At 44.8% G+C, this 72,089-nt stretch overlaps 5 protein-coding genes across 7 annotated transcripts in view; 3 read left to right on the plus strand and 2 right to left on the minus strand.

Moving 5' to 3' along the window:
• The first annotated feature begins 17,115 nt into the window (after positions 1–17,115).
• On the plus strand, positions 17,116–18,503 carry LOC127313103 (uncharacterized). The gene is made up of 2 exons (XM_051343647.2): positions 17,116–17,888; positions 18,000–18,503. The coding sequence occupies exons 1-2, from the start codon at positions 17,209–17,211 to the stop codon at positions 18,136–18,138; spliced, it is 819 nt and encodes a 272-aa protein (XP_051199607.1). The 5' UTR covers positions 17,116–17,208; the 3' UTR covers positions 18,139–18,503.
• A 99-nt stretch (positions 18,504–18,602) lies between these two features.
• LOC127313102 (uncharacterized) lies at positions 18,603–23,678 on the minus strand. Of its 3 annotated transcripts, none has more exons than XM_051343645.2 (8): positions 23,384–23,678; positions 22,843–23,205; positions 22,550–22,732; positions 22,375–22,436; positions 20,750–20,903; positions 20,597–20,668; positions 20,381–20,491; positions 18,603–19,239 (listed from the first exon to the last, which is right to left on the minus strand). In XM_051343645.2, exons 2-8 carry the CDS (start codon positions 23,056–23,058, stop codon positions 18,898–18,900), a joined length of 1,140 nt encoding a protein of 379 aa, XP_051199605.1. In that variant the 5' UTR covers positions 23,059–23,205; positions 23,384–23,678; the 3' UTR covers positions 18,603–18,897. The 3 variants fall into 3 exon arrangements, with proteins under 3 accessions (XP_051199605.1, XP_051199606.1, XP_051199604.1); XM_051343646.2 differs by having other exon boundaries at positions 20,396–20,491; positions 22,834–23,205; XM_051343644.2 differs by having other exon boundaries at positions 22,834–23,205; positions 23,384–23,675.
• A 5,488-nt stretch (positions 23,679–29,166) lies between these two features.
• Positions 29,167–29,957, minus strand: LOC139833922 (uncharacterized). The gene is made up of 2 exons (XM_071824292.1): positions 29,679–29,957; positions 29,167–29,601 (listed from the first exon to the last, which is right to left on the minus strand). Exons 1-2 carry the CDS (start codon positions 29,955–29,957, stop codon positions 29,167–29,169), a joined length of 714 nt encoding a protein of 237 aa, XP_071680393.1.
• Positions 29,958–68,629: 38,672 nt separating this feature from the next.
• Positions 68,630–69,602, plus strand: LOC127315325 (ethylene-responsive transcription factor RAP2-3-like). The gene is made up of 2 exons (XM_051345822.1): positions 68,630–68,977; positions 69,582–69,602. The coding sequence occupies exons 1-2, from the start codon at positions 68,630–68,632 to the stop codon at positions 69,600–69,602; spliced, it is 369 nt and encodes a 122-aa protein (XP_051201782.1).
• An 86-nt stretch (positions 69,603–69,688) lies between these two features.
• LOC127313101 (2-alkenal reductase (NADP(+)-dependent)) overlaps positions 69,689–72,089 on the plus strand; it is a 4,084-nt gene continuing 1,683 nt past the window's right edge. The window contains exons 1-2 of the mRNA XM_051343642.2: positions 69,689–70,094; positions 72,022–72,089. The exon at positions 72,022–72,089 is cut by the window's right edge and continues 110 nt beyond it. Coding sequence (XP_051199602.1) covers positions 69,858–70,094; positions 72,022–72,089 — 305 coding nt within the window. The 5' untranslated portion in view covers positions 69,689–69,857. The remainder of the gene's footprint in view (positions 70,095–72,021) is intronic.

Here is a 72,089-nt window from a genome sequence, read left to right on the forward strand (position 1 = left end):
GAGTGGAGGACAAGACAGACATGTCAGAAGATTATAATATGTTTGGTGAAATTCCGCCCTTCAAAGTGAACACCGACCCAAGCATTAAGTTAAATGATGAGGATGCTCCATGGATACGGCCCAATCGTAAGCAAGCAGGGACACAAGGGAAGAAATGATGTGTAATAATTTATTGTACCAAACTTTGTTGAATGGATCATGTGAATTATATTATCCGTGATGTGTTCTGGTGTCCATTTTCGAATGATTTGATTGATTCGAGATAGCACTGATGATACATGAAATTTGGAGTGATTTAGTCATACTCCTGCCTAGGCGTATAATATGCATACTCGTAGTCTTCATAGTCGCCGCCGTTGTACTGGTAGTCGTCGCCTTCTAAGTTGCCGTCGTCGTCGTCGCTGTCGTCGGGCGGCGCTCGTGGCTCGAACTGAGGGTAGCGCAGGCGGGGGATATCGCCGGCCGTGATGTAGTCCATGACGCTCTGCAGAGTCCGGCCGGACCACCATAGCCGGCGGGCGGCCTCGTGGAAGTTCCCGGGAGGCGGACCGTCCTCCTCATACAGCGAGCGCCCTCTCACGCCGATTGATGAAGAAGGCGTCCCAAGTATGCTGGTTATCGGGATGCCAGCGGGGATTCATCCGCTGCTCCGGCGTGAGGTCGAGGTAGTAGTGGTTCGTGATGGCCGCCCGGCGCGCAGTACCCTGAGGGACGGGAGGGACCGGCACGCCGCCGGCGCTTAGGCTCCAGCCGGCGGGAACGCGGTAGCCCGGTGGGCAAGGGTAGTTCGAGGCGCAAAGCTCCTCCACCTGCTGGTAGGTTAGAGTGGGTGCGGTGGAAGCCATGAGAGAGTGATGAGAGATTGTAGAGATGTGATAATGCTGGCCAAGCCGGGCTACATATATGTAGTGACAAATGGCGGGAAAAATGGGAGCGGGAAGACAGGAGGCGGGAAGAAAGTGGCGGGAAGAAAGAGGCGGGAAGAAAGTGGCGGGAAGAAAGTGGCGGGAAGAAAGAGGCGGGAAAGAACTGGCGGGAAGACAGGCCGGGGAGAACTTATGGGAAGACAGAGGAGTGGCCGGGAAGAACTGGTGGGAAGCGGGGGGGGGGGGGGGGGCAGGAAGACAGATGAGGGAAGAAATTGGTTTTTCTGATTTTTTTTGTTATACTATTTGTATTTTTAACTGTTTGAATTGAATTAGTTTTATTTTTCTGATTTTTTTGATATATTATTTGTATTTTTAACATTTTGAATTGAATTAGTTTTACTTTTCTTAATTTTTTGATATACTATTTGTATTTTATGATTTTGAAATGAATTAGTTTTATTCTTCTGAATTTTTTGATATATTATTTGTATTTTTAACATTTTGAATTGAATTAGTTTTATTTTTCTGAATTTTTTGATATATTATTTGTATTTTATGATTTTGAAATGAATTAGTTTTATTTTTCTGAATTTATTGATATATTATTTGTATTTTTAACATTTTGAATTGAATTAGTTTTATTTTTCTGAATTTTTTGATATATTATTTGTATTTTATGATTTTGAAATGAATTAGTTTTATTTTTCTGAGTTTTTTGATATATTATTTGTATTTTTAACATTTTGAATTGAATTAGTTTTATTTTTCTAAATTTTTTGATATATTATTTGTATTTTATGATTTTGAAATGAATTAGTTTTATTTTTCTGAGTTTTTCTGTATTTATAACATTTTGAAAAAAAATTAATTTGAAAAATACCTTTAGTCGCGGTTGGCCTCGCCAACCGCGACTAAAATCTGTCTTGTGCGAGGAACGAAAAACCGTGAAAAAAAGCCTTTAGTCGCGGTTGGTCCAGCCAACCGCGACTAAAGGGTACCCTTTAGTCGCGGGTCGCCTCCCCAACCGCGACTAAAGGGGGGGGCTATAAATACTTTGGCCCGAACCGTCGCCTCCACATCGTCTTCTCCGCGCGAACACATCGTCGCCTCCGTCTCTGCCGAGCGCCGTCAGGCTGCCGCGCCTCGCCGTCGCCGCACTCTCGCCGTCGCCGCGCTCTCGTGTCGCCGCAGACGTCGTCGCCGCATGACGCCGTCGCCGCCCGCGCCTACCGTATGTCACCGCCCCGCCTCAGTCTTGTGCCGCGCGCGGCCCGGCCCGCCCGTGCGCGTGTCGCCGGCCCGCCCGTACGCGCGCGTCGCCGGCGCTGCTCTGCTCGCGTGAGAGAGAGATTCCGGCGGCCGCGCGCCGCGCGGTGTGCGCATGAGAGAGAGAGAGGGGAGGAGCAGAGATCGAGCCTCTGCCCTGCCTTTTTTTTCTTTGTTTTTTAGTTTTTGTTCTTGTTAATTTTGAAATTAAAAATAACTAAAATTTGAGTTTAAAGTTTGTGTAAAAGAAGAACTACAATTTGACTTAAAAAAACAAATAATTGGGACTTAAAATTTTGTCTCAAAAAGAACTACAAATTTGACTTAAAAAAGATTGTGTAAACAAAACTAAAATTTGACTTTAAAAAAACTTAAAATTTTTGTCTCAAAAAAGAACTAAAATTTGACTTAAAAAAAACTAAAAATTGACTAAAAAAACCACCGTACGTGCTCGACACGCGGACCCGCCGTGCTCGTCGACTTTTCTTCCCCGTACCGTCGTCCTTCCCCACCGACGGCGCCCACCTCGGCATGGGAACGCGCTGCCGCGGTGACCAGCTACCACCGCGCGTATACGGAGGGGGCCGGCAGCGCTCGTCACCCCCTCCGTATACGCGCGGTGTTTTTTTTGGGATCGAGAGGGGGCGGCGAGGGTTATGTGTCGTCGGCACCGCCACCGCCCTTTCGCCACCGGTTCGCCAGCGCCACCGGTCTCTCGGTCACGCGGTCACTGCGAGGTCGATCGTCCTCATATAACACGCGTCCCCCTTCTCGCCTCCCTCGTCGCCCTCTCTCTTTATATGTAGAAGAGATGTGATAATGCATATACACAATTAATTTGTTTTTACTACATGTTTTCAGGACTGACATATGGCGGACGATAGAGCTGACCCGATTATGGACAACTATGATCCGGACGCTGAAGACCATATGTTCGGCATCATAAACGGCGATATTCTATATGTGCCGACCGGACAAGAAGAAGATGATATCTCTTCTTATCTGAACCTTGACGGTGAAGATGAAGGGCGTCGTCAGCAAGATGATGCCGAAGAAACGTCGATAAACGACGATCTTCAAATGGAAGTAGCAACCACCTCCGGCGCCGAGGGATATATATATACATTGAGCCTATGGTGATACAAACTAACTGATTTGAATAAATATGTGTGTACTAACGCGCGCGACTCTCTTTCTTATTTTAGCCCTCGGCCGGATTATCGAAACAATCGAGTACGTCGTCAAAGCGTGGCGCAACCAAGACGCTGAAACAAGGAGAAATATATACCATCGAGGTTGTCGACAGTGCAACCGGCAAGCCGCTGGAGCCCAGCAAGAAAGCCACCAAGTTTATCAACCAATGCGGAGCCGTTGTTAGAGACAACGTATCGATCACCGTCCAGGAGTGGAATGAGCCAAAGAAGGCACGTCTTGGTTTCACTTTTGTCGAGAAGAGAACAAAAAAAGATTGCTTGCAAAAGCTTATGGAACATGTCGTCCTACCTCCGGAATACCACAAATTCGATGAGGAGGGTAACAAGATTGAGGAAAACAAGAAGAGGAGGAAGCTACTCAAACAGTTCGCTCTTCAAAAGATGGCCAATGCATTCCGGAAATTCAAGCAAAATCTAGCCCGTGACTATGTCAACCAGAACAAGACTCCGGATTTCAAAGGACAATATGAGAAACTGAAACATGATTGGCCAGAATTTGTGAAGCAAAAGAAATCGGAGCAGTTCCTTGAACTATCGAAAAAAATAAGGAAAATGCGGCTAAGAAGGAGTACAATCATATTATGGGGCCAGGAGGGTATCGCCTTTGGGAGCCTAGGTGGGAGAAGATGGAGAACGAGCTGAGGGCGCGAGGAATCCGTCCAGGTACGGAGGGATGGGACCCAAGGGCCAAAAGCTGGTGGTACGGGCATGGGGGATCGCTGAACCCGGAGACAGGGGAGTGTGTTTACCGGGGCAAAATAATTAAACCCACCGAAAAGCTTATTGAGGCAATGAGGGATGCTCAAGAGGGGAAGATCAAGTTCAACAGAGAGAACGACGCGCTGACAAAAGCCCTCGGGAATCCTGAACACGGAGGACGTGTACGAGGCATGGGGCCCATTCCGTGGAAAATAGGGTTCCCCCAGAACGATGACCCGTACGGTTACAGAAGCCGTAAGAGAAAGATGGATCGGGATGCAGATGTTGTGGCGCAGTTGGTATCGGAAATGGATGTGATGAAGAAAACCGTGAGTGTACTAGTAGCCGAAAGAGATGCAGCTCGGGCGCAGCATGAAGATCATCCAATGGATCTCGGAAGCCAGCAGCAGAGAAGAAGCAGCGTGGCTTCCACGGAGGCCCCACCGGCTGGTGCACCGACGATCGAAATTACTGCACCGGAGCCTCTGGTGGTCGAAATTACTGCACCGGAGCCTCCTCGCTACCCCGTGGACGATATAAAGGAGATGAAAGAATGTCATCTGTATTATCCTATCGGGAACATGTCCATGAAGGTAGCCATCGGCAGTGCTTTACCATGTTTACCTGGAGCACTCCACCACAACAACCCCATTCAAGATGGCTATGCTCGTGTCACGGTGGAGGACATAGTCCAAGGGTTTGAGGACCTGGACATTGACATTGCTACACCTGAAGGGGCGAGAAGACTTGGAGATGTCAAGCGCCACTTCATTCTATGGCAAAAGAAGTTTATCAAGTTTCTAGGCGAGGCGCCAACAAGTCCACCCCCCTACGATGGTGGTGGTGGCGGTGGCGGTGGCGCTGGTGGTGGTGGTGCTTCACCTACACCTCCTTCACGTCAGCCGACGCCGCCCCCCAATTCACCTCCGGCGGGTAAGCAGACGCCGCCCCCCAGTCCTCGTCCGGCGGGTGATCAGATGCCGCCCCCCAATCCACCTCCGGCGAAGAAGCAGAAGCAGTCCTGGGTTATTAACCCGGACCCTTATGTACCTAGAACCACAAAGATACCAGAGCCATCACTGAAGCCTCTCCCCACAAGGCCTTGGGAACGTAGTGCCGAGGAAGTCGATGCACACGCGGCTGCTGATTATGAGAAATGGAAGGCGGACTGCAAGAAGAAAAGAGAGCCCGAGCCCAAGCAAGTATTTTCTGAGAAGGAAAAGAGCTGGGCTAAGTCATTTTTGAACACACCGTCCCAAGCCGCGAAGAATCTGCCTGACGACTATGCACGTGAACTTCGTAGGCAAGCACTCGCGTTCAAGAGGAACCAAGAGTTGGCGGAGAAGCAGGAGAAGAAAGCCTTGGAGGAGGCCGAGAAAAAATTAGAAAGGGGGAAAGAAGTTGCCCAGCTCGGGGAACAAAGTAAACAATCGATCGCCCCGCTCATAGTGCAAGCCGCCGGTCCGGATGCCCCCGATATCATAGCAGCTGCGGCAGCACATGAATTGACTGTAACGAGTGCCAGAGAACAAGCGGCCGACTTAGGTATCACTCTTCGTGCACTGTTAGGCCTCGATGAGGCGCCAATGAAGGACGTAGTAGTTACATATGTGAAGAATGGCCCTCTCGTCGAGCCTGCGCAGGAAGAGGATCTACCTCGACAAATGAAAGGTCTGCTAAATTGGTACAAGGGTTACATAAAACTTAAAAACGCCAAAGACTATATTTATGCGGAAGTTAGATATGAGCATCACTTCAAACATTACTATATAACAATTCATCGGAGTGAATTGTTCCATCTGTTCAATCTGCGCGAGCTCGACAAATCTATCATCAGTTGCTACGTTCTGTAAGTGATTTATTAATTTCTACCCCATCTCGTTCATTGCCTGCACTATATATATATATATATATATATATATATATATATATATATATATATATATATTGTCCTAACTATCTTGTTGTGTACGCTATTATGCAGAATGAAGAAGCGGGAAATGCGAATAAGGAACATCCATGATGTTGGGTTCATTGACCCACAAATCGTTAATTCATATGTGTTAGAACACCACCCCGCCGACGTGGAGGAAGACCTGTGGCGGTTTCTTAGAAAACAGGAACTCAAAAGTGATATTCTATTTCCTTACCATTTTGGGTGAGTGTTTCTGTCTTGAGCACATTCTCTTTTGTTTACTCCATGCATGGTATGTGGCTAATTGATGAGTTATGCATGACTGTGCATGTATCGTGTCCGCAGGTTCCACTGGGTTCTGATGGTAATTCAATTTCACACCTCCACAGTTCTCGTCCACGACTCTCTGAATATGGATGCGGCGCTTTGGGCCGACATGAGAAAAATGATGCAAAAGTAATTATTTTCATTCATTTGCGCTCTATATCGATCGGCCTATTTCGTTCATTATTTCCTAATATCAAGTAACTAATTAATAACTCTCTTGTTCATTTAATTTTCTTTGCCTCGTAGGGTTTGGAGACGGTTCGTAGATGAAAAGGTCGGTGAATTCAAAAAAGAGCTACAATTTAAAAGGGCAGTGCGGACGACTGGGGATATTCAGCCACCGGGGACCAATCTATGTGGATACTATGTTTGTGAGAGGATCCGGAGATACACCAATGAGCGGGACCAGCAGTGTGAGAACAACATCAAGAGTAATAACCTCCGGAAGACGCTTAGTCCAGAAGCTCGCTTCCGACCACTTCAAGAGGAACTAGCTGAATGGTTCGCGAGGGAAGTCATCGATCCTAGAGGAGAACACTATGTAGAGGACATAGAACTTCATATGCACTAAATTATGGATGGAAACTTGTTCAAAATTGTATATGGTCATCCGATATTGAATATATATTGTATATTCCTCTTGAATTCTTTTTGGTTCTAATTTCAAATTTGTTTGAAATTGTACATTCATATGCATGTATGTAGTACCGTAGAATATGTGAAACTCCTTCAAAATTAAAACCCAAAAGAAATAAAACAATACAAATTAAAAAGAAACCAGATTTAGGGGGAGGGGGGGCTAAACCCTAAACCCTGCGGAGGCCTTTAGTCGCGGTTGGCCAGAAGAACCGCGACTAAAGGTCCTCCGCCCTGGCGCTCTCCTGCCGCCCACGTGGACGGGCCTTTAGTCGCGGTTCGTAAGGAACCGCGACTAAAGGGGGGGCCTTTAGTCGCGCCTAATTGGTCGCGGTTGCGCAACCGTGACTAATGGCAGTTGCGAACCGCGACTAAAGGCCATTTTTCTACCGGTGCACGTTTGTAAACCGGTAACAATGCTCATGAGTCTGTGTTCAGATGATATATAGGGACGAAATAAAACAATTCTTATGATAATTAAAGAAAAAATAAAGGCATCTAGCCACCCATATCCGGCCGGTTGGCCGATTTGTAATGGCTGGTTTCCCGTTGAAAAGAATTTTTTTGATAAAGAGAATATATTAATATCAGAATATACCAAATACATCTAGCCTCTGCAACAACGCACCGTCCTAATGATAATACGGATGCACACTGCCAAAAAAGAGAAAAGAAGCTAAGAAAAAAGAGTCCCGCCACAACATTCCAGCCATAGCCATAACAATACAACCACCACCATGACAACACCTAAACTCCAAACTCTTAAAAAGCAACGCCTCCAAGAAGAGAACGGTGCACCAACGCCATCGTTTCCCGATCAAACATCTTAGGTTTTCACCCTGAAGATAGTTCATGCATTCAAAACAATGCCTTCAAAAAGGACATTGCCAGACACAACCAATTAAGGCCAGACCTTGAATTTTCATCTTGAATGGAAGGACTCTGAACTTCACATGTGCTGCCGCCCCCACTTTCATAATGCTGCTGCAAACCCAGGACACCAAGCAAGTTCTTCACCAGCGCATAGACTTAGACCTCCATTGCTAGACCTCCAAATCCGGCCATCATGATATTCTCCGCCTCTGACTTCACCCAGGACCAATGTCACTATATGGCAAGAAAGAGCAAAGCTTCGTGCCGCTCCCTCCGAAGCCAAATGGACCGGTTAAGCGCATGGGTACGCACGACCGAATACCACCCTGTCTGGCAAACTCCAGGCAATAAGTGCACTGTTACATTCGCCGGTGGTGCCTTCCGGAACTCAACACTCCGGCCAGATCAAAGAAGGACATGCTCAGGCAGATCTCCATCTTCGCGCAAGAGGAATCCTAGGACAACCACCTTTATTCAAAAGCCACGCTAACAGCCCCCACGCCATCGGCCGGTAGCAGAGGAGCATACGAAGTGCCTCGATCGAGGAAGGCAACCTACTCGGCTACAGGCGTGATGGGATCCAGCAACCAGGCAGCCGAATCGGCCCCGATCGGCCAAAAAGCCCAGATCGGGCACAGATCAAGTCGCCGCTGCCACTGGAACCGCCGCCGCCTCAACTCCGCGCCGCCCACCGCATCCCTCCACTGCAGATCGCCCAAGCCCGCCGACACCCCCCCCCCCCCCCCCCCCCCCCCCCAGCCCAGATGCTAAGTCGTGCGTGCCCTCCCCTGCCCTCCGCCTCTGGTGAGAAGGGTGTCGCCGCCGGCGAGGGAAGCGCATCGGCCAGGCTGGACCGGAGAGGAGCGGCCTGGAGGCTGTGGTGCGGATCCTCTGGGATCGCCCGGGCGGGGGCGACCCAAGAGGAGAGGTTAGGGGGCCTGTTGAAAAGAATAGAACCGGGCCGATTTACTTTACTGCTATAATGGGGAACTTTCCTTGAATGTTGCACATTTTACCACAAAATGTAACTGTAGTTTGATTCTCAAAATAGGCTTTTGGCTCGTTTTATAATAAAGCGTTGACATAGCAGTAGTTTAAGCCCGACTCCCATCAGCATCCCTTCAGTAGAAATTAATTATACATTGTTAAACGTCACATAGCCACTTGAAAAGGAAGACTTTGTGTGTGCTGATGTATTCGAGCACGACAGTGCTAGTACTAATTGTGAAGCTATAGTACATACGTTGCAACGTTGCATGCACATCAATTTGAAATGTAGACTTGGGTATATGCCAATCCGAAGTCTCAGTCTCTCAGAGTAAGTCACTACAAGTTGCTAAGCTAGTTGTCCATTCCGACAATACAAAATCTATGTGGATGTCCACTGGTGCAACCTATGTGTATGTCTTAATACTGCAATACCCCTTGTGCTTATGTTATGTAGAAGGAAAAAAAAAATATGCCACTCCTCGATGCCTCTCTACCGATCCCCAATTCCCAAAGAAATGCCTCTGAATATCCGGGAACTTCACGCGCGCGGGAGTTGCTGCACATTGTACCTGGCCTGCCTTCGCAAGACATCGATCGACGTGTTCATGAGATTTTCTCGTTCTGAATCTCACCTGCTGAGACTGCCCGGCCGCGACAGTACATCTGAATTTCACGTGAATTATTCAACCTGAGCCATACGCCCATACCTGATCGCTGATATTATTTAATACTCTAATAGTATATATTTGTTGGTTCAGTAAAGATACTTCCTGCTTCTAAAAATAAGTGTCAAATTTTTATAATACAAGATATATATGTAGCTAAAATAAATCTAGATATATTTGTACCAAGACTTCAAGATCTGCAGCGGCTCCAAGCGTAAAGCTTCCTGAAGAAATAGGTGGCGCTGGGATGGTGTTTTAGTTGGTTTTGGCAGAGGTGCTGCTTGACACAACTGGCCTTGTCTTCGACAGAGCTTATTTCTCGGGAGTGGTGTTTTGGAACATGGGTGCATATGCTCCCTATATTTTGAAATGCATCTTATATATGTTTTAAATTTCAAAAAAATTGAAACAAAAAATCCGCACGTACATCTTTACGTGTTACGCGCTTACAAAGTCGTTTCATAAAAAATTGACTTATCATGTGACGTGTGTAAAAAAGACAAAATTCAGTGCTAAAAATAATGCTTTTCACAAGATAAACTTTCTCCTTTTTACATAGGTCACAAAAAATATTGGTTTTTCGTGAAACTTGACAAACATTCATATATTATGGAGATGTACATGTAGAATTTTTTGTCCAAATTTTTTGACATTTCAAAATATAATTTTTTGGTAGAGGGAGCATACGCACCCGGGAGCCGAATTGAATTTCCGCTATTTCTCTCGCTACCGATCCATATGTGGTTTTATCATCAACAATTTTCTTTCTCGAAATGATGGAGATTCAACCTCTATATCAATTGATGCATAAGGCTATTATTAAGTTATCTCCAACAGTTGGAGGTGGATTTTGGATGCAACTATTTGGCAATGATTGCATCCGATATGTACAACCAATTTGGTTGGCGGTTTGATCGAAGATTGACATGTTGATGCCAATGTGTGGTGTGTTCTTTCTTCTCTTCAGATGGCCGATACATGTTGCAACTTTAGCCGGCCCCATAAGCTGTAATAATTGAGTTATGATCTAAAACTTTAAATAGATTTAAGAAAATATGCTCCATACATCGATTGATGCAGAGGATAGGGATTTCTCTTTCCTAAAAGAAATGTAGCCTCTCTCTTACCTTATACCCATACCTTTTGTGTCGGATTTATTGATTGTAATTAAAATACAGTCCGGAGTACCATGACACACAAAACTAACCGAAACTTCGCTATACTAAACTTGTGTGTGTTATCCTCTAACACTTTTCTTCTACCTTAGAGCATCTCCAGAAGATACCTTACACCAAACTCGCAATCCCATGAATCGGTAGCCTACTAGGATGACCGCTTTTCCGGAGGACCATCGTGGCTACCGGGAGGGCGATTCTTGTAGCTCACGTCATTGCCAGACTCCGACAAGGAAGAAGAAACTGGTGAGGCGTCAACACCCGATGAGGATGATACGAATGTGGAGACATGGAGATGAGGTCGAGATGGGAGTACCTATGCCACACTCCTATCTCCGATCCCTGGGGGAACATCATCGAGGTGTTTGCGAGGATGAAGCAAAGGATGGACCAGATAAAGGAGCAGTGGAGGATCGCTCTGTTGTTGTAAGAATCGTCAGCGAGTTCTCCTTGTTCTTCTTTTGTATGGGATCTTACGAAGAACTTTGCGGAAGGGAAGCAAAAAAAGATAGCTCAAGCAGCCGGTCATGGAACCTACCATGTTTGTTCTGCAAGAGGAGATCAAGGCCATATATTGGACTCTTGTTTCGCGGCGGCATTCTTTGGCCAACATCTCGTTGATTGTCGGTGAGTGCACATCTCGCCATTCAAACTTCAGTCGCCAAAACAACAACCATATAGGTATCGTGGGCCTTTTCTGAAGAGGGGCTATACATGACCTAGGGAGGCTACCGCTGCTTTTGGATTAAGCAAGTTCTTCGAGTTAGCGCGGAGGCGATAGAAACTCTACTCACCTAGAGTTCTTCATTTCTCCGCTCAAGGCGACTGGCGACGACCAGCCGTTAGTGTGATGCCCAACTGCAGTGAAGGAACAGTGACGAGGGAATACCCAACTGGGTACCGGGTAGGTCCAACGAAGCTGGTCATCATACAACACCGGGTGAAGAGATTCCCAGCATAAAACAATATTTTTTCTAACTAGCGTGCACCAATTTCCTATATCTATTTAGGAGTAATATTTTAACGGAGAGATATTTCGGTGACGTATCCTCATAGACTGAAAGAGGTTAACGTTTTGCCAGAACATGGATGATGGTCGTGATGATCCTCGCACGACGATAGGCGCCACAAATGGCAGCACCTCCATGGATTCACATACGTACGGTGCTCAACAACGACTCCCGATTCTCTTTTCCAGCAGAGATTGCGGAACTAGATCTTTTGGATCGAAACACCAGCAGTACGACGACATACTAGGATGGAGTCAACTCTCACGTGCATAGCTGTTCGAGGAGCCGCATGCGCGAGAGAAGAGAGAGAGAGACACGCGCGCACACACACAGAGGTGGTGCATGGGGAGGAGAGGAATCTCCTTGTAAATGCATTGGGATCCCTCCACCCATGTACCTCACTCCTTATATAGGGAGAGGGGTGGCCAGCCAAGGGGCGGCGGCCAAGGTGGCACGGCCCCACAAACCCTAAGCCTAGCTCCCCCTCCCCATCCTTATCCACTTGGGGGGCGCCGGCCCCTTGATGAGCTCCCCCTCGTGAGGGGCCCATTAAGTTGGGATGCACCTAACTTTAATAAATAAAAAAAAATATACTATTAATACTTTTAGTTAATATATGATACATACTATTTAATTTCCTTTGATCCGAAACACCTTTCGAACCACTCTGAACATCCTTCAGATTCACATGAAACCTTTCTGATTATCTTTTCTCCAGTGTTTCCAATTATACCAAAACTACCTCTAAGCGTCACCGAACCCTTAAGTGTGTTACCCTACGGGGGGAACACTAAATTCATGATCGAGACGCCTCTCCGACCAATGATCATCGGCGGGACTTGGATGCCCATAATGAACCTATTAGAGATAGTGCCCTAGAGGCAAATAATAAAGAGTATTTATTATTGTATCTCAATGGTTCATAATAATTTTGTGCCATGATATAAATGTATTAATCGGACACATTGATACACATGTGGAACGTAAACAAACCATAGTCCCTGGTGAGCATTTGTGCGAACTACCTCATTGTGGTCATCTGATGATCCAGGTTCCCGATCATGGAAATTTATGTCCATTAATGGGATCATATCATTGGGTGAATAATATGATGGACATACCAATATAAAAGTATTGTAACACGGTCAAGTCACAAAGTTCACCCCTGCGATAATTATGAAAGCGTCGTGACCTAATCCTTAGACCATGAGATCATATCTAATCGCTGTCACCAGACGCTGCTTTGACTGCATCAGCCGTCACATGGGGTGATCATAAAGGTTTTCTTGGTTATTCCGAAGGGGTAGGATGAGGCGTATGTGTCAAGAGCAGGATTTGTTCATCCGCGTGATGAATAGATACTCAGGGTCCACTCGGTGAGATTACATCCATAAAGTTGCATCATATGACTAGGTCATGAGGATGGAATCACACGGGAACGAGTTGAATAGCCTTGTCGGTAACGAGATAGAACTAGATATGATGATATTAACGATCACATCTCAGACAAGTCTGGTAACCAAGTAACAAAGGGAATAGGACTCAATGTAATGGTTCAACGACAATGCTATTCGTGGAATTCACATGGGTCATTATATGCATCTAGGTCCCGTTGATGATCATTGATCGGAGAGGCTTCTCGATCATGTACGCGTATTCCTGAACCATAGGGTAACACGCTTAAGGGATCTGTGGCGCTTGGAGATGCTTTTGGTATCATTGGAAACACCGGAGAATAAAGAAGAGAGAACCGGAATAGTTCCATATGGATCCGAAGGAAGTTCGGAGTGATCTAATAGGATTTTCGGACCACTGGGAATTAAATAATATGTATTATATCTTAACTAAATGAATTAAATTAAATATATGATTTACTTAATAAAGAGAAAAAAGGAAGCCCACTTTAATGGACCCCTCCCGAAGGGGACACCGTTAGGGTCCTACCGACCCCGACCCCCTCCCCACCCCCACCCCACATGGGCCATGTTGTGGGGAGGCTAGGGTATAAGATTTGGAGCGGTCGGGCCCATCTTAGCCGATGCCTCCCACCCTCCCTAGGGCTGACCGGTCACCTCCCCCACCCCCTATATATTGTGGACGCTTGGAGGGAGGAGTGCACACAATTCCCCCTAAGGGAAAAGGAGAGCCCCCTCAAGGCGCCTCTCCTCCCGTCTCTCTCTCTCTCTCTCTCTCTCTCTCTCTCTCTCTCGTTTTCTCTCCAGCGTGCGGTTCCTCGAAAATCTACGCACAGCGGGAGTCAACTCCACCCCAGTACATTGTAGTGTTGCGGGTATTCCGATCTAGAAGATCTACTTCCGCATTCTCTATTGGATCAGAAAAATGGGATTCGTTGATGAGCACCGTATGTGTGTGAAACCTACGAGGTGTTGCACTTGTGGCAGTGGATGTCGTGCAAGGATTGAACTCGACCATATGGTCGGCGATGAGGTACGACTACATCATCCACGTTCCTGCGGAACGTTAATCGCTTTCGGTCTACGAGGGTACGTCACCTAAACACTCTCTGTTACAACATTATTGTTAGATAGATATGAGCATTCCGGGTACGCTAGTTAGAAAAAATATTATTTTCTACTGCGAACCCCAACAGTGGTATCAGAACCAATCTATGTGTAGTTATGCTTTACGGTTAGAGCACATGTTGAATGTAGGCATTGATTCGTTCATATCACGGCATGGTTTGATGAAACAACCCTGACCTACCTTACACGTACTCTTACGCGAAACTGGTTCCAGCACTTGACATACGGCTTGTACAATATATGCGGGTTCGGGGTGTCTGTCTCTCTTACCTTAGTTGATAGTATGGATTTGCAACGGAGGGACTTGATAGGAGTGTAATGGAGACAATTACCTGATCGGTGTTGTAGGTAAAAACGGTTATTTCGTGAAAGCCCATGTAAAATTTGCAAGAGATAAAGTAGAAGCATTTAGCTTTATGTTGCAAGGGGCTTGTAACATGATACAGTCATGGTGTAAAGTAGCTTCCTGCTTGTTATTGCTAAGTTGTAGTAACAGCCCAGCACCATGACGGTCGATCTACTAGAGGCGTCACGAAGTGGACGCCATGCCAGAGCGCCATCTAGGCGCGTAAATGAAACACCCATATCTCACTATGCCACTCGATACATTTGATGTAGATAATTCGTTTCTGATCTCGAGCTTAGATGCTCCCGATCTGTGGACCAATCAGGTTCAGCACACGTCAATATATGTCAGTGTATTCAGCTCCGTATTGATTTCGTAGCTTTGTTGAAAACAGTGACTAGGCCAGCCATAATCAATGTCAACTGTGATCACGTGAACAACCGCGCGTGCCACCATGCTAGCAAAATGCAGCCCACACAATGGGCACCAGTCGAAGCTGACGGAAAGCAGTTGGCCGGAATTAGCTGCTCGTACACTACGTGTACATAACTGTTCCACCTACTTCTGTACGGTGTATCTGGTAAGTGTCAGGCTTCGTGTCACAACCTGTATGGTCCATAAAAAAGAGCTCATTTGAGCTCGGGACTAGAAACATCTCTCCCTGATCCCTTTAATGCATCTTCTTAGTTGCAGTGTTACATACACATCGGTAGCATTAAATAAGATGATCCCTAAAATTAATACCAACAAAAATGTTTTTCCTTGGTGTGCATCACCTCATTGTGGACCGGAGAGAGCGGATGATTTGAAATGCGGGTGAAATGTGCCTTCGACACCAAGAATTGGGGACCAATTAGACATTTAGACCAGGCGCAACGGCGATAGGTGCGCTGCATTTCAGGTAGCATACTGACAGCTACTACGCCTCCGTTTCATATCTAATCTGTCAGGCCCTATTCTCCGAGGACGCAACGCGATACCATGTCCGCAACATTTTTACTTAGAGCATGTCTAACAGGTTCCTTACTTTTCTGCCCCGTATAACGCTCGAATTCCGCCCCGTATAAAAAAATTGGTCGATCAGACACCGCTCCGTCTAGTAGAACCCGTATTTGACCCCGTATATTTGTAAATTTAAAACCGCGGGAAACTTTCATTCATAGTTCGTCGATCATACATAGAAATCGACGTACCTACATACATACAAAATGCGCGATCGGATCGCGACTTCTAGTCGGAGAGGTCGATGATGAACCCATCGGCCTCCGCCTCCGCCTGCGCCTGCGCCTGCGCCTGCGCCTGCGCCTGCGCCGCCCGCGCCTCCGCCTCCTTCACGGCGGCGATGGCCGCCGCCCTTTCTTCCTCCTCCGCCTTGTCCTTCTCGGTGGCTTCCTTGAGGGAGTCTTGAATCGCCTTCAAGAAGGCGGGGTCCTTGTCCTCGTCTTCCTCCTCCTCCTCCTCGCCGGCGAGCGGGGCACCGCCGCCGCTGGTGCTCCCGATGGTCGCCCTCCACGCCTCGCTTACCCGGCGTTGGCGCTCCCACTCGGCGAGCCACGCCGAGAACTTCGGGCCGCTCATCGACTTGAGCGGCGGGTCCTCGTGGTACCAGCGGCCGCCGCGCGTGAAGTCGCGGAGCTTCTCCGGCACGAACTCCCCGCCGTCGTACTTGCAGGCCGCGCGGCGGCTGCCGGCGGCGGATCTTTTGCAAAAAAGCCGCCACGCATCCTCCACGTTGTCCGGCGAGCGGGATCGCTTCGATCCGCTCGCCGGCGAGGCGCTACTGCGACGGCGGGCGTCCATGCCGGGGCTGGGGTCGAATGCGTCGCGGGGGAGGGAGGAATTGCTCGCCGGAGCAGGGTGGAGGCGGCGGCGGCGCACGGCGGAGCTAGGGTTGCGAGTGAGGGGTTAACCCCTCACTCGCACCTGCGCCCAGTATAAGTAGTGGGCGGAGGGGCCGATTTCCTGGGCCCCGTATTCCGCCGAAATGGGGCGGCCCGAATACGGGGCCTGCTAGACGGCCCAAACCGCGCCTGCCCTGTATGTCGCCGGAATTTTACGGGATGGGCGGGTTATAAGGGGCCTGTTAGACATGCTCTTAGCGTGTAGCCGCATTTAGCTCTGGCTGGTATTGGGTGCACACTCTACTGTGACGTGCCCTGCGACGAATCCGGCACCAACGGCCGCCGCGGCGCCGCCGCATTCATTTCAAGGAACTGTATGATCTGTATCTTATCGCGCCCCGGCCGTGGAATTTTCGCCGGCGATCTCAGCCACTCCATCTCTCTCTGTGTATGTGGTGAGATTCTCTCCTGCCGTGCACTCGTTTCACCTCATCCCGATCGAGCTGGGTGATTGTGAGTCCACTGTTAACCGCCACTAGTAACCACGCCGCCGTCGCGCTCGCCCACACCCGCCGCTCCGTCGCCTAGCCCGCGGCTCGTCTCCTCCGTCCGTCGCCGGGCCTACCCCGCCGGGGCGACAACCACCGCCGTGGGCCCGCCGTGTATCCCATCGCGCCCACTGGAGGCCCAACACGTCGGCCTGCTCCACGTGCCTCGCCGGATATATATTCGCGCGCCAGCCCTGCCCGCGGTGTCAGACTGTCAGCGAGCGACTGACGATACTACGAGAGGACGAGCACACTGCAACCTGAGATATTTTCCTCTCTCTCCCGGCCGCCATGCTGCTGCGGAGCGCCTCCTCGCCGCTGCTCAACGCGGCGCGCGCGCCGGCCGTGGCGGCAGACCACGCCAACCTCGTGATGATGCCGGCGGCGTCGCCGGCGGGGCATCGCCAGGGGTCGCTCTGCCGCGCATTGTCCGAGGCCGATCTGCTGGCTTCAGTCCCGATCCCGGCCGCAAGAACCTCACCCGCCCCCGCCGTCTTCGTCGAGGAGGACGAGGACGCGCTGCAGGATTCCGAAGACGAGGACGTGTTCCGCCGGCTGCTACTGACGAGCGCGGGGCTGGACCTGGACGCCGCCGCGGGGCGGGAGGAGGCCGCGCTGTCCCTCCTCGAGGGCGTCGGGGGAGGCGGCGGGCGCGGGAAGGCGTTACGCGGCGGGCGCGGCGGCGATGGCGACGGCAACGACGGCCGCGGCGCCGCGGACGAGCACTACCGGCGCATGATCAGGGCCAACCCGGGCAACTCGCTGCCGCTGGGGAACTACGCCAGGTACCTGAAGGAGGTTGAAGGGGACGCGGCGAGGGCGCAGGAGTACTGCGAGCGCGCCATCGTCGCCGACCCCGGCGATGGCGACGCCCTCGCGCTGTACGCCGGGCTCGTCTGGGAGACCAGCGGCGACGCCCAGCGCGCCGACGCGTACTACAGCCGCGCCGTCCAGGCCGCGCCCGACGACTGGTGAGTCACACTCGGCGGAGCACTTCCGTTGGCGGTTGCTTATTTGCTTGGCGCGCCTTAGTTCACTGTGTCCATGTGAGATGTTTTGACAAATTCTTGCCTCTCCTGCAGCTACGTGCTGGGATCCTACGCCGGCTTCCTGTGGGACGCCGAGGAGGAAGATGATCTCAACGACGACGGGCAGCCTCCGCCAGCGACGCCGCCGTTCTTCGGGGCAGCTCAGCCTCCCTCCGTCAGAGCGGCATCTTAGACGAAGAACCGATCTCACTGCCAGTGAACAAACCGCGTCTGGAAGATCGAGCGACATGCCACTGTCACCGCGGCCTCCGAGGCGAGCCGCCTTCGTCTCCGGCCAGGCCGTGAACTGAATAAACTAAGTCAGGCTACCTGCACGATGAATCTGGATTCTGGAAGAGCGCTACCCTTCTAAGGTTGGTAGGATCAGCAGCACTGAAGAATAAATATCTAGCTTAATGATAAGGTTTGATGTAGGGTCAATGTCTAGCTTAATAATAAGGTCTTGTACATGTAGAATGTTCTTGGTAACATGCATGGTGTATGTAGCATATGAACCACCTGTGAATTACAGTAAACGTCAGAATCGTTTGTGTCCCAGCAGTTCAGCAAAAGCAGATCCTATATTCCATCAAGAACAGAATTCAGAACCGCACTGGATCCACCGAGTTAGCGGCAAAACTGGCGATAATTTTGCAATAAAGGAAAACAGGTGAATTCATGTGGAAAAAGTGATTTGTAGACCTGAAACACGTGACAGTCAGATGCAAATGTTTTACTAACTACAACAATAGCAGGAGGTATCCATTCCATTGTATTCTTTGAACAATGAATTGAGGGTGATAAAACAGTACATTGGCTTCAAACTCATGGTGAATACACTAATTGAAGTGCATGATACCAGCCAGAAGTTTACTACCGGAACAGCAAAAATGTAGATGTAGGAGGCTGAGGCATGGCCCTCGCTTTCCACAAGACTCGACTCGACTGTTTTCTATTCGTTGAGTGCTTGTTCATCCGGAGTAACTTGAGCACGGATCGGCACCCGAATGGGATCTGCTGTTGACATGCTAATTTCTAGCTGTTCTGCAGAAGATATAGACGCTGCGATGTCCACAGAACCTGTTTGCTCCGATGGCAGTTTGGGGAGAGATTTCCGTTGGGGCTTCTTCACGGCATTTGCAGCAGGTGCTGTCTTGGTGCTGTTTTGGGAGGCCCTTTGGTCGAGGCTCAGGCGAGCTGGACGGCTTGAAGGATTGGTACTTGCTTCCGTGGCTGCTGAGGTTGTGTTCTTTGAGCGACCGAGCTTTGGTGATCTAGCTCTGGTGGTAGGGACCTAAGATGAATAGTATTCAATAAGTAAAATATTCTTTAGAAGCTGGAACACAACAATAAGCGTATATCTTTGACATGTTGCCAAGTAAAAGTACTAGTGCAATAGTCATGATAGAAACTTGGACCAACCGCCTACCACGAAATCAATCCTCCAAACTGTTCAATAAATTACAGGAGTTGCGGCAAACTCATCAAAGAAGCATATGAAGTGACTTTCAGATTATTAGTTTATTGGCAAAGGAGACACGGATCATGTGGTGCTAGAGATAGTCCTATCTATCCAAAAGAAACTTGCAAAATATTGACATTAGATGGAATCTCCTGAACAGCTGACGAAGTGATCACCCCCAGTATTTTTCAACTGTGCAAGCTACAGAAACTAGTAGTTCAGGCATGGAATGCTATCAACAGAGGGTTCCCCAAAATTCTCGAACAAGGTAGAACCATACATAACTATGTGAAAGCTATATGTCATGTGGGTTGGTCACCACTGCTAGGCCCAGCAGGCCCTACCTGGCTCCAATCAAGGAAAATAATCCCAGTTATCTTTATGTCAGGAATAGTCTCATTTAGAGATAAGATATGCCTTAGCTTGATCCTTATACCTATAGAAGATAAGATATTTCCTTGGAGATGAGATTTGTTCAGATCCTGTTGTTAGGGCCAGCTCCTTGGGGCATCTATTTTCGTTAAGCAAGAACTACAATCTCTCTCCTGTCTACTTCATCTTCCCAGTCCCTAATCTAATTCTCTCCCAATCTGCCATTCCAGTCCTCCATCGTCCTGGTGGTATTTACACTTGTGTACCCCAGTTCATGGCATGTATATCCTAAGCAACACTGGAATCACAATATAGCTACTACTCTCTGGTTACATATTAAGGGTATTCTAGGAAGACTTAATATTTCTCTTGACAGAGCAAAGTTGCATTCAGGAGTTCCCTCCTTTTGCAAATATACAGGTTTCTGTTATATTAACAGGATATCTTGAAGGATGGTTATGGTCAATTCAATTGTTTCACGAAGAGTTCACAACTTCAGATTACCAAAAAAAATATGATGTCGATATATATGTAAAGCCATTAATCCGCTTGACAGACTGGCAGGAGGAAGTTCTCCCAGAGCAGCTGTCAAGACAGTTACCTTCTTCAACTCAACCTTGGGAGGTGGCGGGTCCTTATAAAAGCTGGGCATCGGGGCTGCCTTGAACTTCAAACTCTTCCTTAACTGTTTGAGTTCAGCTTCTTCTGTTTCCTGCACAGTGATAAACAAACAAATAAAGCAAACACTACATGCAATGGACCATTTGATACAAAATCTTTGATTTATATCCAGGGAAATGAAAATAAGAATATGTACCTTTGATTTCGCCTGCAAGTTGTTTTTCTCCAATTCCTGTGCATGGATCTTTTCCTCAAGCTTTGAGTAGAACTACTTGATTGCAGGATGGGTAAGCCAAGGGATGATAGACCTGAAGTGCACAAACGCAAAAGATATGTGGCGACTACTAACCTCCCTTCTTTTTTCAGCTCTCTCGTTGCATTTGAACGCAAACCCATATGAAGGGGTGCTCCCAACCCTCTGAGGCTTTATTCTTTCAGAATTAGATTCTTCTTCCTTCTTTACCACATGCTGGCTAGATGCTTTCTGAGCTTTCTTCTTCTCCCTATATTTGAGAATGCGACAATGTAAGAAGCCATTTTAATAGTCCAGAACAACAAGCAAGCAGTAGTAAGTTTACAGAAAAAGGCAAGTGTTAAGAATTTAAATAATACAAGAGCGATAGGTAATGCTTTCTGGGTTCTAGTAATTGTTAGTTGGGAAGGAATTAAGTAGGCTCGTGCACAAGCTAAATGTGACAATATTGAACTGATTTTCTAAGGATGACAGTATTGAAATGAGCATTAACTACTTCCGCTTTCAGAGATGGAAACTGTACTGAAATGAGACTATCCAAGAGTTTTCAGCCAGCATGATACATTATTACATTCACATATATAAGGACATAAAAAACTTCAAGGCACATCATCAGGCTAGGGCGCTAGGCTAGCTTTGAAGCTCCTACACAGAACCTGTATCTTTAGATGTAGTATTTCTTATCTAGGTTCAAATGCTTGTGGTGATAAAACAGAGGCGGTAGCTTCAGATTTCTACTCCTACATGGACTGTGTAAGGCATGCTCTTATGTTCTAATGGGATTGTATTCTAATATTAATTTATTTTGAATTAGTTGAACAACTACGTCAGTTGCCTTTACAAATGCAACAATCTCAAACTCTTGTGCATGATGGCCACGAGACGAGGAAGAATCGCTTCACACACACCTGCTAAAGTGGAATGCAAATGAAGATGAATACAACATCCTAAAATTATACTGTACTAGAATATCTTAAATGCGTCGTGGAGTAAATCTTGCTTACAAGACATACTTAGTTGGCTTCTTGCTTTGCATACATTCAACATATAATCGAAATGCATTTCAACCATAGTGCTTTTTTATATTTTTAAATACTATGTGGCTATATTTTTGTAGCCGTGAATTTTTATGTACATTTTGTTTTACATGTGTAAGCGAAATAAATTTAACAGGCCATGGCAACGCACGAGCACTTGCTAGTAGACCTTATATCTAGAAACAGAGGGAGTAGTCCAGAACAATAGGAAAGTAGTAAGTTTACAGAAAAAAGGCAAGTGTTAAGAATTATTTAAATATTCCAAGAGCGATAGGTAATACTTTCTGAGTTCTAGTAATTGTTAGTTGGAAAGCAATTCAGTAGGCTCGTCACAAGCTAAATTTTACAATACTGAACTGATTTTCTAAGGATGACAGTACTGAAATGAGCATTTACTGCTTCCGCTTTCAGAGATGGAAATTGAACTCAAATGAGACTATCCAATATGGCAACAAGAACCACGTCCAATAATATTTGGTGGCGAGCCAGCAAACAAAATAGGAGGCTAAGCATGAACACAATCCTTCTTCCAAAATTTCATGTCAGACCCTACTAAAAGAGTTGCAGCTGTACCAGGAACTAATAAGTAAAGTCTTTCTTTCACTCATATTAATCTGTGCTTTATAGATACATAAATGCATAAAGATAATCATGGATATACACAAGAACAAACAAACAACATACTTGGAGTCCTCGAGCGGTGAACTCTCCTTGGCAACTGGGCGAAAACTGCTCGTTTCTGCCTTCTGAACCAAAACACAAACAATTCTAGTTAGATCAAAATGAATTGGACACTGTATAAAGTATGTATGTGGTAGCCAAGAAGCAATAAGGGAATTCAGCTAGAAAATGAGCTTACTTTCTTAACATCGGCATCATCGTTGTTTGAAGAGCTATCGACTAAGTCTGGATCAGACACTCGTGCAATGGGTGCTTTGGTGTAAGGAGAGTTGGGAGTGCTTTTCCTAGCCTGACTCTTATCGCCGCTTCGTGGGCTCGGGCGCGGTGATTTGGTCACCTTAGGGGAACGGCTTTGGCTTCCCTGGAACACATGAAAATGTCATAAGCACATAACTATCACCAGACCGTCAATATGAGATATCAGCAGGGATAATGTACTCAACATGGTGAAATCCAACCCACCTTGGATACCTGGGGCTGTATGACCTCTGATTCTGATGTGGCTTCCCCGCCCACCTCCTCAGACGGATTGATCACCTCGCTCTCGCCCGAATGCGCAACATCTGCCAGCGCATCGTGTTCTTCTCTATGCTCCTCTATACTATCTTTGGACAGAAACTTCCCGCTCGCCTCATTGTCAACGACCAATGCACCCATAGTGTCGGCAACCTCGGTCACGGAATCCATCTTTGGATATTTTTAGCTCAGAACTCCCCTGTTGGCCGGTTTATCAGAGCTCCAAGCGCAGCAGCTTGCACGAGCTACGTCCTTAAGCTAGCTCAACATCCTCGAGCCTCACCGCAGCAAGAAACCTCAAAAGAAAATCTTCTGAAACTGTAATGTTGAACAGTAGCATTAGCACGAGCGAGCTGACACCAAAACACATGGATGCAATCAGCTGAGATTGGTCATGGGGAAGAAAGATCTGGTTGGGGTCGGCTATTCGGAGCGGAGCAAAGGGAAGACCGGAGGCAGACGAGCAGCAGTCAACGCAGGTTAGGGCTTTCCTTACCTAGCAGCAAGAAGAAGCGCGTCCGGGCGGATCTTCAGCTCCCCGCCGGTCCAGCGGAGGGGAGGAGGAGCTCCTTGTCGAGGCGGCGGGCGGAGCGGCGGCGCTGGCGGCGAGGGGAGACTTGGGTGGGGCGGACGAATGGGGGACGGGGCGGCAGCCGGGTGAAAGCGAGCAGCGAGCACGGGAGGTGAATCTGGGATGTGATGGCACTGGCAACTGAAGGAGGAAAGACAACCCACCCAGTTCGTTCGAGACGGGGACGCGTCAACACTGTGCGTGGGTGTGCTGCCTGTCTATTTCCGCCATCCACGGCTAGCTATGTTGGCTCTTCCCGATCTGCTGCTTTCGTATTTGTTTTGGCGGAATCTGCTGCGGGTTACTCGTTTTCACTGGTCCTTCGGTGTTAAATTAATGAAGTCATTACTCGGCTAGAAGTTACATCAACATATACACGCAACCGAAATCAACAGAAGACAGCACACACAAAAATGAAGGCGGGGGCGCCAGCTTGGTCTTATTTTGCATTGGAGCCACCGCGACCATATCCACACCAACTAACCTTCACCACGCCAGAACTAGGGCCTAGGGAAGCACTCGGCGATGGGGGCAACAACCTAGCAGAACTTGAGGATTCAAAGTTCTTGGGGTCTTGCTTCGATGCCTTCAAGAAGGTGCAGAAGGTGCATGCCACGAGGGCGCGTCATCGTCATCGACAGTGACTAAGGTCCTGGAAAGTTTTCACCCAAACCCCAAAACACCACCCCTAGGGCTCGGGCTAGGTCCAGACCAAAAAGAAAACTTCTTTGAATGGCGTTGGGATAAGAACATCAACAGCTGCTACGGCCTGATGCCGCCCTAACAAAGCCCCCAAGGCGCTAGGAAGGCCGCCAGCAACCGAAGCACAACCGTGTAAAAGTAGCCAGACCGACGTTGTGGGAGGGCTGCGACGCCAGCGAGAGCACAAAGGGTGATCCACAAGCCACTACAAGAGAAGCTTGCCCAAAGCAAGGCTACCAAGAGACGCAATTTGAGACGGAGAAACGGAGTCCATCAAATCAGAAAGGAGGATCAACATCGGGACGCCTTCAACAAGGGAACGACACCCGGAGGTGACGTCATCTCCGGAACTGGCCAAGGCCATTCAGAGCTTTCGCCGATATCCAACCTGATCAAATCGTCCGGCCGCAGTCGCAAGAACGGAAAGCGGGCATAGTAGGAGTCGTTGCCGCGCCACCAACCCAAACCGCACTATGATAGCCCCAACTAGAATCACCCACATGATGAAAGCAAGAGCTAGCTAGCCAGGCTCGGCCTGACCCGAATCCAGGTGCCACTGGCGCTAGATCGGTGGCTACACGACGGCTGCACCAACCCAGCACGCAACCACCTGCACAAGCACAAGTGCACGACCCCAAAGGTCGGAGATAAAAAAAAACACAGCCGCAGAAGAGCTGCAGTAGGTGACATGCTGCCACCCTTGGCGAGCATGCGGCGGCTTAGGAACCCAAGCCCGGAAGAAGCTAGCCAGAACGTCGCCCCTACGACGTCAGAAAGTCGGAAGGCCCCCTGAGAACTAACAAGATTCACAGGAACGAGCGGCAAGGTTGCCGCATATAGGCCCAACCCAAGCTCGAAGGCAGCCAGCGCTACACAGCGGGCGGAGGGTGTCAACAACGAGCACAGAGCAACGTACCCGCAGACCACAACCGCGGATCTCCCAAATCCCGGCCAGGCCCACCAGGCTCCAGGCCCTCGGGACGAAATCCGGCCGCCCCATACGCACCAGTTGTGGTCGGCCAGAGGCGCGGCGAGGCGCCATCGCCACGTCTGAGGGACCTTCCACCCGCCGCGGCGTGAGAAGCCCGGCCTGGAGCCAGCGACGCCGCGTACCACTGATGTGCTCCAGTGATGGCGCCAAACAATCTTGCTGAGCGAGGCGCCTATGATGACTTCGTCAGTCTCAAGACCCGCCGGATCGGTTCTTCTATGCAGTCTCTCGAAGGTGCTCATAGGGGTAGGATGTGCGTGTGTACGTTCATAGGGATGAGTGTGTACTGTTATAAAAGCGACAAGCAAATAACGAAGAACGGTAAAGGTAAACGCAGCGGAGACACGAGATTTAACGTGGAAAACCCCTTCCAACACAGAAGGGGAAAAAACCACGGGCGCCAGCCAGCAAAACTTCACTATATCGGGGAGTGTTTACAAACGCCATGGGTTATCTTATAATCTGATAAACCCTAGCCAGCGGCTTACATGATGTATATATAGGCGGTGCCAGCGATCCGTACCGTACCGCGGGGGGCTGCCGCCCCCCGCACCCCCTTCGGCCCAAGCCTCCGGCGACGGGCCTCGCTCCGCTCGTCAGAAGTTAGCCTCCCTTTAGTATATGAATTTGGATCACAAATACAACAAACTCCACCTTGAGACAAATTCCATTTTGTAGCATGAACTTCAACAATCTCCTGAACAACAAAGAAAAACACTTGCTGGCGCCAACAGCCACTTGGGCTAAACAGTTATACCAACCAAGCTCGAGCAAAGCTCAAACTTGGAAACAAGAACTGGCTTTGTCATCATATCAGCAGGATTATCATGAGTACTTATCTTGCATACATTCAGTTTACCTTGAGCAACAATATCGCGAACATAATGGTACTTGATATCAATGTGCTTTGTCCTCTCATGGAACATTTGATCTTTAATAAGGTATATTGCACTTTGACTATCAGAAAACAAGTTAATGCAAGAATCATCTCCACAAAGCTCAGCATACAAACCTTTCAACCAAACAGACTCTTTGCAAGCTTCATTAATTGCTATATATTCTGCTTCGGTCGTAGATTGGGCAACAACAGATTGTAACGTTGCCTTCCAACTCACAGCACATCCACCAACAGTGAACACATAACCTGTGAGGGATCTTCTCTTATCCAAATCGGCAGCAAAATCTGAATCCACATAGCCTACGAGTCCCTCACCGGTCTTGCCAAACTTCAAGCAAGCTTTGGATGTGCCACGAAGGTACCTGAAAATCCACTGAACAGCTTTCCAATGTTCTTTACCAGGATCAGCTAGGTATCGACTGACCAAACTCATAGCATATGATAAATCAGGACGAGAACAAACCATGGCATACATCAAGGAACCAACAGCACTAGAATATGGAACTCGAGACATGTACTCAATATCTTCATCAGTACTAGGACATTGCAATGCTGACAATTTGAAGTGAGAAGCAATTGGTGTACTAACAGACTTTACATCATGCATATTAAAACGATGAAGAACTTTCTGAATGTAATTTTGCTGACTAAGAAATAACACACTAGATTTTATGTCTCTTGTAATTTCCATACCTAGTATTTTCTTAGCAGCACCAAGATCCTTCATCTCAAACTCACTACTTAACTGTGACTTTAAAGTAGTGATCTCTTTCTTGCTCTTGGCAGCAACCAACATATCATCAACATATAACAGCAAGTATATTGGTGATCCATTAACAAACTTGATATAAACATAACTATCATACTTAGATCTCTTAAACTCATGTGAAAGCATAAATGAATCAAACCTCTTGTACCACTGTCTTGGAGACTGTTTCAGACCATAAAGGGACCTCTTCAACTTGCAAACAAGATCCTCCTTACCAGGCACAACAAAACCTTCAGGTTGGTCCATGTATATCTCCTCCTCGAGCTCACCATGCAGAAAAGCAGTCTTTACATCTAGCTGCTCAAGCTCAAGATCATGCATAGCCACAATACCAAAGAATGCACGAATGGAACTATGCTTATGATGTCTACGCACGCTTCTATTCCTGTAGACAGTGTTGGGCCTCCAAGAGCAGAGGTTTGTAGAACAGCAGCAAGTTTCCCTTAAGTGAATCACCCAAGGTTTATCGAACTCAGGGAGGTAGAGGTCAAAGATATCCCTCTCAAGCAACCCTGCAATTACGATACAAGAAGTCTCTTGTGTCCCCAACACACATAATACACTTGTCAGATGTATAGGTGCACTAGTTCGGCGAAGAGATAGTAAAATGCAAGTGATATGGATGAATATGAGTGGTAATAACAATCTGAAATAAATATGACAGCAAGTAAACATGCAGTAGAACAGTAAATAAACGGTGATTCGATATATGGAAACAAGGCCTAGGGATCATACTTTCACTAGTGGACACTCTCAACAATGATCACATAAATAAATAACTTCTCTTCACTTGTGCTACTTTCTCACACTCTCTTGTTGGATAACTGATGTCTACGCACGCTTCTATTCCTGTAGACAGTGTTGGGCCTCCAAGAGCAGAGGTTTGTAGAACAGCAGCAAGTTTCCCTTAAGTGAATCTCCCAAGGTTTATCGAACTCAGAGAGGAAGAGGTCAAAGATATCCCTCCCAAGCAACCCTGCAATCACGATACAAGAAGTCTCTTGTGTCCCCAACCCACCTAATACACTTGTCAGATGTATAGGTGCACTAGTTCGGCGAAGAGATAGTGAAATACAAGTAATATGGATGAATATGAGTGGTAATAGCAATCTGAATAAAATATGGCAGCAAGCAAACATGCAGTAGAACAGTAAATAAACGGAGTTTCGATATTCGGAAACAAGGCCTAGGGATCCTACTTTCACTAGTGGACACTCTCAACATTGATCACATAACTGAAACTACTCTACACTCTCTTGTTGGATAACAAACACCATTCATTGTGTAGGGCTACAAGAGCACCTCAATGCCGGAGTTAACAAGCTCCACAACATCCGGAGTTCATATTTAAGTAACCTTAGAGTGCATGATAGACCATTGCAATTATACCGAGTACTAACATAGCATGCACACTGTCAACATCAGGCTATGAAAGGGGGAATAGATCGCATCAATACTATCATAGTAATAGTTAACTTCATAATCTACAAGAGATCACAATCATAGCTTATACCAAGTACTACATGATGCACACACTGTCAACATTACATCATGGAGGAAGAATAGACTACTTTAATAACATCACTAGAGTAGCACATAGATGATATTCAACTAGATCACAAAGAGAGAGATGAACCACATAGCTATGGTAGAGCCCTCAGCCTCGGGGGAGAACTACTCCCTCCTCATCATGGGAGACAGCGATGGCGATGAAGATGGCGGTGGTGTCGATGGAGATGACTCCGGGGGCAATTCCCTGTCCCGGCGGCGTGCCGGAACAGAGACTTCTGTCCCCCGAATCTTGGCTTCGCGATGGCGGTGGCTCTGGAACTTTTCTCGTATCGTGGCTTATTCTTTTATGCTGTGTTTGGATGCAGAGAATTGAGCTTGGAATTGAATTAGCCTCAAGATTCCAATTCCAAGATGGAAATGAATTAGCTTCCAATTTGAATTCTACCGTTTGGGTGTGCTTGGTTTTTGATGTTAGAATCAATGGGTGTTGCCCAATTCCAAATGTTGTTTGGATGTACAACCCGTGGAATCCGTGGAATTTGATGATTTGTTGAGTTTGAACAATATAAATTTGCGTACATGTACACAAATAACATACATACGTAATATATTTATAACTACTATTTTCTGCAATTAATGAAACATTAAAATAATCAAAATAAAGCAGAAAGTAGAATACGCATGGCACAAAGTAGTTTTCAAGTACCGAAAATATTACAACATGGATAATAATTGTGTCTCTAACAGGTAGCTTATGTCTCTTACACATCACAAACAGCTCATCAACAAGAAAGTAGATAGTAGGCTTTAAGAACAAGCACAGTTCATAGCAAACATCAAGGTAGGGTCAACAGCCATGGCTTCTTTAATTCATCGGGGAGCGCCGTCAGTGCTTCGAATAAGCGCTCATTAACGATCAACTTCCCATAAGCTCGTAGCATGTCACAATTCTCCATTTGTAGCTTCTTTAGTGCATCTAGGATTTCAGTTGGAGGAGTCACCTTTGGCATAGGAAGTGGTTCGGTTGTTTTCAATGCATCATCGAAAGATGTCTTCATTTGTCCCATCATGCACAAGATAGCTTCGCCGGTGCGTTGCCTTTTCGGAGGTAGATCCGGAGAATCTTCAAGAACTATTGTTTCTTCTTCTTGAACAGACTCGGCGGCTGTCCTAGCACCAACACCAGTAGCATGGTCTTGTGAGTAAATAGTTTGAATAGCTTGCCAATTCATCACCACCTTGTTCCTGTAGCTAGATGCATCCTTGTTGGCCTACACAGTACACATGTATTAGAAATGATTGTCAAGTTGCAAAAGTAATCACAGAATTTTATTACAATGCTTAGTACCTCAACATAACGAGACCACACTTCATCACTGTCTACTTCCACCATGTTATTTTCCGAATCCCATCCAAAACCACTTTGAGATAGCATCTTGCTAATGATCTCATAGTGCTTGTCAAATGTTTTAATTCTTCCTACTATTTTGTCTTTCGTAATGTCAACATTACATGTCTCCTTCACATGCTTAATACAAGCATTGTACACATGTGGCTTCCAACCATTTTGAGCATGATCACCATTGTTGTGATGCTCAACAAGGGTGTCCAACAATGTCGTGTCCATCTCAGGGGTCCAAGAAAGGTAAGCTCTAGTAGGGCCTTTCTTTGTTTTTTGTGCAGCCATGCTTCTACAATTAAATTAAAGATTGGGCATAAAAAGTAAAGACAACAGTAAGTTTGAGACATAATGCATATATATTGGTTGACACATGATGCATGTACAGAATATGACACAAAATAAACCATTAGCACGCTACCACACAAAATGGGGCACCATCACCAAGCTAGCACAAAAAGGGGCACCATCACCAAGCTAGCTATCTACTGCACCACTAGTTATCTACTCGATTTCTAGTTCTCCATGTGCCACAAGGTACTCGGCATACATCTCCTCCGCAAACTGCTCCCTAAAATTAGACCATTGAGGAGTTTGTTGGACACTTCTAATTAAAGTAGCATCATCTGCCGGTTCATGAGTCATAGCTGCTAATTCAGCGTCAACTTCCTGCAACAATAAATTATCCCTCACATGTTGTCTTTCCCTTGCAAAGTTATGCAGCACACAACATGCATTAATAATTCGAATCTGCAAATAATTAGTTCATAGTCAGTGTTTGTTGTACCACACAGCACACATTATTACTTGTTCCATATGGACATGTGTACCTGATCTTCTATGGAAAAGAAAGAACAATTACGGAGGATGGCCCATTTTTTCTTCAACAATCCAAAGGTTCTCTCCACAACATTTCTAGCACGAGAATGGCGCAAGTTATACAATTCCTTGTAATTTTGCGGTTGTTGTTGACTAGCAACCCACTCTTTTAAGTGGTACCGAGTTGATCTAAATGGCGATAGAAATCCGGGTCCATTTGTATATCCAGCATCAACTAGGTAGTATTTCCCTATTTGTGAAATAAATAAGTTAGCTAACAATTAAACATGAGAAAGGAAGAGCCAAGATAAAGAGTCATACCCTGGGGTACAACAAATGCATCTTGGCGGTCGTTTCTCATAGCATCTTTTAACACTTTTGAGTCTGATGCCGAGCCCTCCGAACCAGGTAGAACATAGAGAAATTTCATGTTCAATCAACCACACCAAGCATGTTAGTGGTGATCTCTTGGTGCCTATTTCTATATCTCCCTCTGTCCGCAGTACTGACAAACACAGGAATATGACACCCATCGAGTGCTCCCAGTGCATTGCCAAACCACTTCCATTTGTAATCATCGGGAGGGTTGACACTAGGATCGGGAAGCTTGATAAAGTCGCCACTTAGAGATAGGATGGCTGATAACACGGTAGAGAAGTTCCTACTGATAGTCTCTAAAGACCGTTGGTATGTGCCACCCAAGATTCTCATTTTAATTCCATATCCAACCGCTTGTAGGAACATAGCAAGATTTTCTTCTACTGTCACAAGTGTGGTATCTTTCAAACCACATTTCTCACGCAACATAGCACAAAGATCATGAAAGTTTCTTTTAGTTAAGCGTAGCGTATCATAGCATGCTGTCTCGGACCCGTCATATGTTTTTTTCAATATGTACTTCCTATATGCAACCTTCTCCTCATCATCATTGAAGCATCCTAGGTCCCTCGGTGCCCTTTGCGTACTAAGATAAGCTAGAGCAAGACATGACATCTCGAAATATTTCTTTGTCAACAATATCCGTTTTCTTTTCCTTCTCTTGTTCTCTTCAGTAATGTAAACAACCATCTCTAGTTGAGACATGATAAGAAAAACTAAAATGCACACAACAAAGCTACATGAATTATTCATGGCACACTCATATCTATGTGACAAATCAACTTTCATAGATGATGACATATGTAAGAAATTCACATTTACTCTAGGCAAACATCAAACTATGAGTCAACAAATGATTTTATATACCTCCAATTGGCCTCAGCTGCTACTACTTCTTCAAGAAATCTGCAAATCAAATAGATCGAAATAAGCCCCAAATTGCAATTTCAAGGCTGCTGCAATGTAAATATTCATGGGGATGAGAAGGGCCATGGAGGGAGCCAGCGTCCCTGCCCTAATCTGCTTGTCTTCACCTCTCCCAGCCGCCCTTTACAGCCGTCGTCGTCACCCTCCCGTCGACGTCTGCCTCCAATGGCCATAGACTAGGGTTAGGAGGGGCGGGGAGAGAGACGGCTAGGGGACTGAGGTCAGGACGGGGCATGTGGAGGAGGAATCCCGTGGAGGGGGAGACGAGGGAGGGAGAAGAGAAGGGGGGCCAACCTACGCCGCCGCCGGCCAGCTTGCTTCCCGTCGGTCGGGAGGAGGCGCGCGGTCGGGAGCTTCTCTCGAGCGACGACTCGAGCGATGGAGCGACGAAGGGGTACGGGGGGTTCGGTTTCCACACGATTCAGAGGGGAAGAGCTCGGAAACTGCTGAGGGAGGTTAACACGGCATGAAGCGGTACCGTGGAATTTGGTCTGGTTTCCAGGCTTTAATTCAGAGCCCAATCCAAACGATGGAAAGTGACCCCAAATTCCAGATTCTCTCTTTCCAAGCCCAATTCTAGACATCCAAACACAGCATTAGGGTTTTCGCGACGGAGGCTTTAAGTAGGCGGAAGGGCAGCCTCGGAGGGGCCCTGGTGGGGCCACACCATAGGGGGGCGCGCCCCACCCCTTGGCCGCGCCGCCCTGGCGTGTGGGGCCCCCTGGCTCCCCTCTGGTCTCTCTCTGGTGTTCTGGAAGCTTCGTGGAAAAATAAGATACTGGGCGTTGATTTCGTCCAATTCCGAGAATATTTCCTTACTAGGATTTCTGAAACCAAAAACAGCAGAAAACAGGAACTGGCACTTCGGCATCTTGTCAATAGGTTAGTTCCAGAAAATGCATCAAAACGCTATAAAGTGTGAACAAAACATGTAGGTATTGTCATAAAACTAGCATGGAACATCAGAAATTATAGATACGTTCGAGACATATCAAGCATCCCCAAGCTTATTTCCTACTCGCCCTCGAGTAGGTAAACGATAACAAAGATAATTTCTGAAGTGACATGCTACCAACACAATCTTGATCCAATAATGATGTAAATTATATGAGCTGAGATCAAATTATTCAAAGCAATGGTAAAGACAATGATTAAACAACTGAACCATATAGCAAAGACTTTTCATGAATAGTACTTTCAAGACAAGCATCGATAAGACTTGCATAGGAGTTAACTCATGAAGCAATAAATTCAAATTAAAGGCATTGAAGCAACACAAAGGAAGATATAAGTTTCAGCAGTTGCTTTCAACTTGTAACATGTATATCTCATGGATAGTTGTCAACACAAAGTAATATGATGAATGCAAATAAGCAAGTATGTAGGAATCAATGCACAGTTAACACAAGTGTTTGCTTCTAAGATAGAAAGAAGTAGGTAAACTGGCTCAACATAAAAGTAAAAGAATGGGCCCTTCGCAGAGGGAAGCATGGATTGCTATATTTGTGCTAGAGCTTTTATTTTGAAAACAACAAACAATTTTGTCAACGGTAGTAATAAAGCATATGTGTTATGTATAAGACATCTTATAAGTTGCAAGCCTCATGCATAGATTACCAATAGTGCCCGCACCTTGTCCTAATTAGCTTGGATTTACATGGATTATCATTGCATAACATATGTTTCAACCAAGTGTCACAAAGGGGTACCTCTATGTCGCCTGTACAAAGGTCTAAGGAGAAAGTTCGCATTGGATTTCTCGCTTTTGATTATTCTCAACTTAGACATCCATACCGGGACAACATAGACAACAGATAATGGACTCCTCTTTAATGAATAAGCATTCAACAACAGATAAAATTCTCATATGAGATTGAGGATTGTTGTCCAAACTGAAACTTCCACCATGGATCATGGCTTTAGTTAGCGGCCCAATGTTCTTCTCTAACAATATGCATACTCAAACCATTTGATCATGATAAATCACCCTTACTTCAGACAAGACGAACATGCATAGCAACTCACATGATATTCAACAAAGGTGTAATAGTTGATGGCGTCCCCAGGAACATGGTTATCGCTCAACAAGCAACGTATTAAGAAATAAGATACATAAGCTACATATTCAATACCACAATAGTTTTTAAGCTATTTTTCCCATGAGCTATATATTGCAAAGACAAAGAATGGAATTTTAAAGGTAGCACTCAAGCAATTTACTTTGGAATGGCAGAGAAATACCATGTAGTAGGTAGGTATGATGGACACAAATGGCATAGTTTTTGGCTCAAGGATTTGGATGCACGAGAAGTATTCCCTCTCAATACAAGGCTTAGGCTAGCAAGGTTGTTTGAAGCAAACTCAAGTATGAATCGGTACAGCAAAACTTACATAAGAACATATTGCAAGCATTATAAGACTCTACACTGTCTTCCTTGTTGTTCAAACCCTCACCAGAAAATATCTAGACCTTAGAGAGACCAATCATGCAAACCAAATTTCAACAAGCTCTATGTAGTTCTTCATTAATAGGTGCAAAGTACATGATGCAAGAGCTTAAACATGATTCATATGAGCACAACAATTGCCAAGTATCAAATTATTCAAGATATTATACAAATTACCACATGTAGCATTTTCTGTTTCCAACCAAATAACAATGAACGAAGCAGTTTCAACCTTCGCCATGAACATTAAAAGTAAAGCTAAGAACACATGTGTTCATATGAACGAGCGGAGCGTGTCTCTCTCCCACACAAGTATGAATTTATTCAGAGAATGAAAATGACAAAACGAAAATAAAAGCACACAGACGCTCCAAGTAAAGCACATAAGATGTGACGGAATAAAAATATAGTTTCACTAGAGGTGACCTGATAAGTTGTCGATGAAGAAGGGGATGCCTTGGGCATCCCCAAGCTTAGATGCTTGAGTCTTCTTGAAATATGCAGGGATGAACCACGGGGGCATCCCCAAGCTTAGAGTTTTCACTCTTCTTGATCATATATCATCCTCCTCTCTTGATCCTTGAAAAATTCCTCCACACCAAATTCAAAACAATCTCATTAGAGGGTTAGTGCATAAGCAAAAATTCACATGTTCAGAGGTGACACAATCATTCCTAACACTTCTGGACATTGTACAAAGCTACTGAAAGTTAATGGAACAAAGAAATCCATCAAACATAGCAAAACAGGCAATGCGAAATAAAAGGCAGAATCTGTCAAAACAGAACAGTACGTAAAGACGAATTTTTCTGGGGCACTAAACTTGCTCAGATGAAAATGATCTAATTGAATGAAAGATGCGTACATATATGAGGATCATGCACGTAAATTGGCATATTTTTATGAGTTACCTACAGACGGGGCGACTCAATTTCGTGACAGCAAGAAATCTGTTTCTGTGCAGTAATCCAAATCTAGTATCAACCTTACTATCAAAGACTTTACTTGGCACAACAATGCAATAAAATAAAGATAAGGAGAGGTTGCTACAGTAGTAACAACTTCCAAGACTCAAATATAAAACAAAAGTGTTGTAGTAAAATAAAAACATGGGTTATCTTCCAGGAAGTGCTTTCTTTATAGCCATTAAGATGGGCTCAGTAATTTTAATGATGCACTCGCAAGAAATAAGAGTTGAAGCAAAAGAGAGCATCAAAAAGCAAGTATGAAACAAATTTAAGCCTAACCCACTTCCTATGAAAAGAAATCTTGTAAATAAACAAGTCATGTAGGCATAATGCAACAAGCACAGAAAAGTAACACCAGCGCAACTTCAAGATTCTCAACATAAAGAGGGGAAACTTAATATTATTAAGATGCATATAACCATGTTTCCCTCTCTCATAATAACTTTCAGTGGCATCATGAACAAACTCAACAATGTAACTATCACATAAAGCATTCTTATCATGAGTCTCATGCATAAAATAATTACAACTCCCAACATAAGCATAGTCATTCTTATTAATTGTAGTGGGAGCAAATTCAACAAAGTAGCTATCATTATTACTCTCATCATCAAATATAGGAGGCATAGTATAATCATAATAAACTTTATCCTCCATAGTAGGTGGCACCAAAATACCACTATCATTATAATCATCATAAATGGGAGGCAAAGTATCATCAAAGTAAATTTTCTCCTCCATGCTTGGGGGACTAAAAATATCATGCTCATCAAAACCAGCTTCCCCAAGCTTAGAATTTTCCATAGCATTAGCAACAATGGTGTTCAAAGCATTCATATTAATAACATTGCTACTAGCATGCAAATAAGGTTCCATAGGTTTTTTTAATTTTTGCATCAAACAATCCATGTCTTAACTCAGGAAATAGATTAAAAAGCTCACAGTTGCTTTCCATTATGCCTAACTAGTGTAAACAAGAAACAAAAAGATGCAATTGCAGGATCTAAAGGAAATAGCTTCGAGCACTCACACACTGGCAACAGTGCTAGGAAATAGCTTAGTAGTCGGAGGATGTGAATACCTTTTACCTTACCTCCCCGGCAACGGCGCCAGAAAATAGCTTAGTTGCCGGGGACCGGAGTGTGAGTGCCGTTTACCTTACCTCCCCGGCAACGGCGCCAGAAAATAGCTTGATGTATATGCACGCTTCTATTCCTGTAGACAGTGTTGGGCCTCCAAGAGCAGAGGTTTGTAGAACAGCAGCAAGTTTCCCTTAAGTGAATCACCCAAGGTTTATCAAACTCAGGGAGGAAGAGGTCAAAGATATCCCTCTCAAGCAACCCTGCAATCACGATATAAGAAGTCTCTTGTGTCCCCAACACACCTAATACACTTGTCAGATGTATAGGTGCACTAGTTCGGCGAAGAGATAGTGAAATACAAGTAATATGGATGAATATGAGTGGTAATAGCAATCTGAATAAAATATGGCAACAAGCAAACATGCATTAGAACAGTAAATAAACAGAGTTTCGATATCGGAAACAAGGCCTAGGGATCCTACTTTCACTAGTGGACACTCTCAACATTGATCACATAACTGAAACTACTCTACACTCTCTTGTTGGATAACAAACACCATTCATTGTGTAGGGCTACAAGAGCACCTCAATGCCGGAGTTAACAAGCTCCACAACATCCGGAGTTCATATTTAAGTAACCTTAGAGTGCATGATAGACCATTGCAATTATACCGAGTACTAACATAGCATGCACACTGTCAACATCAGGCTATGAAAGGGGGAATAGATCGCATCAATACTATCATAGTAATAGTTAACTTCATAATCTACAAGAGATCACAATCATAGCTTATACCAAGTACTACATGATGCACACACTGTCAACATTACATCATGGAGGAGGAATAGACTACTTTAATAACATCACTAGAGTAGCACGTAGATGATATTCAACTAGATCACAAAGAGAGAGATGAACCACATAGCTACGGTAGAGCCCTCAGCCTCGGGGGAGAACTACTCCCTCCTCATCATGGGAGACAGCGATGGCGATGAAGATGGCGGTGGTGTCGATGGAGATGACTCCGGGGGCAATTCCCCGTCCCGGCGGCGTGCCGGAACAGAGACTTCTGTCCCCCGAATCTTGGCTTCGCGATGGCGGCGGCTCTGGAACTTTTCTCGTATCGTGGCTTATTCTTTTAGGGTTTTCGCGACGGAGGCTTTAATTAGGCGGAAGGGCAGCCTCGGAGGGGCCCTGGTGGGGCCACACCATAGGGGGGCGCGCCCCACCCCTTGGCCGCGCCGCCCTGGCGTGTGGGGCCCCCTGGCTCCCCTCTGGTCTCTCTCCGGTGTTCTGAAAGCTTCGTGGAAAAATAAGATATTGGGCGTTGATTTCGTCCAATTCCGAGAATATTTCCTTACTAGGATTTCTGAAACCAAAAACAGCAGAAAACAGGAACTGGCACTTCGGCATCTTGTCAATAGGTTTGTTCCGGAAAATGCATCAAAACGATATAAAGTGTGAACAAAACATGTAGGTATTGTCATAAAACTAGCATGGAACATCAGAAATTATAGATACGTTGGAGACGTATCAATAACAAACACCATTCATTGTGTAGGGCTATAAAAGCACACCTCAAGTCGGAGTAAACAAGCTCCACAACATCTGGAGTTCATATTAAAGTAACCTCTAGAGTGCATAATAGACCGTTGCAATTTAGACCGAGTACTAACATAGCATACACACTGTCAACAATAGCTATGAAAGGGGGAATAGATCGCATCAATACTATCATAGTAATATTTAACTTCATAATCTACAAGAGATTACAATCATAACCTATGCCAAGTACTACATGATGCACACACTGTCAACATTACATCATGGAGGAGGAATAGAATACTTTAATAACATCACTAGAGTAGCACATAGATTAATAGTGATACAAAGCTCATGATCACATAAAGATCACACCATGGGAGAGAGAGATGAACCACATAGCTACCGGTAGAGCCCTCAGCCTCGGGGGAGAACTACTCCCTCCTCATCATGGGAGACAGCAACGGCGATGAAGATGGCGGTGGTGTCGATGGAGATGACTCCGGGGGCAACTCCCCGTCCCGGCAGGGTGCCAAAACAGAGACTTATGTCCCCCGAAACGGAGTTTCGCGATGGCGGCGGCGTCCCTGGAGTCTTTCTGGAGTTTCGTCAATTGGTGTCGCGTTTTAGGTCACGAGGGATCTTATAGGCGAAGAGGCGGAGTCGGAAGGGCCACGGGGCCCCCTCCCCATAGGCTGGCGCGGCCAGGGGGCCACCCGCGCCGCCATATGGTGTGGGCCCCCTGCTGCCCGCCTCCGACTCTCCTTCGGTGTTCTGGAACCTTTCGGGGAAAATAAGATATTTGGTCTTTGTTTTGTCGAATTCCGAGAATATTGCCCGAATAGCCTTTCTGGAACCAAAAACAACAGAAAACAGGAACTGGCACTTCGGCATCTTGTTAATAGGTTAGTTCCGGAAAATGCATGAAATCATTATAAAGTGTGAGCAAAACATGTAGGTATTGTCATAAAACTAGCATGGAACATCAGAAATTATAGATACGTTGGAGACGTATCAAGCATCCCCAAGCTTAGTTCCTACTCGCCCTCGATTAGGTAAATGATAAAAAGAATAATTTCTGTAGTGACATGCTACTTACATGATCTTGATCATACTATTGTAAAGCATATGAGATGAATGAAGTGATTGAAAGCAATGGTAAAGACAATGACTAAACAACTGAATCATATAGCAAAGGCTTTTCATGAATAGTACTTTCAAGACAAGTATCAATAAGACTTGCATAGGAGTTAACTCATAAAGCAATAAATTCTTAGTAGAAAGTTTTGAAGCAACACAAAGGAAGATATAAGTTTCAGCAGTTGCTTTCAACTTCAACATGTATATCTCATGGATAATTGTCAACACAAAGTAATATGATGAATGCAAATAAGCAAGCATGTAGGAATCAATGCACACAGTTGGCACAAATGTTTGCTTCTAAGATAGAAAGAAATAGGTAAACTGACTCAACATAAAGTAAAAGAAAGGCCCTTCGCAGAGGGAAGCTGTTGGAGATATGCCCAAGAGGCAATAATAAAAGTGGTTATTATATATCTTTGAGTTTATGATAAATGTTTATATACCATGCTATAATTGTATTAACCGAAACATTGATACATGTGTGTTATGTAAACAACAATGAGTCCCTAGTAAAGCCTCTTAACTAGCTTGTTGATTAATAGATGATTAGTTTCATAATCATGAACATTGGATGTTATTAATAACAAGGTTATATCATTATATGAATGATGTAATGGACACACCCAATCAAGCGTAGCATAAGATCACGTCATTAAGTTATTTTCTATAAGCTTTCGATGCATAGTTACCTAGTCATTTCGACCATGAGATCATGTAAATCACTTATACCGGAAAGGTACTTTGATTACATCAAACGCCACTGCGTAAATGGGTGGTTATAAAGGTGGGATTAAGTATCCGGAAAGTATGAGTTGAGGCATATGGATCAACAGTGGGATTTGTCCATCCCGATGACGGATAGATATACTATGGGCCCTCTCGGTGGAATGTCGTCTAATGTCTTGCAAGCATATGAATAAGTTCATAAGAGACCACATACCACGGTACGAGTAAAGAGTACTTGTCAGGAAACGAGGTTGAACAAGGTATAGAGAGATACCGATGATCAAACCTTGGACAAGTAAAATATCGCGTGACAAAGGGAATTGGTATCGTATGTGAATGGTTCATTCGATCACTAAAGTCATCGTTGAATATGTGGGAGCCATTATGGATCTCCAGATCCCGCTATTGGTTATTGGTCGGAGAGAGTTCTCAACCATGTCCACATAGTTCACGAACCGTAGGGTGACACACTTAACGTTTGATGTTGTAATAGTAGAACTTGAATATGGAATGGAGTTCGAAGTATTGTTCGAAGTCTCGGATGGGATCCCGGACATCACGAGGAGTTCCGGAATAGTCCGGAGAATAAGATTCATATATAGGAAGTCATATTCCAAGTTTGGAAATGATCCGATGCATTTATGGAAGGTTCTAGAAGGTTCTAGAAAAGTCCGGAAGAAATCACTTTGGAAGGCGGAGTCCCGAAGGGACTCCACCTCCCATGGCCGGCCAACCCTAGAGGGGTGGAGTCCCAGGTGGACTCCACCAAGGGTGGCCGGCCACCCCCCTCATGGAAAGGTGGGAGTCCCACTTGAGGTGGGAATCCCACCTTGAGTAGGTTTCCCTACAACATGGAAGGTTTTGGGTTGGGGTCTTATTCGAAGACTTGTAGTCCAACTCTTGGGGGTTCCACCTATATAATGAGGGCCAAGGGGAGGGGGTCGGCCACCTTAAGCCATAAGCTTGGTCGCACCCCTAAGTGGCCGGCCACCCCCTCTCCCAAACCCTAGCCGCCCCCTCTCCTCCACCTCTCCCGCAACGCTTAGCGAAGCTCCGCCGGAGATCTCCATCGCCACCGCCACCACGCCGTCATCCTGCCGGATTCAAGGAGGAGCTACTACTTCCGCTGCCCGCTGGAACGGGGAGAAGGACGTTGTCTTCATCAACACCGAACGTGTGACCGAGTACGGAGGTGCTGCCCGATTGTGGCACCGTCAAGATCTTCGACGCGCTTTTGAAAGCGGCAAGTGATCATCTACCGCAGCAACAAGAGCCTCATCTTGTAGGCTTTGGAATTCTTCAAGGGTGAGACTCGTTCATCCCCTTGTTGCTCCCGTCTTCTAGATTGCATCTTGGCTTGGATTGCGTTATCGCGGTAGGAAATTTTTTGTTTTCTATGCAACGAATCCCTACAGTGGTATCACAGCCGTGTCTATGCATAGATGGTTGCACGAGTAGAACACAATGGTTTGCGGGCGTTGATGCTTATGTTGTCTTTAGTTTGAGTACTTTGCATCTTTGTGGCATAGTGGGATGAAGCGGCTCGGGCTAACTTTACATGACCGCGTTCATGAGATTTGCTCCACGCTCGACATGCAACTTGTATTGCATAAGTGGCTTTGCGGGTGTCTGTCTCTCCTACTATAGTGAAGATTCAATTTACTCTTCTATTGACAACACTAGTATCACCGTTGTGGTTCATGTTCGTAGGTAGATTAGATCTCTCTCGAAAACCCTAAACCACGTAAAATATGCAAACCAAATTAGAGACGTCTAACTTGTTTTTGCAGGGTTTGGTGATGTGATATGGCCATAATGTGATGATGAATATGTATGAGATGATCATTATTGTATTGTGGCAACCGGCAGGAGCCTTATGGTTGTCTTTAAATTTCATGTTGAGTAGTATTTCAAAGAAGTTGTAATAGTTGCTACATGGGAGAACAATCATGAAGACGGCGCCATTGACCTTGACGCTACGCCGACGATGATGGAGATCATGCCCATTGATGATGGAGATCATGTCCGTGCTTTGGAGATGAAGATCAAAGGCGCAAAGACAAAAGGGCCATATCATATCACATATGAACTGCATGTGATGTTAATCCTTTTATGCATCTTATTTTGCTTAGATCGCGGCGGTAGCATTATAAGATGATCCCTCTCACTAAAATATCAAGATAATAAAGTGTTCATCCTTAGTAGCACCGTTGCCAAGACTTGTCGTTTCGAAGCATCTCGTGATGATCGGGTGTGATAGACTCAACAAGTGCATACAACGGGTGCAAGCCAGTTTTGCACATGCGGATACTAAGGTGGCCTTGACGAGCCTAGCATGTACAGACATGGTCTCGGAACACGTGATACCGAAAGGTAGAGCATGAATCATATGATTGATATGATGAACACTTTGAATGCTCGCCATTGAAGTTACATCTTGTCTCGTGATGATCGGACTTGGTGTGGTGGATTTGGTTCGTGTGATCACTAAGACAATTCGAGGGATATTGTTTTGAGTGGGAGTTCACCTAGTTTTTAATTATGTTGAATTAAAATTTGAACTCAATTTGTCATAAACTTAGTCTAAACTATTGCAAATATATGTTGTAGATATGGCGTCCCCAATCAATTTTAACCAGTTCCTAGAGAAAGAAAAGCTTAAGAGCAATGGTAGCAACTTCACCGACTGGTTCCGTCATATGAGGATTTTCGTCGCTGGTGGAAACCTGCAATATGTGCTTGATGCACCGCTAGGTGACCCTCCTGCAGAAACTGAAACCGATGAAGTAAAGAATGTTTACGCGACTCGGAAAACTCGGTACTCTCAAGTTCAGTGTGCCATCATGTGCAGTCTGGAAGCCGATCTTCAAAAACGTTTTGAGCACCACGATCCACATGAGTTGATCAATGAGTTGAAGACTATCTTTGAAACTCATGCGGCCGTGGAATGCTATGAAGCATCGAACACTTCTTCAGTTGCATGATGGAAGAGGGTAGCTCCGTTAGTGAGCACATGCTCGTTATGACCGGGCATGCGAAGAAACTCAGTGACTTGGAAATAGTTATTCCTAACAGACTGGGGATTAATCGTATCCTTCAATCACTGTCACCTAGTTACAAGAACTTTGTGATGAACTACAATATGCAGAACATGAACAAAGAGTTACCTGAACTCTTCTCCATGCTTAAAGCTGCTGAGATTGAGATCAAGAAAGAGCACCAAGTGTTGATGGTCAACAAGACCATCAGTTTCAAGAAACAGGGCAAGTCTAAAGGAAAATTCAAGAAGGGTGGTAAGAAAGCTGCCACGCCTCCTGTGAAACCTAAGACTGGCCCTAAGCCTGATGCTGAGTGCTATTACTGCAAGGATAAGGGACACTAGAAGCGTAATTGCTCCAAGTATTTGGCGGATCTGAAGAGCGGCCTTGTCAAGAAGAAGAAAGAAGGTATATCTGATATACATGTTATAGATGTTTATCTTACTTGTTCTCGTACTAGTACCTGGGTATTTGATACTGGTTCGGTTGCTCATATTTGTAACTCGAAACAGGAACTAAAGAATAAACGAAGAATATTAAAGGATGAAGTGACGATGCGCATTGGAAATGGATCCAAAGTCGATGTGATCGCTGTCGGCACACTTCCTCTACATCTACCTTCGGGATTGGTTTTAAACCTCAATAATTGTTATTTTGTACCCGCGTTGAGCATGAACATTATATATGGATCTTGTTTAATGCAAGACGGTTATTCATTCAAGTCTGAGAATAATGGTTGTTCTATTTTTATGAATAATATCTTTTATGGTCGAGCACCTGAAAAGAATGGTTTATTTCTGTTAGATCTCGATAGTAGTGATACACATATTCATAACATTGATGCTAAGCGAATTAAATTGAATGATAATTCTACTTATATGTGGCACTCGCTGCCTTGGTCATATTGGAGTGAAACGCATGAAGAAACTCCATACCGATGGATTACTTGAATCACTTGACTTTGAGTCACTTGATAGATGCGAAGCATGTCTAATGGGAAAAATGACTAAGACTCCATTCTCTGGTATTATGGAGCGAGCTACAGACTTATTGGAAATCATACATACCGATGTGTGTGGACCAATGAGTGTAGCCTCGCGCGGTGGTTATCGTTATGTTCTAACCTTCACAGATCATCTGAGTAGATATGGGTATATCTATTTCATGAAACATAAATCCGAAACTTTCGAGAAGTTTAAGGAATTCCAAAGTGAAGTAGAAAATCAACGTAACAAGAAGATTAAATTTCTACGATCTGATCGCGGAGGTGAATATCTGAGTTATGAGTTTGGCATGCATTTAAAGAAATGCGGAATACTTTCACAATTGATACCGCCGGGAACACCACAACGAAACGGTGTGTCCGAACATCGTAATCGAACTCTCTTAGATATGGTTCGTTCTATGATGTCTCTTACTGATTTGCCGTTATCATTTTGGAGTTATGCATTAGAGACAGCCGCATTCACTTTAAATAGAGCACCATCAAAATCCGTTGAAACGACACCGTATGAATTATGGTTTAATAAGAAACCTAAGTTGTCGTTCCTTAAAGTTTGGGGTTGCGAAGCCTATGTAAAGAAGTTACAACCGGACAAGCTAGAACCCAAAGCGGAGAAATGCGTCTTCATAGGATACCCTAAGGAAACTATAGGGTACACTTTCTATCACAGATCCGAAGGCAAAATCTTTGTTGCTAAGAATGGTACCTTTCTTGAGAAAGAATTTCTCACTAAAGAAGTGACTGGAAGAAAAGTAGAACTCGATGATATTGATGAATCTTCACTAGTTGATCAGAGTAGCGCAGTGATGCTGTCCAGGACTGGCGCGTGGTTGACGAGGGAGGAAATTCCTATTGTGTAGCTTTCTGGTCCCCGGCAACGGCGCCAGAAAATAGCTTGATGTCTACTTCCCCCTCCTTTTCCTGTAGACAGTGTTGGGCCTCCAAGAGCAGAGGTTTGTAGAACAGCAGCAAGTTTTCCCTTAAGTGGATCACCCAAGGTTTATCGAACTCAGGGAGGAAGAGGTCAAAGATATCCCTCTCATGCAACCCTGCAACCACAAAGCAAGAAGTCTCTTGTGTCCCCAACACACCAAATAGGTGCACTAGTTCGGCGAAGAGATAGTGAAATACAGGTGGTATGAATATATATATGAGCAGTAGCAACGGTGCCAGAAAATAGCTTGCTGGCGTGTAGTTGATGGTGGTAGTATTGCAGCAGTAGTAACACAGTGAAACAGTAAACAAGCAGTAGTAAGGCAGCAGTATTTAGGAACAAGGCCTAGGGATCAGACTTTCACTAGTGGACACTCTCAACATTGATCACATAACAGAATAGATAAATGCATACTCTACACTTTTGTTGGATGATGAACGCATTGCGTAGGATTACACGAACCCTCAATGCCGGAGTTAACAAGCTCCACAATTTGTTCATATTTAAGTAACCTTATAGTGTAAGATAGATCAAAAGACTAAACCAAGTACTAACATAGCATGCACACTGTCACCTTCATGCATATGTAGGAGGAATAGATCACATCAATATTATCATAGCAATAGTTAACTTCATAATCTACAGGAGATCATGATCATAGCATAAACCAAGTACTAACACGGTGCACACACTGTCACCTTTACACACGTGCAGGAGGAATAGAACTACTTTAATAACTTTGCTAGAGTAGCACATAGATAAATTGTGATACAAACTCATATGAATCTCAATCATGTAAAGCAGCTCATGAGATTATTGTATTGAGGTACATAGGAGAGATGAACCACATAGCTACCGGTACAGCCCCGAGCCTCGATGGAGAACTACTCCCTCCTCATGGGAGCAGCAGAGGTGATGATGATGGCGGTGGAGATGGCAGCGGTGTCGATGGAGAAGCCTTCCGGGGGCACTTCCCCGCTCCGGCAGGGTGCCGGAACAGAGACTCCTGTCCCCCAGATCTTGGCCTCGCGATGGCGGCGGCTCTGGAAGGTTTCTGTGGGTTTCGTCGAACGTATCAGGGTTTTCGATCCAGGGGCTTTATATAGGCGTAGAGGCGGCGCAGGAGGGTCGAAGGGGCGACGACACCATAGGGCGGCGCGGCCAGGGCCTGGGCCGCGCCGGCCTATGGTCTGGGGGCCCAGTGCCCCCCTCTGGTCCTTCCCGGGTGTTCTGGATGCTTCCGGTGAAAATAGGAACTTGGGCGTTGATTTCGTCCGATTCCGAGAATATTTCGTTACTAGGATTTCTGAAACCAAAAACAGCAGAAAACAGGAACTGGCACTTCGGCATCTTGTTAATAGGTTAGTTCCAGAAAATGCACGAATATGACATAAAGTGTGCATAAAACATGTAGATAACATCAATAATGTGGCATGGAACACAAGAAATTATCGATACGTCGGAGACGTATCAGCATCCCCAAGCTTAGTTCTGCTCGTCCCGAGCAGGTAAAACGATAACACAGATAATTTCTGGAGTGACATGCCATCATAACCTTGATCATACTATTTTTAAAGCATATGTAGTGAATGCAGCAATCCAAGACAATGGTAATGACATGAGTAAACAACTGAATCATAAAGCAAAGACTTTTCATGAATAGTTCTTCAAGACAAGCATCAATAAGTCTTGCATAAGAGTTAACTCATAAAGCAATAATTCAAAGTAAAGGCATCGAAGCAACACAAAGGAAGATTAAGTTTCAGCGGTTGCTTTCAACTTATAACATGTATATCTCATGGATATTGTCAACATAGAGTAATATAATAAGTGCAATATGCAAATATGTAGGAATCAATGCACAGTTCACACAAGTGTTTGCTTCTTGAGGTGGAGAGAAATAGGTGAACTGACTCAACATTGAAAGTAAAAGAATGGTCCTCCATAGAGGAAAAGCATCGATTGCTATATTTGTGCTAGAGCTTTGATTTTGAAAACATGAAACAATTTTGTCAACGGTAGTAATAAAGCATATGCATCATGTAAATTATATCTTATAAGTTGCAAGCCTCATGCATAGTGTACTAATAGTGCCCGCACCTTGTCCTAATTAGCTTGGACTACCGGATCATCACAATGCACTGTTTTAACCAAGTGTCACAAAGGGGTACCTCTATGCCGCCTGTACAAAGGTCTAAGGAGAAAGCTCGCATTGGATTTCTCGCTATTGATTATTCTTCAACTTAGACATCCATACCGGGACAACATAGACAACAGATAATGGACTCCTCTTTTATGCATAAGCATGTAACAACAATTAATAATTTTCTCATTTGAGATTGAGGATATATGTCCAAAACTGAAACTTCCACCATGGATCATGGCTTTAGTTAGCGGCCCAATGTTCTTCTCTAACAATATGCATGCTTAACCATAAGGTGGTAGATCTCTCTTACTTCAGACAAGACGGACATGCATAGCAACTCACATGAAATTCAACAATGAATAGTTGATGGCGTCCCCAGTGAACATGGTTATCGCACAACAAGCAACTTATTAAGAGATAAAGTGCATAATTACATATTCAATACCACAATAGTTTTTAAGCTATTTGTCCCATGAGCTATATATTGCAAAGGTGGAGAATGGAAATTTAAAGGTAGCACTCAAGCAATTTACTTTGGAATGGCGGAAAATACCATGTAGTAGGTAGGTATGGTGGACACAAATGGCATAGTGGTTGGCTCAAGTATTTTGGATGCATGAGAAGTATTCCCTCTCGATACAAGGTTTAGGCTAGCAAGGCTTATTTGAAACAAACACAAGGATGAACCGGTGCAGCAAAACTCACATAAAAGACATATTGAAAACATTATAAGACTCTACACCGTCTTCCTTGTTGTTCAAACTCAATACTAGAAATTATCTAGACCTTAGAGAAACCAAATATGCAAACCAAATTTTAGCATGCTCTATGTATTTCTTCATTAATGGGTGCAAAGCATATGATGCAAGAGCTTAATCATGAGCACAACAATTGCCAAGTATCACATTACCCAAGACATTTATAGCAATTACTACATGTATCATTTTCCAATTCCAACCATATAACAATTTAACGAAGAAGAAACTTCGCCATGAATACTATGAGTAGAGCCTAAGGACATACTTGTCCATATGCTACAGCGGAGCGTGTCTCTCTCCCATAAAGTGAATGCTAGGATCCATTTTATTCAAACAAAACAAAAAACAAAAACAAACCGATGCTCCAAGAAAAAGCACATAAGATGTGATGGAATAAAAATATAGTTTCAGGGGAGGAACCTGATAATGTTGTCGATGAAGAAGGGGATGCCTTGGGCATCCCCAAGCTTAGACGCTTGAGTCTTCTTGATATATGCAGGGGTGAACCACCGGGGCATCCCCAAGCTTAGAGCTTTCACTCTCCTTGATCATGTTGCATCATACTCCTCTCTTGATCCTTGAAAACTTCCTCCACACCAAACTCGAAACAACTCATTAGAGGGTTAGTGCACAATAAAAATTAACATATTCAGAGGTGACACAATCATTCTTAACACTTCTGGACATTGCATAAAGCTACTGGACATTCATGGATCAAAGAAATTCATCCAACATAGCAAAAGAGGCAATGCGAAATAAAAGGCAGAATCTGTCAAAACAGAACAGTTCGTATTGACGAATTTTAAAATGGCACCAGAATTGCTCAAATGAAAATGCTCAAATTGAATGAAAGATGCGTACATATCTGAGGATCATGCACGTAAATTGGCTTAATTTTCTGAGCTACCTACAGGGAGGTAGACCCAGATTCGTGACAGCAAAGAAATCTGGAACTGCGCAGTAATCCAAATCTAGTACTTACTTTTCTATCAACGGCTTTACTTGGCACAATAAAACACAAAACTAAGATAAGGAGAGGTTGCTACAGTAGTAAACAACTTCCAAGACACAAAATAAAAACAAAGTACTGTAGCAAAATAACACATGGGTTATCTCCCAAGAAGTTCTTTCTTTTTAGCCATTAAGATGGGCTCAGCAGTTTTAATGATGCACTCGCAAGAAATAGTATTTGAAGCAAAAGAGAGCATCAAGAGGCAAATTAAAAACACATTTAAGTCTAACATGCTTCCTATGCATAGGAATCTTGTAAATAAACAAGTTCATGAAGAGCAAAGTAACAAGCATAGGAAGATAAAACAAGTATAGCTTCAAAAATTTCAGCACATAGAGAGGCATTTTAGTAACATGAAAATTTCTACAACCATATTTTCCTCTCTCATAATAACTTTCAGTAGCATCATGAGCAAACTCAACAATATAACCATCACATAAAGCATTCTTATCATGAGTCTCATGCATAAAATTATTACTCTCCACATAAGCATAATCAATTTTATTAGTAATAGTGGGAGCAAATTCAACAAAGTAGCTATCATTATTATTCTCATCATCATATATAGGAGGCATATTGTAATCATAATCAAATTTACTCTCCATAGTAGGTGGCAACAAAAGACTACTATCATTATAATCATCATAAATAGGAGGCAAAGTATCATCAAAGAAAATTTTCTCCTCAATGCTTGGGGGACTAAAAAGATCATGAAAACCAGCTTCCCCAAGCTTAGAATTTTCCATATTATTAGCAACAATGGTGTTCAAAGTATTCATGGTAACATGTTCCATGGGTTTTTTAATTTTCGGATCAAACCATCCATGTCTTAACTCAGAAAATAGAATAAAAAGCTCATTGTTGTCCATTATGCCAAACTAGTGTAAACAAGAAACAAAAAGATGCAATTGCAGGATCTAAAGGAAATAGCTTCGAGTACTTACGGCGCCGGGAAATAGCTTAGTAGCCGAGGTCCGGAGTGTGAGTACCTTTTACCTTTCCTCCCCGGCAACGGCGCCAGAAAATACTTGATGCTGTCCAGGACTGGCGCGTGGTTGACGAGGGAGGAAATTCCTGTTGTGTAGCTTTCTGGTCCCCGGCAACGGCGCCAGAAAATAGCTTGATGTCTACTTCCCCCTCCTTTTCCTGTAGACAGTGTTGGGCCTCCAAGAGCAGAGGTTTGTAGAACAGCAGCAAGTTTTTCCTTAAGTGGATCACCCAAGGTTTATCGAACTCAGGGAGGAAGAGGTCAAAGATATCCCTCTCATGCAACCCTGCAACCACAAAGCAAGAAGTCTCTTGTGTCCCCAACACACCAAATAGGTGCACTAGTTCGGCGAAGAGATAGTGAAATACAGGTGGTATGAATATATATATGAGCAGTAGCAACGGTGCCAGAAAATAGCTTGCTGGCGTGTAGTTGATGGTGGTAGTATTGCAGCAGTAGTAACACAGTGAAACAGTAAACAAGCAGTAGTAACGCAGCAGTATTTAGGAACAAGGCCTAGGGATCAGACTTTCACTAGTGGACACTGTCAACATTGAGCACATAACAGAATAGATAAATGCATACTCTACACTTTTGTTGGATGATGAACGCATTGCGTAGGATTACACGAACCCTCAATGCCGGAGTTAACAAGCTCCACAATTTGTTCATATTTAAGTAACCTTATAGTGTAAGATAGATCAAAAGACTAAACCAAGTACTAACATAGCATGCACACTGTCACCTTCATGCATATGTAGGAGGAATAGATCACATCAATATTATCATAGCAATAGTTAACTTCATAATCTACAGGAGATCATGATCATAGCATAAACCAAGTACTAACACGGTGCACACACTGTCACCTTTACACACGTGCAGGAGGAATAGAACTACTTTAATAACTTTGCTAGAGTAGCACATAGATAAATTGTGATACAAACTCATATGAATCTCAATCATGTAAAGCAGCTCATGAGATTATTGTATTGAGGTACATAGGAGAGATGAACCACATAGCTACCGGTACAGCCCCGAGCCTCGATGGAGAACTACTCCCTCCTCATGGGAGCAGCAGCGGTGATGATGATGGCGGTGGAGATGGCAGCGGTGTCGATGGAGAAGCCTTCCGGGGGCACTTCCCCGCTCCGGCAGGGTGCCGGAACAGAGACTCCTGTCCCCCAGATCTTGGCCTCGCGATGGCGGCGGCTCTGGAAGGTTTCTGTGGGTTTCGTCGAACGTATCAGGGTTTTCGATCCAGGGGCTTTATATAGGCGAAGAGGCGGCGCAGGAGGGTCGAAGGGGCGACGACACCATAGGGCGGCGCGGCCAGGGCCTGGGCCGCGCCGGCCTATGGTCTGGGGGCCCAGTGCCCCCCCTCTGGTCCTTCCCGGGTGTTCTGGATGCTTCCGGTGAAAATAGGAACTTGGGCGTTGATTTCGTCCGATTCCGAGAATATTTCGTTACTAGGATTTCTGAAACCAAAAACAGCAGAAAACAGGAACTGGCACTTCGGCATCTTGTTAATAGGTTAGTTCCAGAAAATGCACGAATATGACATAAAGTGTGCATAAAACATGTAGATAACATCAATAATGTGGCATGGAACACAAGAAATTATCGATACGTCGGAGACGTATCACGCAGTACCGGAAGTTGTTCTTGTGCCACCTACACCGGCAACAGAGGAAGCTAATGATAATGATCATGAAACTTCGAACGAGATAGCTACTGAACCTCGCAGATCGACAAGGGAACGTGCCACTCCTGATTGGTATGATCCTTGTCTAAATGTCATGATTGTGGACAACAAGGATGAAGACCCTGCGACGTATGAAGAAGCGATGATGAGCCCAGATTCCAACAAATGGCAAGAAACCATGAAATCCGAAATGGGATCCATGTATGATAACAAAGTGTGGACTTTGGTAGACTTACTTGATAGCCGAAAGGTGGTCGAGAATAAATGGATCTTCAAAAGAAAAACAGATGCTGATGGTAATATTACTGTCTATAAAGCTCGACTTGTCGCAAAGGGTTTCCGACAAATTCAAGGTGTTGACTACAATGAGACTTTCTCACCTGTAGCGAAGCTAAAATCTGTGAGGATTTTGTTAGCAATAGCTGCATTTTTCGATTATGAGATTTGGCAGATGGATGTCAAAACGGCGTTCCTTAATGGAGACATTGAGGAAGAGTTGTATATGGTACAACCCAAAGGTTTTGTCGATCCTAAAAATGCTGATAAGGTGTGCAAACTTCAGCGTTCAATTTATGGACTGAAGCAAGCATCCAGAAGTTGGAACCGACGCTTTGATAAGGTGATCAAAGACTTCGGGTTTATACAGTGTCATGGAGAGGCCTGTATTTACAAGAAAGTGAGTGGGAGCTCTGTAGCATTCCTGATATTATATGTAGATGACATATTATTGATTGGGAATGATATAGAACTATTAAGCAGTATAAAAGGTTATTTGAATAATAGTTTTTCAATGAAAGACCTTGGTGAAGCATCGTATATATTAGGCATCAAGATTTATAGAGATAGATCAAGACGTCTAATAGGGCTATCACAGAGTACATACCTGGACAAGATTCTAAAGAAGTTTAGAATGGACGAAAGTAAGAAAGGTTTCTTACCTATGTTACCGGGCAAGGTCTTGAGTAAGACTCAAGGTCCGGCTACGGCAGAAGAAAGAGAAAGGATGAGTCAGATCCCCTATGCCTCGGCAGTAGGCTCTATTATGTATGCCATGCTATGTACTAGACCGGATATAGCACATGCTGTTTGTTTGACTAGCAGATATCAAAGTGATCCAGGAATGGAACACTGGACATCGGTCAAGAATATCCTGAAGTACTTGAAAAGAACTAAGGATATGTTTCTTTGTTATGGAGGTGACCAAGAGCTCGTTGTAACCAGTTACACCGATGCAAGTTGGAACACTGATCCTGATGACTCTAAGTCTCAGTCTGGGTACGTGTTTATAGTGAATGGTGCTGCAGTAAGCTGGGCAAGCTCAAAGCAGTGCACAGTGGTGAAGTCTTCAACAGAATCGGAGTACATAGCGGCTTCAGAGGCTTCATCAGAAGCGGTATGGATGAAGAGGTTCATTGTAGAGCTCGGTGTGGTTCCTAGTGCATTGGACCCACTAGTCATCTACTGTGACAACATGGGTGCCATCGCCAATGCACAAGAACCAAGGTCACACAAGAGGCTGAAGCATATCAAGCTGCGTTATCATTCGATTCGCGAGTACATCGAAGATGGAGAAGTAAAGATTTGCAAAGTACACACTGATCTGAATGTAGCAGATCCGTTGACTAAAGCTCTCCCTAGGGCAAAGCATGACCAACACCAGAATGCCATGGGTGTTAGGTACCTTACAATATAATCTAGATTATTGACTCTAGTGCAAGTGGGAGACTGTTGGAGATATGCCCAAGAGGCAATAATAAAAGTGGTTATTATATATCTTTGAGTTTATGATAAATGTTTATATACCATGCTATAATTGTATTAACAGAAACATTGATACATGTGTGTTACGTAAACAATAATGAGTCCCTAGTAAAGCCTCTTAACTAGCTTGTTGATTAATAGATGATTAGTTTCATAATCATGAACATTGGATGTTATTAATAACAAGGTTATATCATTATATGAATGATGTAATGGACACACCCAATCAAGCGTAGCATAAGATCACGTCATTAAGTTATTTGCTATAAGCTTTCGATACATAGTTACCTAGTCCTTTCGACCATGAGATCATGTAAATCACTTATACCGGAAAGGTACTTTGATTACATCAAACGCCACTGCGTAAATGGGTGGTTATAAAGGTGGGATTAAGTATCCGGAAAGTATGAGTTGAGGCATATGGATCAACAGTGGGATTTGTCCATCCCGATGACGGATAGATATACTATGGGCCCTCTCGGTGGAATGTCGTCTAATGTCTTGCAAGCATATGAATAAGTTCATAAGAGACCACATACCACGGTACGAGTAAAGAGTACTTGTCAGGAAACAAGGTTGAACAAGGTATAGAGAGATACCGATGATCAAACCTCGGACAAGTAAAATATCGCGTGACAAAGGGAATTGGTATCGTATGTGAATGGTTCATTCGATCACTAAAGTCATCGTTGAATATGTGGGAGCCATTATGGATCTCCAGATCCCGCTATTGGTTATTGGTCGGAGAGAGTTCTCAACCATGTCCACATAGTTCGCGAACCGTAGGGTGACACACTTAACGTTTGATGTTGTAATAGTAGAACTTGAATATGGAATGGAGTTCGAAGTATTGTTCAAAGTCTCGGATGGGATCCCGGACATCACAAGGAGTTCCGGAATAGTCCAGAGAATAAGATTCATATATAGGAAGTCATATTCCAAGTTTGGAAATGATCCGGTGCATTTATGGAAGGTTCTAGAAGGTTCTAGAAAAGTCCGGAAGAAATCACTTTGGAAGGCGGAGTCCCGAAGGGACTCCACCTCCCATGGCCGGCCAACCCTAGAGGGGTGGAGTCCCATGTGGACTCCACCAAGGGTGGCCGGCCACCCCCCCTCATGGAAAGGTGGGAGTCCCACTTGAGGTGGGAATCCCACCTTGAGTAGGTTTCCCTACAACATGGAAGGTTTTGGGTTGGGGTCTTATTCGAAGACTTGTAGTCCAACTCTTGGGGGTTCCACCTATATAATGAGGGCCAAGGGGAGGGGGCCGGCCAGCTCAAGCCATAAGCTTGGCCGCACCCCTAAGTGGCCGGCCACCCCCTCTCCCAAACCCTAGCCGCCCCCTCTCCTCCACCTCTCCCGCAACGCTTAGCGAAGCTCCGCCGGAGATCTCCATCGCCACCGCCACCACGCCGTCGTGCTGCCGGATTCAAGGAGGAGCTACTACTTCCGCTGCCCGCTGGAACGGGGAGAAGGACGTTGTCTTCATCAACACCGAACGTGTGACCGAGTACGAAGGTGCTGCCCGATTGTGGCACCGTCAAGATCTTCTACACGCTTTTGAAAGCGGCAAGTGATCATCTACCGCAGCAACAAGAGCCTCATCTTGTAGGCTTTGTAATTCTTCAAGGGTGAGACTCGTTCATCCCCTCGTTGCTCCCGTCTTATAGATTGCATCTTGGCTTGGATTGCGTTCTCGCGGTAGGAATTTTTTTGTTTTCTATGCAACGAATCCCTACAGAAGCATGGATTACTATTTTTGTGCTAGAGATTTTATTTTGAAAACATAGAAACAATCTTGTCAACGGTAGTAATAATTCATATGTGTTATGCATAAGACATCCTATAAGTTGCAAGCCTCATGCATCGAATATCAATAGTGCTCGCACCTTGTCCTAATTAGCTTGGATTTACATGGATTATCATTGCATAACATATGTTTCAACCAAGTCACACAAATGGGTACCTCTATGCCGCCTGTACAAAGGTCCAAGGAGATAGATCGCATTTGATTTCTCGTTTTTGATAGATCTCAACTTGAGGACATCCGTACCGGGACAACATAGAAAACAAATAATGGACTCCTCTTTAATGCATAAGCATTCAACAACAGATAATATTCTCATAAGAGATTGAGGATTAATGTCCAAACTGAAACTTCCACCATGATACATGGCTTTGGTTGGCGGCCCAATGTTCTTCTCTAACAATATGCATACTCAAACCATTTGATCATGATAAATCACCCTTACTTCAGACAAGACGAACATGCATAGCAACTCACATGATATTCAACAAAGGTGTAATAGTTGATGGCGTCCAGAGAAACATGGTTACCGCTCAATAAGCAACTTATAAGAAATAAGATACATAAGCGACATATTCTTTACCACAATAGTTTTTAAGGCTATTTTCCCATGAGCTATATATTGCAAAGACAAGGAATGAAATTTTTAAAGGTAGCACGCAAGCAATTTACTTGGAATGGCAGAGAAATACCACATAGTAGGTAGTTATGGTGGACACAAATGGCATAGTTTTGGCTCAAGGATTTTGGATGCACGAGAAGTATTCCCTCTCAATACAAGGCTTTGGGCTAGAAAGGTTGTTTGAAGCAAACACAAGTATGAACCGGTACAGCAAAACTTACATAAGAACATATTGCAAGCATTATAAGACTCTACACTATCTTCCTTGTTGTTCAAACACCTCACCAGAAAATATCTAGACTTTAGAGAGACCAATCATGCAAACCAAATTTCAACAAGCTCTATGGTAGTTCTTCATTAATAGGTGCAAAGTACATGATGCAAAAGGTTAAACATGATCTATTGAGCAAAAAAATTGCCAAGTATCAAATTATTCCAGACCATATATCAATTACCACATGAAGAATTTTCTGTTTCCAACCAAATAACAATGAACGACGCAGTTTTCAACCTTTGCCATCAACATTAAAAGTAAAACGAAGAACACAAGTGTTCAAATGAAAAATCGGAGCGTGTCTCTCTCCCACACAATCATGATAGGATCAAATTTATTCAAACAAAAACGAAAATAAAAACATACAGACGCTCCAAATAAAGCACATAAGATGTGACGGAATAAAAATATAGTTTCACTAGAGGTGACCTGATAAGTTGTCGATGAAGAAGGGGATGCCTTGGGCATCCCCAAGCTTAGATGCTTGAGTATTCTTGAAATATGCAGGGATGAACCACGGGGGCATCCCCAAGCTTAGAGTTTTCACTCTCCTTGATCATATTGTATCATCCTCCTCTCTTGATCCTTGAAAACTTCCTCCACACCAAACTCAAAACAAACTCATTAGAGGGTTAGTGCATAATAAAAAATTCACATATTCAGAGGTGAAATAATCATTCTTAAAACTTCTGGACATTGCACAAAGCTACTGAAAGTTAATGGAATAAAGAAATCCATCCAACATAGCAAAACAGGCAATGCGAAAATAAAAGACAGAATCTGTCAAAACAGAACAGTCCGTAAAGACGAATTTTTATGAGGCACTAAACATGCTCATATGAAAAAGCTAAAATTGAATGAAAGTTGCGTACATATCTGAGGATTACTCACGTAAATTGGCAGATTTTTCTGAGTTACCTACAGAGGGGGCTACTCAAATTCGTGACAGCAAGAAATCTGTTTCTGCGCAGTAATCCAAATCTAGTATCAACCTTGCTATCAAAGACTTTACCTGGCACAACAATGCAATAAAATAAAGATAAGGAGAGGTTGCTACAGTAGTAACAACTTCCAAGACACAACAAAACAGCAGCAAAATAAAAACATGGGTTATCTCCCAAGAAGTGCTTTCTTTATAGCCATTAAGATGGGCTCAGTAATTTTAATGACGCTCGCATAAGGATGAGAGTTGAAGCAAAGAGAGCATCAAAAAGCAAGTATGAAACAAATTTAAGCCTAACCCACTTCCTATGAAAAGGAATCTTGTACACAAATAAATTCATGAAGAACAAAGTGACAAGCATAGGAAGATAAAACACAAGTAACTTCAAAATTTTCAGCATAAAGAGGGGAAACTTAATATTATTAAGATGCATATATCCATGTTTCCCTCTCTCATAATAACTTTCAGTAGCATCATTGATGAAATCCACAATATACCCATCACTTAAAACATTCTTATCATGGTTCATATGCATAAAAGTATCATTAATTTTGGCATGAGAAAAACTCTTCTCATTAATAGTAATTGGAGCAGGATCATTATCACGAATTTGAACATGGTAAACAAGTTGCATACTAAGGGAATGGTTTTTGCCAATCCCATCATAACTATTACAAGTTTCATAAAGATAATTATGACCTATGTCATAGCATTCTTTATAATAATTGTCAAAGATTGGAGGCATAGTGTCATCATAAGAAATAGAATAGTTATCTTCCACAGTATGTTCATCTGTAACCACACAATCATTTTTACATGAAGGAGATGTATCAAACATATAATCATCAGTAGCAAAAGGATTTTCAAACACCTCATCCCCAAGCTTAGATCTTTCTATATCATTATGGGAGGAAGCATGGATAGTACTGATACTATGAAAATTATTAACATCATCATTTTCAGAATTAGTTTCCCAGAGATTTTCAATATCAAAAGTAGTGTGCTCTTCTAAATTATGATCACTAATGTAGGTAAAGGGCATAGGAAGATCATTGTACTCAGATTCGTTATCATAATAATCATTAGGAGCAACATACTTACGGTTACCTATCGTTATCTCATACACGCGGGGATATACTGTTACCTCTTTCTTTTTATTCCCCCTCTTCTTCTTCTTCTTCTTCTTCTTCTTTTCCTTCTCCTCGTTCCCTTCTTTAGGAGGAAGAGGCTTGAAGGGAGGCTTCTCCACATAACCTGATTTATTTCCAGAAACAATAGAAGAAACTTGGGAGGATTCCTCCTTTTAATTAATAAGTTTAAAACACACAGCGGTCCTATCATATTTTGGCAAAGTGTCATCTTCTAAAATATTTTGTATGTAAGTATTTGTATGGCAATTACCAATGCAATAAGAAAGACACCCATGCAGGACACTATCAATATCAAGATCACTCAAATCTAACAAAGAAATTTTTCTTGATAACTCTTCACACTTCAAAAATAAAGTAAGTTCATCATGCTGATTAGGAGTAATTTCATCATCACAATACAAATTTGTAGCACTCATGGGGTTCGAATTATCATTGGAGGAGCATTGAAAATTAAAATGACCCACTCTATGGCAAAGTTCACAAATAAAAGGATAGAGGGCACAAACTTTTTCACCAAGATCATCTAGAGCCCTAGACCACTTTCTAGTTTTTCATTCCTATGATGGATACAATATTCGTCTTCGATTTGATTAATTCCACAAAAATTAAACATGCTTATAAGAAATAGTATTTTCAGAAGTTTGGGCATGTTTATTGCAATCATTAACAACAATTTCATTTTCCATGCAAGTGTCTTTAAAAGGTTCATGATACATGTACCAATTTTCTTTAGGAATATTAATATGAGAAGCAAAGGCTCTATAGCAATCGACCATAATTTGAGGATCAAGACCATATTTAGCACTAAGCTCTTGAAAATCAACAGTTTCAATAAAAGACTTAATGCATTCATATTCATAGTTCATACCTGATTATTTACCTTTGTCGTTCTCCCAATCTTCAGCGTTCTCCTGAATCCGATCAAGAAGGTCCCATCTGGCTTCAACCTCCTTGCTTGTGAAAGATCCCTCCAAACAGGCATCTAGATAGTCCTTGCGGTGTCCTGAAAGCCTTGCATAAAAATTATTAATAATAACATTACGGGGAAGCTCATGAATGGGACATTTGAGCATTAGTGACTTCAATCTCCCCCATGCTTGGGAAATACTCTCTCCATCACGAGGATAAAAGTTATAAATGTAATTCCTATCAATATGCACTTCATGAGGAGGATAAAATTTAGAATAAAAGAGAGGTACAATTTCCTCCCAACCAAGAGATGGACCATTCTTCAGCATCTTATACTATTCCGCAGCTCTGCCCTTCAGAGATATAGAGAATAGCTTCCTCTTAACTTGGTCTTTTGAAATACCTGCACTCTCGAACAACTCGCATAATTCATGTATAAAGAGTAAATGATCACTAGGATGGACAGTCCCATCTCCAAAATAGCAATTGTTCATAGCAAGTTCAACAATTCTCATAGGTATCTTGAAAGGAATACTTTCAGTAGGTGGATTTAGAATATCACAAGCATCATTCGAATCACCACATATTGGAGACAAAGCATTATCAAGGCAAAATACTTCTTCCAAAGCTGAGGAGCAAAAAAGATTATTTTTATATAAACTAGCTTCCCCAAGCTTAGACTTTTCCATAACATTAGCAGTAATTGCGTTCATACTAATAACATTGCTACTAGCATGCAAATAAGGTTCCATAGGTTTTTTAATTTTCGCATCAAACAATCCATGTCTTAACTCAGGAAAAAGATTAAAAAGCTCACTAAATTTTTTGTTGTTTTCCATTATGCCTAACTAGTGAAAAATAAAAACAAGAAACAAAAAGATGCAATTGCAGGATCTAAAGGAAATAGCTTCGAGCACTCACACACCGGCAACAGTGCTAGGAAATAGCTTAGTAGTCGGAGGATGTGAATACCTTTTACCTTACCTCCTCGGCAACGGCGCCAGAAAATAGCTTGATGTCTACGCACGCTTCTATTCCTGTAGACAGTGTTGGGCCTCTAAGAGCAGAGGTTTGTAGAACAGCAGCAAGTTTCCCTTAAGTGAATCACCCAAGGTTTATCAAACTCAGGGAGGTAGAGGTCAAAGATATCCCTCTCGAGCAACCCTGCAATTACGATACAAGAAGTCTCTTGTGTCCCCAACACACCTAATACACTTGTCAGATGTATAGGTGCACTAGTTCGGCGAAGAGATAGTAAAATGCAAGTGATATGGATGAATATGAGTGGTAATAACAATCTAAAATAAATATGGTAGCAAGTAAACATGCAGTAGAACAGTAAATAAACGGTGATTCGATATTTGGAAACAAGGCCTAGGGATCATACTTTCACTAGTGGACACTCTCAACAATGATCACATAAATAAATAACTTCTCTTCACTTGTGCTACTTTCTCACACTCTCTTGTTGGATAACAAACACCATTCATTGTGTAGGGCTATAAAAGCACACCTCAAGCCGGAGTAAACAAGCTCCACAACATTTGGAGTTCATATTAAAGTAACCTCTAGAGTGCATAATAGACCGTTGCAATTTAGACCGAGTACTAACATAGCATACACACTGTCAACAATAGCTATGAAAGGGGGAATAGATCGCATCAATACTATCAGAGTAATAGTTAACTTCATAATCTACAAGAGATTACAATCATAACCTATGCCAAGTACTACATGATGCACACACTGTCAACATTACATCATGGAGGAGGAATAGAATACTTTAATAACATCACTAGAGTAGCATATAGATTAATAGTGATACAAAGCTCATGATCACATAAAGATCACACCATGGGAGAGAGAGATGAACCACATAGCTACCGGTAGAGCCCTCAGCCTCGGGGGAGAACTACTCCCTCCTCATCATGGGAGACAGCAACGGCGATGAAGATGGCGGTGGTGTCGATGAAGATGACTCCGGGGGCAACTCCCCATCCCGGCAGGGTGCCGGAACAGAGACTTCTGTCCCCCGAAACAGAGTTTCGCGATGGTGGCGGCGTCCCTGGAGTCTTTCTGGAGTTTCTTCAATTGGTGTCGCGTTTTTTGGTCACGAGGGATCTTATAGGCGAAGAGGCGGAGTCGGAAGGGCCACGGGCCCCCCTCCCTATAGGCTGGCGCGGCCAGGGGGGCACCCGCACCGCCATATGGTGTGGGCCCCCTGCTTCCCGCCTCCGACTCTCCTTCGGTGTGCTGGAACCTTCCGAGGAAAATAAGATATTTGGTCTTTGTTTCGTCGAATTCCGAGAATATTGCCCGAACAGCCTTTCTGGAACCAAAAACAACAGAAAACAGGAACTGGCACTTCGGCATCTTGTTAATAGGTTAGTTCCAGAAAATGCATGAAATCATTATAAAGTGTGAGCAAAACATGTAGGTATTGTCATAAAACTAGCATGGAACATAAGAAATTATAGATACGTTGGAGACGTATCAGCTTCACAACCGGAGAGAATACATCATTATAATCAATACCTGGAATTTGGCTGAAACCTTTTGCTACTAACCTTGCCTTAAACCTCGGAGGCTCATTAGGAGACAATCCTTCCTTTCTTTTAAATATCCACTTACAGCGGACAGCCTTCTTTTGTTTAGGCAAGGGCACAACATCCCATGTGCCATTCTTGTCAAGCGACTGCATCTCCTCTTGCATAGCAGAAATCCACTTCACGCGGTCAACGGATGCAACGGCCTCAGTATATGTAGCAGGTTCAGTATCATGCTCCACCTGTTCAGCACAACTCAAAGCATGATGAACAAGATTACATTCTTCAATTAAACGAGGACGTGGACCTTTGTTACGCCTCGGTCTATCAGCAGCAATGGAACCATTTGTTTGCTGCAAAACAGGTGGTGAGTGATGAATAACAATGTTATCATTTTCAGCAACATCATTTTCTTTCTCCTCCACGTGCTCCACCTGCACGCTGATCCTCTGTTGCTCATCATCAGAACTATCAGAAAAATCAACAGCATCAGTAACATCTGTAGATGAACTCTTATAAAACATGGCAGCCTCATTAAAGACTACATTCCTGCTATGCAAAACTTTCTTAGTTTCAGGATTCCATAACTTGTATGCCTTAACTCCTGAACCATAACTAAGAAACACACACTTAACAGCCCTAGGCTCTAGCTTTCCATTATCAACATGAGCATAAGCAGTGCAACCGAAAACTCTCAACTGTGAATAAACAGCAGGTGAACCAGACCATACCTCAATAGGAGTTTTCTTATTAAGCGGAATACAAGGTGACCTGTTTATTAAGTAACATGCGGTGGAGGCTGCTTCAGCCCAGAAACGTCTATGCATACCAGCATTGGACAACATGCAGCGAGCCTTGGAGATGATGGTTTTGTTCATCCTCTCCGCCACACCATTCTGCTGAGGAGTATATGGGATGGTGTGGTGCCTGACAATGCCTTCGTCGCTGCAGTAATCATTGAAAATAGTAGAACAAAACTCCATGCCATTGTCAGTACGAAGCAATTTAACTTTCTTTTATGTTTGCTTCTCTACCATAACTTTCCACTTTCCAAAAGCATCAAACACATCAGATTTATGTTTCAGAAAGAAAGACCACACTTTTCTGGAGTAATCATCTATGATAGTAAGCATGTAATTTGCACCACCAAGAGAAGTCTTGCGGGAAGGTCCCCACACATCAACATGTACATAATCTAAAATCCCTTTAGTGGTATGAACGGAAGCATTGAATTTAACTCTTTTATGCTTACCAAAAATGCAGTGCTCACAGAACTCAAACTTACTCAAATTGCAGCCATCTAGCAGGTCTCTCCTGTGCAATTCTGCAATGCCATGTTCACTCATATGTCCAAGATGCATATGCCACAGATTAGTTTTACCATGTTCATCAGGAATAACAACAGCAGCAATACCAGACAAAGTGCTACCTCTAAGAACATATAACTTTGCAGAATTCATATCACCTATCATGTGAACGAGAGAACCTTTTGATACCTTCAGAACTCCGCGAGAACCAGAGTGTTTGTACCCGTCAACATCAAGGGTACTGAGAGAGATCAGATTTCTGGCCATGCCAGGTATGTGTCTCACATCTGTCAGAGTGCGTGTCATGCCATCATGCATCTTGATCTGAACGGAGCCAATGCCCACGATCTCACGTGGGTTGTTATTTCCCATACGCACAACATCTCCACTCTGCACAAACTCATAAAAACTGAACCAGTCTTTGTTACAGCCAATGTTAAGGAAATCAGTAATCGTTAACTGCTCGGCCGCCTTGGGAGTAGCGATTAATCGGAATTCGGACGATTAACTGATTTAATCGGTCGGCTATTAATCGGTGCAACCCACACAAATTAGCACTTAAAATAATTTATATAAGAAAAATAATAGTATATGAGCCTCTATATGTCTCTCCCTACTTCTCTAAAGCCTAAAATCCTAGAAAAACTTGTACGCTTCTCCTCCATGAACTAATCTTTAAGGTCTGGAGCGAATCAGGATCCACTAGCCGAAGCCGCATTCCTTCCTTCCACTTCTTCTCCTCTCACCTCCGAAGTTTATATTCTCCCACCACCTACCTAGAGTACGATCCCTCTTAAACCTCAACCACCTAACCTATTGAAGGCGTCCTCCAGTTCCTGAACGAGCTCCTCATGGTGATCGAGCTCCTGTAATCTGAGGTCTGGGAAACTATGAGTAACTGGTCTGGGAGGGCAAGAAACTATTTGGCAACAATAGAAATGAAGCTACTGGAGGCTGCAATCAAGCGGGAGCTTCGCAAAATCTACTTTATTGGGGAAGGGTAGCGCCTGTATTAGCGATATGCATTGAAAATATTGTAACTTTTTTTTACCAAGTGTGGTAGTTAATCGGGAAAATACCTAGTAATCGGACTTTTGGACTGATTAATCGGGCTAAAGGATTAACACAAGAGATTAATGGTAATCGACACGGTCAAGCCCCTAGTAGCGATTAATCGACCTAGTAATCGTTGAATCGGCCTAGTTTTTGAACAGTGGTTACAGCAAATATGAAACGAACATGCAGAATCAAGGATCCACTCATCATTACCAGAAACACAACCAACAAAGACAACTAGGCAATCGCCATCAGAATTATCACTGGAAACAACAGCAGTCTTACCATCACCCTCAGATTTTTTTTTCGGTTGGTAAGTACCGTTCCTTTTCTCTTTGTTCTGCAACTTCCAGCAATCATCAATATTGTGGCTACTTTTCTTACAATACTTGCAGAACTTACCATCTCGTCCCTTGGACTTTGAGTGACCTCTGTCGGTCTTGCTCTTATCTCTGTTGTAGTTGTTATAGTTGTTGTTTCTGTTCTCGGTCCTGCCTTGGACCTGCAGTGCTTCTGCCTTAGATGACGAACCCTCTGCCTGCACCATAGATTTCATCTTTTCCCTCTGCTGGAGGGCCTCATAAACTTCGGCAAGGGTTAGTTCATCACGACTGTATAACAAGGTGTCTCGAAAATTCGCAAAAGAATTAGGCAACGAGACTAACAGTATAAGAGCTAGATCCTCATCATCATATTTTACGTCCATGGACAACAAATCAGAAACGATCTCTTAAAAGATCGATAGGTGATTCATCATTGACGCACCTTCTTGCAGCTTGTGCGAGAACAACTTCATCTTCACATGCATCTTACTGGTTAGATCTTTGAAAATGCAGATCGATTCCAGTTTCAACCACAGCACCGCTGCGGATTTCTCAGCCAGCACTTCCTGCAAGATATTGTTGGATAGATGAAGCTGAATTAATGAAAAAGCCTTACGGTCTTTCCTCTTTTCATCGCCGGTCCAGGTCTTGGCATCTTTCTTGCCAAAACCATCAAGGGCTTCATCCAGATCAGAAGATTGGGTAAGTATCGCCCTCATCTTCACTTGCCACAGAGAAAATCTCGTGGTATAATCCAGCTGCGGTAGATCGAACTTCAAGGAAGACATGTCGCAAAACCCTAGATTGAAAACACGGGCTCTGATACCACTTGTTATAAAAGCGACAAGCAAATAACGAAGAACGGTAAAGGTAAACGCAGCGGAGACACGAGATTTAACGTGGAAAACCCCTTCCAACACAAAGGGGGAAAAACCACGGGCGCCAGCCAGCAAAACTTCACTATGTCGGGGAGTGTTTACAAACGTCGTGGGTTATCTTATAATCTGATAAACCCTAGCCGGCGGCTTACATGATGTATATATAGGCGGTGCCAGCGATCCGTACCGTACCGCGGGGGGCTGCCGCCCCCCCCCCCCGCACCCCCTTCGGCCCAAGCCTCCGGCGACGGGCCTCGCTCCGCTCGTCAGAAGTTAGCCTGCCTTTAGTATATGAATTTGGATCACAAATACAACATGTACGCAGATGTGTGAGCGTATTTAATTGTACCGTGTTTTGCAAAAAAAAAAACCTCTACGCGCGGTTGAGTTCAATCCGTGCACAGTCCACACTACCAAAGCAAATGTAATCGCCATTGGCAATCGAATACCAATTGACTACGATCACGGCAAGCACTTTTTTTTTCGAGGGTACGCCAATGGCGTACCAAATCTTTATAGAAGAAAGCAAGGTGTCATATACAAGAGGCCTGCCCAACGTCTGCGAACAGCGAAGGCGGCAACTCCACACACACACACACACACACATACACACACTAGGCCTATTCTCTCGCAAATTGGTACTCCTCTCCTCTTTTGGCAAGCTTCCAAAGGCCAAACTCCTCCTTGATATAAATCAACATCTGGGCGGTAGAGAATTGCAGGTTAGTGTTTCCAAACACTCTAGCGTTGCGTTGTTTCCAGATCTGCCACGCGATGAGGATCACCAGCGTGTCGAAACTGTTTCTATCCCTTCTCCTCACCAGATCTCTTGCCGAAGACCACCAAGACTCCAAAGAACTATCCCTGTTAGGCTCCACAATGTTCAGCCCTGCAGCCGTGATACAACCGAACCACACCTGACGAGCATACGAGCAGCGCATGAGCACGTGATCCAGGTTGTCCTCATCCTGAAGGCACCAGTAACAAGCCGCCGATCGATCTTGCAATCCATGTCTGTGCCTTCTATCTGAAGTCCAAAGACGATATCTCAAAGCAAGCCACACAAAATTTTTGCATTTTGGTGGTGCGAATGAGTGCCAGATGGGTTTATACATGCTGAACTCTTCCTGCCCCAAACATAGCATCCTGTAGGTGTCCTTGGCTGAGTAGACACCCTTGATCGATCCAGGCCAGGTGAATCTGTCCGGCCTGCTAGCATCCCTGTCAACTAGCTCGATCTCATCCCAAAGCCTGATGCATTGTGCCCAGCCTTCAACTGACAGCTCCGGACCAAGGTCACGAAGCCAACTGTTATCAAGGAGCGTGTCCGCCACAGTCCTCGAATTCTTCCTTCTAGTGTTCACCGAGTCAAAGGCCAATGGTGCAATATCCTCCGCACCGCGGCCATGAATCTATCTGTCGTGCCAAAAGAGGATCTTGGATCCGTCTCCCACCTCCAGCTTAGCGAGACTACGAAAGACAGCACGCGCCTTGGGATCCTGGTTCAGGCTTAGACCCTGCCAGGGACGGCTGTCATCTGTCCGGCGCAGCCACTCCCAGCGAACTCGCAGCGCTAAACCTTGGAGCCTAAGGTCCTTGACTCCAAGTCCTCCAAATCTCTTGGGTTTACTGATGCTATCCCATGCGACAAGGCATTGGCCTCCGTTCGCCCTATTTTTGCCGACCCAGAAAAACCCTCTGAGGTGCTTTTCCACCTCCTCTAGGAGCCAGCAGGGTGGGTCCTCGACAATGATGTGATGAATCGGCCTTGCCAACATGACAGAGTTGATCAGGGTCAGGCGACCTGCCCGTGCAATGAGACCACGTTGCTAGGCCGGGAGTGTGTGAATCACCGCGTCCAACATCGGCTGCCATTCAGTTTTAGTTAGAGGTCTCAGGGCGAGTTGCAAGCCAAGATACTTGATCGGGAAGTCTTGGCTTCTATAGCCAATGATGGCTTTGGCTCTGTTTAGCTCCTCATCGGACCCTCTGATCATAGTGGCCGTAGTCTTCATATAGTTCACCCTAAGGCCCGACGCTTCCCCGAAAGCCTCCATGATTTGTCTGATCGTAGCGAGTTCCTCCTCCACCGGTTTGCAAAAGAGCACAACATCGTCAGCGTAGATAGAGACTCTCTGTAGCGCCGTGGTTCCAGCCAGACCACTTAAGAGATTGTCCTCTGTGGCTTTGATTACCAACGCAGTTAACACTTCCATACCAATGACGAACATCATGGGCGAGGTGGGATCGCCCTGCCTTAAACCTCTGTTATGCCTGAATCTTCTGCCTGGCACTCCATTAACCGTGACTCTGGTGTTGGCGGTCTGCAGCAAAATGCCAATCCAACGCAAGAACAGGTCTCCAAAGCCCATGTGACGGAGCACTTCAAAAAGGAAACTCCAAGACATGGTGTCGAAGGCCCTAGAAAGATCTAACTTGAGCAGGAGCCCCGTCTGTCTCCGGGTATTGATCCTCCTCGCCACCTGCCTGACGAGCATGAAGTTGTCGTGGAGACATCTTCCTCTAATAAACGCTGACTGATTAGCGCTCACCACATCTCCAAGTCTCAGCCGAAGGCGATTGGCCACCAGTTTAGAGAAAAGCTTCGCGAAACTGTGAACTAGGCTTATTGGCCTGAAATCAGAAATCTCCATCGCATCTGGCTTCTTAGGAATGAGCGTGATGAGTGCCCTATTGAGCCTAGCAAAGCCTCTTCCGTCGCCCACTCCAAGCTTATATAAGCACGTCATAATGTTAGATTTAATCACCGGCCAAGCACGGACGTAGAATGCAGCACTGAACCCATCTGGCCCGGGGGCCTGTCTGCCGGCATCCCTTTGATGGTATCCCAGACTTCTTGCTCCGTGAACATCTCATCCAATTCCTGTAAATGCACTTTTTATTTCAGTCGTAGCGCGTCTCCATATCTTTCCGATCATAGTCGAATTCCTCATCTTTATGAGTGGAAGATGCGTCAAAAGAAAGTTGGACGAAATCTGCTGCAATAAATCGGATACAGATTCACCTAGTGAACGCAAGTCATACTGTGACCCTCGCCTACGGACCTATAACTGGGCTGTTGTCTTGGTGGGCTAGCAGCGTTGGGTTCGGCCCAACCGACGGGCCGAGAGCGACCACAACTATATATACGAAGCGAGAGGCTACCGAAATGCTATCCAGTTGGATTACGAACGGAAGCGTCTCTCTCGTCCCCTACCTCTGCTCTTGACATCCCCTGTTTCTCTTGCTGAATCTACCCCAAATTCTCTGCTAATCACACTCTCTACTCTGATCTCTTGTTCTAGCTACCAATTTGTATTGGAATCCTGTGTTGATCAATGGAGGTTCGTAACACACACCGCCAAAACATTTCTATTGTTTCTGCTGAAAATTGTGAGAGCATCTCCAACCGGCGCGCTAAAACGGCCACGCGGCAAAAAACTGCCGGCTTGGCGCGCGCGGGCGCCCGCGCGAAGCTTCAGCAGACGCGGGGAAAAACGCGCGCGCTAAAACCTTTACCCCGCGCGCGCGTTTGCGCTATTCCGCGCGGGAGAATTGTCGTGTCTGCTGTCGCGTGCGCTATAAACGCGACACGCGCGAACGCGCCAACTGTCTGAACTTTCCACGCGTCCCTTCGTCTCTGCACCGCTTCGTCTCTCTCCCCGCCGATTCCTCTCCCCACCGACGCTCGACCTCTCTCCCGCCGATGCTCCGCCTCCGCGCCACCACCCCGCCGAAGATGCCTCTGCGCCGCCGCTCCACCTCCGGCTACCACGGCGTTCGGGCGCGGCCGAGCGGCCGCTTCTACGCGGAAATCCGCTCCGGCGACGAGCGGATCCGCCTCGGCACGTTCGATACGGCGCACGAGGCGGCGCTGGCGTACGACGTCGTCGCCTGGCGCCTCGGCCGCTCCCGCCGGACCATGAATTTTCATGACGTATGGACGCGGGAGCAGGCGGAGCAGCTGGCGCCCCCATCACCAGTCATCACGCGCGAGCAGCAGCGCCACCAACGCGAGCTGGAGCAGCGTCTCCTCATCGCCGAGCGCGACGAGGCCCTCCGCCTCGAGTGGGCGCGCCAATTCCCCGAGGACGTCGCCGCCACGGAAGCTTTCTACGCGCAGAAGGAGGAGGAGAAGGCGGCGGCGAAGGCGAAGAAGAAAGCGAGCCGCGAGAAGCGCCGCGCCGAGTCCGCGGCGAGGGCCGAGGCGGCGAGGAAGGAGGAGGAAAAGAAGAACGGCGCAGGGCCGTCCACCATCGTCCTCTCCTCCTCCTCCTTCGAGTGGACTACGACGCCGGTGTCGGAGACGACTCCGAGCACCCACTCCTCGGACTTCGACTAGGATTCGGAGTAGGACTAGTTTAAAATTGTCAAATTTCGTATTTTCGTCCACTATGTCGCGATGTATCGTTGAACTTTTAATATATTTCGTATTTTCGGTTAAAATTTCATATTTTGTTTGATTTATTTTAAAATGAAACGGTCGAACTAGCCGTTCACGACGCGCCGCGCGCTGCAAAATAGAGCGTCCGGTAAAGCTGTTTTTTTTTTGCGCCAACGGCCACTGCAAAATGGAGCAACCGGCGGAGGAAAACTCAGTCCAACGCGCCATCGGTTTACAGCGTGGCGGCAGCGTGATTTAGCGCGCCTATTTATAGCGCCTGTTGGAGATGCTCTAACGACACGCCGACGGAAAGAGACGGAGAGGACGAGGTTGTCTTACGAAACTGGCGTGGCGCGAGCTCCAGGCCGGCCGTCCTCACGACACGAGACGAGACGAGACAGACACGTCTGCCGTCCTCGGCCTCACATTAACCGCGGCTGCTCCTGCTACCCGGCCGCTCGATCCGCCAAACACCAAACGTTCCCACCTGCAAACTGCAAGCGTTCAATAATAATATCTTGAAACCAGGAACTCATCGGTACGCCCAACAATGGCGGCGGCGGCGGCGGAGGTGAGTAACAAGGGGGTGACCCTGAAGCGGCACGTGATGGGGTTCCCCACCGAGGACGACATGGAGCTCGTCACGGCGACTGTGCGGCTGACCGTGCCGCCCGGGTCGGCGGCGGTGATAGTCAAGAACCTCTACCTCTCCTGCGATCCATACATGCGCAGCCGCATGACCAGGCATAAGGAGCCCAGCTACGTTCCAGACTTTGTCCCGGGCGAGGTATCGTAATCGTAATTAACCCATATATCAAACATGATCCCGCACCAAAATTCCGTTTTCCTTGGCAAAACCTATTTACTGCATCCATTTCGTGATAGATTCAGTGTTACACCTCAGCAAATGTTTCTTTTAAATCTTGTATGTAGTATTGTAGTACCATATTTTTCATGCATGGGCTCAGCTATTGGAGAACACTAGATGATTCCCCACGCGTTGCTACTGGAATATATATAAGTATATGTTTAATAAAGTAAGAAAACTGCAAAAGAAAAATATTGATAATCATCCAAAGTGATGGTGCGAATGAATAACTTCCCCCCGGACAGGTAAATTTTCTGAGCAGCCAGACATGCTTAATCTCCATAGGCAAAAATGAAGAACCTGTAAACCTCACTTACATGTTAAAACATTAAAGTACATCTATAGGCGGCAACAAAAAATATACCTGCATGTCATAGTCTAAATTTTAGAACAAACAAATTGAACTACCATTGCCTTCAAACAAAATAATCTAAGGAAGACGTAGATAAATATATGGCTTGTTGAAATGAGAATGGTTCACAACCGCTCCTATTCCTCCTAATAGTCCTGATCAATCTGCAATACAGAGTTAAAGACCAACAAATGTATTAAAATTACAAAATAAGTTGCACAACCTCAAACGGAAAAGGCAGGACAAAGTGATGTAATTGACAAAAGGTTAAAGAGCAATATTCTTAATAAATCATTGGACGCCCTGCATTGATGAAAAACTGTAAAAACAGTTTAATAAGAATTGTAAACTGATGGAGATAAACGCTGAAAGAAATTAAAATAATTAGTACCCTTCAACGCTGCTCTTTCTATGACTTTCTGAACCCATCATGTACCTTCCAAATCCATGGCTTTGACGTTCTGCTTATCTTCCAATGCTTTTTCTCTTGCCTCTAGATCAATCTGTAGTAGCAAGCCTTCGTAGGAAAACAACAGAAGAAAGATGATACACTGATCTGGAGACTCTACACAATCATACAGCATGACGTATCGATGCTACCATCTAGCCGGCTGACTTTGTCCCGAGCTTATAGTCTTCTAGTCTTTCCCGTGTATGTGCCATGCAGGCGCAGCCGCACTTTCCGCCGGCCTTCTGCTTGTCTACTCTGGCGATGTGGAAAGAAGAGAGAAGAAAGGTTATTGTCGCTCCAAATTGACACGGCTCTGACATGTGAAAGAGGAGGTTCAAAAGGGCGTGATACAGCTGGTGGGAGAGAGATAATTAGTACTGAGTGGAGTAAGTAACGGGGAGTGGAAGGGCCTGGGGTGATATGAGATCGTGGGAGACATGAAGAGGTTTATATGGAGAACAGGGAGCGGCTGCAGAGGATTTTCTTCTTTTTAGTGTTCGGTGACCTGATGCGCTGCATGCATGCTAGAACAGAAGATTTATTGAACCGAAACTTAATTCATCAATAGAACGGGAAGCTGCTGACATGGCAATTTGCTTATGTGGAGCTGCATGTTTAGAGAAAACACTTACATAGTTTTCTTTTGTTTTTTTTAGCAACCGGCAGGAGCACTACCTTTTCATTAAGAAGAGGGAAATTTGGTCAGTTTATAAGGGAAACTGACCGAAAGCCGTACAACCCAAACACCACACACCGGCCCGACAACACTCCCGTCCTAGCAAGAGGCACACACTTACATAGTGGGTTGCTTCTTTTTAGTTATTATATAGATTATAGATATAGATATGTGGTACACATGAAGTGGGCCTGCAGTAATTACTCTGTTATATCGTGTACGTTAGTAGCTTTCTGTTTCACCCATCGAGGGACTAGGGAGCGGACTATAATCTCTTCGTCTGTGCTTCTGATGGATTCAATATTCTTTCTGAACCTGTTTACCTCTGGAATCCTCAATAGTTTGCTCTCTGTGGGTATCCTACCAGGTTTTGACTGCTTTCGGTGTAAGCAAGGTGCTAGAATCCGGGCACTCGGGTTACAAGGCAGGCGATCT

Source organism: Lolium perenne, chromosome 7 (assembly GCF_019359855.2).
Source record: "Lolium perenne isolate Kyuss_39 chromosome 7, Kyuss_2.0, whole genome shotgun sequence".
Lineage (NCBI taxonomy): Eukaryota > Viridiplantae > Streptophyta > Magnoliopsida > Poales > Poaceae > Lolium > Lolium perenne.

Excerpts from the sequence above, each read along its gene's own strand:
- LOC127313102 (XM_051343644.2), bottom strand. The coding sequence starts at position 23,058 with ATGGATTCCGTGACCGAGGTTGCCGACACTATGGGTGCATTGGTCGTT. Across the intron at positions 22,733-22,833 it reads TACAGCCCCAGGTATCCAAG|GGAAGCCAAAGCCGTTCCCC; the intron begins GTGGGTTGGATT and ends CATGTGTTCCAG. Across the intron at positions 19,240-20,380 it reads CCAAGGTTGAGTTGAAGAAG|GTCCCTACCACCAGAGCTAG; the intron begins GTAACTGTCTTG and ends TATTCATCTTAG.
- LOC139833922 (XM_071824292.1), bottom strand. The coding sequence starts at position 29,957 with ATGGACACGACATTGTTGGACACCCTTGTTGAGCATCACAACAATGGT. Across the intron at positions 29,602-29,678 it reads TGTGGTCTCGTTATGTTGAG|GCCAACAAGGATGCATCTAG; the intron begins GTACTAAGCATT and ends TGTACTGTGTAG.
- LOC127315325 (XM_051345822.1), top strand. The coding sequence starts at position 68,630 with ATGCTCCGCCTCCGCGCCACCACCCCGCCGAAGATGCCTCTGCGCCGC. Across the intron at positions 68,978-69,581 it reads TCATCGCCGAGCGCGACGAG|CGCCTGTTGGAGATGCTCTA; the intron begins GCCCTCCGCCTC and ends GCCTATTTATAG.
- LOC127313103 (XM_051343647.2), top strand. The coding sequence starts at position 17,209 with ATGCTGCTGCGGAGCGCCTCCTCGCCGCTGCTCAACGCGGCGCGCGCG. Across the intron at positions 17,889-17,999 it reads CAGGCCGCGCCCGACGACTG|CTACGTGCTGGGATCCTACG; the intron begins GTGAGTCACACT and ends CCTCTCCTGCAG.